The sequence below is a fragment of the Lissotriton helveticus genome, chromosome 7 (genome assembly GCF_964261635.1).
Source record: "Lissotriton helveticus chromosome 7, aLisHel1.1, whole genome shotgun sequence".
NCBI lineage: Eukaryota > Metazoa > Chordata > Amphibia > Caudata > Salamandridae > Lissotriton > Lissotriton helveticus.
Window position 1 is genome coordinate 1713970248 of NC_136068.1, and position 72089 is coordinate 1714042336.

Genomic DNA, 72089 nt, shown 5'->3' on the forward strand with positions numbered 1-72089 from the left:
ACTGGTAGCCCGATGTGCCTTTGCTAGGTCTCAATATATGTGCTCCAGTGGATTTTGAGAAATTAACGTTCAAAAAAAGATATATATCTGTAACAGCGCACCGGGCAGCGCTCCGCTTCGCGTACTTTTCGCGTTACGGAGCTTTGTGAAGCGAAGCTGATTGGTTCTCCGGCGTCTGTAAACATTCCAAACAGTCCGTAGCGGCCGCCATCTTGTCTCTCGGTAGGATCGAGAGACAAGAGGAGGCCAAAGCGAAGGGGCAAATGACCATAAGGGGGCATAGTAGATCCTCCCTGACCCCCTAGGTTTGATGTGGAGGTTTTAAAAGGGCCCCGCGGGGCAAAAAAAATAAAATAATAATAATCGAACGGCTGAATGGATTTGCACGAAACTTGGCAAAATTGTAGGGACTGGTAGCCCGATGTGCCTTTGCTAGGTCTCAATATATGTGCTCCAGTGGATTTTGAGAAATTAACGTTCAAAAAAAGATATATATCTGTAACAGCGTTCCGGGCAGCGCTCCGCTTCGCGTACTTTTCGCGTTACGGAGCTTTGTGAAGCGAAGCTGATTGGTTCTCCGGCGTCTGTAAACATTCCAAACAGTCCGTAGCGGCCGCCATCTTGTCTCTCGGGGGGATCGAGAGACAAGAGGAGGCCAAAGCGAAGGGGCAAATGACCATAAGGGGGCATAGTAGATCCTCCCTGACCCCATAGGTTTGATGTGGAGGCTTTAAAAGGGCTCCGCGGGGCAAAATAAATAAATAAATAAATCGTTTTTTTTTGGTGGGGTGCGCCCGGTTAGCGTAACGGGAAGCGGACTGGGGAGCGTACTACAAGGAAACAAGAATGATTGACTTTTAACTTATTGTATGTTTATAGACTTTTTTTTTCTTTTTTTTCTGCTGAGTGACGTCTCGGCCTATCTCCACGGGATGCAGTCCCTACCATCTCGGCGTTTAAGCCCAGGGGGACCGGTAGTGTGGGAGAGATAACGTCTGTTAACGTTCGATTCGAAGGAAATCAGGAAGTGTTGAAAAACATTGTCTGCGCCATCTTGCCTTTTTTCAAATGCCACACTTTTGTCGTGCACGGCAGCCATTTTAGATGCCTTGACCAGACCTACTCTCTGCACGCTGTCGATCCTTAGCATGGCTCCCCACCCTCGCACGCATCTCCCCCAGGCACTGGTCACCCCCGCTCTCTGTCTTATGCATGGGCAATAAACCTCCCCCCATCTGCGCTGCTCTTCCCTGAGAATCACACCCTGTGCCCGCCTGACACCTCCCTTTCGCCCTATTCACTACCGCACCCTCTGACACTCCTCTTCCTCTGTGTCCGATTGTCCAGGCCGGTCCCAGGCTATCAGCTAGCCCTGCAGATGTAGTTTATGGCCCCAGCTGTAAAGAATCACCCCTCTTCAAAGGAGTTATAGTAGATCAAGGCCCACACCCGATGAGATCCGTCACACCACACGCGTTCCTACTATCTGAAAACCATCCTGTATTGTGATTGGGGAGGGGACCGAGCCTGAAGCGGAAGATTCCAGGGATGACTCTTTGTACATCAAAGTTTTTACAATTATGTGTCACATTAAAAATATATAGCACTCCAACAAAGTAGTAGGATTATAAAACTTTAATAACTTATAAATATATACAACAAAACAAAAACAGTAAAAACATTTAAACATTTTTAGGGAAAAAGAAGGAACAATGGTCAGTAGCGGTCGGTTGTGCGAATAGTCCCAAGGCAGCACAACGTCCAGATTTCTGGACGGCACCCAGGTGATGTTGCCTGGGTGCCGCACTGATTTGGGTATCCGGCGTGGGGCGTCCCGGGGGGTCGGTCGTCAGTAGCGGTCTGTTGTGCGAATAGTTCCAAGGCAGCAGAACGCGCTGAAATGTGGATGGCACCAAGGTGATGTCCAGTAAGTTGCCGCCCTCCGAATAACGGCGTGGGGCGCCCCGGGGGGGGGGGGGGAGGACCGGCGTGAACGGGCCTCCCCAGGTGGAGTCTCGTCTGCTGTAGTGGGGCGCCCCTTTACCGTTTCAGTTGCCATTCCGTCCGCTTTTGGTCCACTGTGTCAAAATCCGCCATTCAGCTGAGTTGCGCCCACTGTTGCGGTGCAGCGATAGGCGGCTGCCACAGGACTCTCAAAATGGCGGCAGGCTCTTTCCTTTTTGGGCCTGGTCCACTGAAATGACCCTGGGACACCTTGGAAATCGGACGCTTGTCTGCTAGGTCTTGGACCCCATTCTCGAAAGCGTCCCCTCAGCCTTGAGGATTCTACAAAAGTCTTGGGGGCCCCCGACTCCTGCAGGCTTCCGGTGGGGAGCGGCTGCCATGATTGCTCGCGGAATGACCACGACGGAGCCACAAGATGGTGGTGCTTTCATGCTGACGCCAGCTTCAGTCTGAAACATCCAGAAACAAGGTGGGGCTTTCATCGTTTTGGAGAAAAAAAAAAGTTTTCATCCAATAAAAAGTGTTATTTTTAGGTCATATGATCAAGCCTTCCATCATTAGGAAACCAAAAGTAAAATGAACCAATGAAAAGTTTTATAAACAAGTCACATGACCTGTTATGCGGCATAGGGTATAAAAAGCGTAGAAAATCCGTTGGCACGTGAGGCGGCGTCAGTAGCGGACCGATGTGCGAATAGGCCGAAGGCAGCACAACGCGCCAAGATCCGGATGGCACCGAGGTGGTGTCTAGCAAGTTGCCGCACTGGTGTGGCCATCCTACAATGCTGAAAGTCGGCGTGGGGCGCCCCGTTGGCCTGTGAGGTGGCGTCAGTAGCGGACCGATGTGCGAATAGGGCCAAAGGCAGCGCAACAATATTTTCTGAATAGAAGACATCACAAGGCGCTGAGATGCCAAGATCCGGATGGCACCGAGGTGGTGTCTAGCAAGTTGCCGCACTGGTGTGGCCATCCTACAATGCTGAAAGTCGGCGTGGGGCGCCCCGTTGGCCTGTGAGGTGGCGTCAGTAGCGGACCGATGTGCGAATAGGGCCAAAGGCAGCGCAACAATATTTTCTGAATAGAAGACACCACAAGGCGCTGAGATTCGGTTGGCACCGAGGTGGTGTCTAGCAAGTTGCCGCACTGGTGTGGCCATCCTACAATCCTGCTCCGAATAACGGCGTGGGGTGCCCGAAGGGGGGGGGGAGGCGGCGTGAACGGGCCTTCCCAGGTGGAGGCTCGTCTGCTGTAGTGGGGCGCCCCTTTACCGTTTCAGTTGCCATTCAGCTGAGTTTCGGGCGCTCTTGATGCTACAGCGACAGGCGGCTGCAACAGGACTCTCAAAATGGCGGCCTGTTCTTTGGATTTGGGCCTGGTCCACTAAAATGGCCCTGGGACACCTTAGAACTCGGACGCTCGAATTTTTTTTCCTTTCCTCTACATGCAAAAAAAGGTAAATGCCCGGTACGTTACACGCTTCATCTGCCACGATGTACTCTCCAGAGGAACCGAAAAAAAATATAGTTATGGTAACTATACCATGCATCGTCATATGGAGAGGTGGCACCGATTAATTATAGTGCTGCATAAAAGAGAGATTTGGAGGAGAACCCCCGACCTGCCAGTACATTCATCAAAGAAGTGGCACTGACAGCATCAGAGGCAAAGGAAACGGTCCCAAATATTTAGAAGAACTTTGGAAAGATTAAAATGACATGTTTAGATTGTGGCAAAATAATTTCATGTGGACAGATGAGTGTTACTCTAATAAATACAGCATATGAACATCATCATAGTCGATGGTTGGTAGAGACATTTTGACTATATCCTGGACCTGCCCGTCCTCGCCCAAAATGGCGCCGGAATAAATGGGACTCGTAACTCCTTGTTGTGTACTGGTTGCACAACCTTGATATCACGAGATACGTATGCAGTTTTGAAGCACATGGCGGGCGGGGACGAGAATAGATTGAATATTTCGACATCCCTATTGATATTAAGTTCTGATGTGTTATTGATTACTGTACTATTGAAAGTTCGAATTAACGTCACCCATGGTACTTGCCCGCAAATGTATATCTAGATAATTTTATTGTAACTGGCCCTGTCGTATTTTAATTATAAAATGTACGTCCACCGATTTCGCAACTGTTAGACACCTTAGTTCTTGCAACCTAATGGCCCGCCCGTTACGTTCCTCTACAGTGTAAATGTCTACTCATCATATACGATTACAGTTTGCTCCGTGGCCGGCCCACGTGGTTATAGGCCCGTATTTGTATACTGACATTTTCACAATAAAGGTTTTTAAAAGAAAACATGGTAGTAGTATTTACATTGGTAAAGTTTTTAATAATAGTCACTGTTTTAGAATCAGTAAAAGGCAAGTGAAATAAAGCAGTCCAATTACATGAAGGGTAAAAGGTATAATACGCAGGAACGCAGTAAAGATAAATGGTCAAGGGCTGTTGTGTTTTCTACTCCTGCAACATAAAGTGATCGATAAGAATCTCATATTCAGGCGTATCGGCGACTAAGACAGCAGGCCGACCCTCTTTTGCTCAACGGCTCCGTCATGGGACGAAGAAACGCCCTTTTTCTCGAAAAAGGAATATATTTTACTTGCAGGACAGTTGTAAATTTTCCGGGAAAGTACATTAGCCTGGAACATTATAACATATATTTAAGAAAAAAGAATGTTCGAAAGTAATAAAAAGCGTAATTTTTAGGTCATATGACCAAGCCTTTCATCATTAGAATAAGAAAAGTAAAATGAACCAATGAAAAGTTTTATTAACAAGTCACATGACCTGTTATGCTTACGTTACGCGCTGCGCATCGCGCCCCGGATGACTTCCGGATGCGCTAACGCGGCGCGTCATATGACGCATTACGCGACAACGCAGGTCCAGAATATAGTCAAAATGTCTCCACCAACCAGCGGTCGGAACACAACCCCTTTCAGCAGGCTAAATAGTTCTGTTAAATGACAACAGAAGGGACAGGCAACAAGAACCATCAGTCAAAGAGGGGAGGGCAAGTTCTTCTCTACCGGGTCACGTTGGGGCGCTACCGGAACTGATCGAATTGGTAGTCTACAGTGTTTCTGGATGTTTCAGACTGAAGCTGGCGTTAGCATGAGAGCACCACCATTTCGTAGCTCCGTCGTGGCCATTCCACGAGCAATCATGCTAGCCGCTCCCCACCAGAAGCCTGCGGGAGTCGGGGGCCCCCAAGACTTTTGTAGAATCTTCAAGGCTGAGGGGACGCTTTCGAGAATGGAGCCCAAGCTCTAGCAGACAAGCGTCTGAGTTCCAAGGTGTCGCAGGGCCATTTTAGTGGACCACGCCCAAATCTGAAGAGCCGGCCGCCATTTTGAGAGTCATGTGGCAGCCGCCTATCGCTGCACCGCAAGAGCGGGAGCACCTCAACTACATGGTGAGCGAGACGCTGTAGTCGAAAGAGCGGGCGGTAAACAGCTGAATAGCGGAAGAGGCACAGTGTAGCAAAAGCGGGCGGAATGGCAACTGAAATGGTAAAGGGGCGCCCCACTACAGCGTGTCTTTAGGTGAAACGGATTGTGGGACAAGGTCAAGAATGGAAGAGTTACCAAAAGGCAAAAAGTTCCGCTTGATCCCGGGAGCCGGCCACCTATGTCGGGGGCAATCTCAGGCCACACCAGGAGAACACGACTTGGGGAGGGGGCCGGAGCCAAGCGCCCCCTCCGAGTCCGCGCCATCACACTGTCCCTCGGGGGCCTCCGTCAAGCGGTTCAGGGTGGCACCGCATCACATTGTTTACAAATGCAGTCACGTCCTCAAACAGCCCCCACTTACTTTGAGAATAGTGAAGCTGAAGCAAGTGCAAATAGGCTTCAGACAGTGTTACAAGCACTCCTCAAAACTTTGAACCATCAGAGTGCATGAGTTTTATGCTCGATCGATTGAGCTAGCCGGATCGGGCAACAAAAAGTATAAAATAGTTATGTAAATAGTTGTTTAATAAAATGTTTTACCCTGTTACTTTGCTGGTGTGTTGTATATATTTGTAATATTTGCATAGAGTTTATCGTTATTTTGGGCGGGGTGGGTGGCGGAGCCGAGCTGTCTTGCAGCCATCATGGTGTGGAGTTCAGTTCATCTCACTAGTTTCGTATTTCTCATGAGGGGTTGTTCCTAATGTTTCTATTTTAGCGAGGTCAAAAAGAGATTCCATTAGTGGCCTACTGATTTTGCTCGATTCCTTTTGTTTTTTTACACGATTTTTTGCTATCTGCAAAGACTAAACAGAGTATTGCGACTCTGTGCTTGTTTGTAAATAGAGAATGAACCAAAGAGAACCAATTCTAAAACAGTAAATGCTTGGATAACAATCAATCAAATGGAGAGAGAAGCAGGCACGACGGATTACAACGGGGGCAAAGGCCTGCGTTGACTACCCTTCACTATCTGCAAAGAGAGAGTACTCCTAATAGAAATGAGGGGGGGGGCAGCATTCAAAGCAGATCAGTGTGCATAAACACGAAAATGTTTTTTCTTACCACGTACTTGACATTCGACAGCTTATGATATTTGCTATTAAAAAACCATTGAAATTCACTGAAAAAACCATAGGTTATAGACCATATATAGTTAGGAATTAGCATTTACAAAACCTTGAAAATTCACTGAAAAAACCATAGGTTATAGACCATATATAGTTAGGAATTAGCATTTACAAAACCTTGAAAATTCACTGAAAAAACCATAGGTTATAGACCATATATAGTTAGGAATTAGCATTTAAAAAACCTTTTTTTACTCACACAAAACCATTAAAATTCCATATATAGTTAGTAGTACTAACTATATATCCCGCACCCGCAATCCACTGCTGATCATGTCACATATTACATCATTCATGACATGGTCAGTGACATCACTGATGACATCACTGATGACATCTCAAATGACATCACTGATGACATCACTGATGACATCTCAAATGACATCACTGATGACATCACTGATGACATCACTGATGACATCTCATTTGACATTACTGATCACATCACTGATGACATCATTCATGTGATAATACGATGAACCTCTTCAGACTCTAATATAACCTTAGATACACTCAGTGTAAACAGACACTCACAGACTGTCACTCATCCATGGAGTTACTTACACACCTAGTCAGTCATACAAAGAATCAATTACACCTCCATTTCCTCAACTATACAGTTATACACACCTTACTTATTCAAACATATACTAACACATATTTACTCTCTTTTACAATCCCTGATACAAGTTCACAATCATCCATACAGTCACTCACACATTCACTGGCTCGTATGCACAGTTATTTATATATGCCAACTCTCACATGTACTATGTTTTACATATGTACTTACTTTGACATGTAGCACTGAGATATCCATTCACTCACCAATGCACTGATGCACACAGTCAACCACCCATACAGCTGTTTCCACATGCACTTTTGAACCCATACATCTAGTGAATCAACTGCTCACACATCTATGCACAGAGTCATACACCTCCCAGCCACCCACACACACACTCAGTCTCCCATACAAATACTTGAGCAACCAATCAATAACCCATATACTTACTCATATAGCTACTGATCAACATATGCAGCAGTTTACAGAACAACAAACATAATGATGCACAAATTAACACAGTTCAGTCACTAACCCATGCACTCAGTGAGACACATTTAACCACTCACTCATACAGTCAGTCATGCACCTACTAAATCCTTCATCCAGACATTTCTACATCCACTCATTCTTCAATATGTAAGACATATTTTAACTTTACAGAAATACACAGTCACTGGTTGTTGTCATCAGTGATGTCATCAGTGATGTCATTTGAGATGTCATCAGTGATGTCATCAGTGATGTCATTTGAGATGTCATCAGTGATGTCATCAGTGATGTCACTGACCATGTCATGAATGATGTAATATGTGACATGATCAGCAGTGGATTGCGGGTGCGCGATATATAGTTAGTACTACTAACTATATATGGAATTTCAATGGTTTTGTGTGAGTAAAAAAAGGTTTTTTAAATGCTAATTCCTAACTATATATGGTCTATAACCTATGGTTTTTTCAGTGAATATATATATATATATATTACCTACTGGCGGTCGCCAGTAGGTATAGATAGTTAGGATTTTTTCTCTATGGGATTTTTGAAAATTCTATGTCTAATAACTTTGGCGTTTGTGGACGGAATTGGCTGGAATTTTCAGGAAAATGGAACATTTTGTTTCTGAGCAGCCCCTGAAAATTTGGGGGGGTTTCGTCAAGGGGGGGCCGAGAAAAAAGGGGGGTCCCAAAACGTGTTTTTAACATTGAGTTTCCCATAGGGCGGTTGGCCTCACTTTTAGCCCGAACGGCTGAATGGATTTGCACGAAACTTGGCAAAATTGTAGGGACTGGTAGCCCGATGTGCCTTTGCTAGGTCTCAATATATGTGCTTCAGTGGATTTTGAGAAATTAACGTTCAAAAAAAGATATATATCTGTAACAGCGGACCGGGCAGCGCTCCGGTTCGCGGACTTTTTGCGGTACGGAGCTTTGTGAAGCGAAGCTGATTGGTTCTCCGGCGTCTGTGAACATTCCAAACAGTCCGTAGCGGCCGCCATCTTGTCTCTCGGTAGGATCGAGAGACAAGAGGAGGCCAAAGCGAAGGGGCAAATGACCATAAGGGGGCATAGTAGATCCTCGCTGACCCCCTAGGTTTGATGTGGAGGTTTTAAAAGGGCCCCGCGGGGCAAAAAAAAATAATAATAATAATAATCGAACGGCTGAATGGATTTGCACGAAACTTGGCAAAATATTAGGGACTGGTAGCCCGATGTGCCTTTGCTAGGTCTCAATATATGTGCTCCAGTGGATTTTGAGAAATTAACGTTCAAAAAAAGATATATATCTGTAACAGCGCTCCGCTTCGCGTACTTTTCGCGTTACGGAGCTTTGCGAAGCTGATTGGTTCTCCGGCGTCTGTAAACATTCCAAACAGTCCGTAGCGGCCGCCATCTTGTCTCTCGGTAGGATCGAGAGACAAGAGGAGGCCAAAGCGAAGGGGCAAATGACCATAAGGGGGCATAGTAGATCCTTCCTGACCTCTTAGGTTTGATGTACCATTTTGCCAAGTTTGGTGTAATTCCGTTCAGCCATTCAGGCTGTAGACGTATGTAAATGTCCTATGGAAAATTGCATGGGGAAAACACATTTGAAAGTGTTGAAATTTAGAACCAATTAAAATGTTACTTTGGTTTTGTATTTGTGTGTGATGAAAGTTAATTGGTTATGTATATATCTCAAATGAGAGGAAACCACAGCCATTTTGTGATACTACTGTCTGAGGTACATTTGTGAGGAATTTTTGGTGGTGAATTTCTGGTGTTTGATTTACACAGTACTAACACTTCTCCTACTTTTAAAAAGGTGAGTTGTTAATTTGTAAGGGGAACTATGTTGTACACTTGAAGATAATTTGAAAAATGTTTTCTGTTATTTATTTGCAGTCCTTCTGTTATACTAAATACTTGATAAAGTTAGTTTTAAAGTGAACGTGATTATTTTTTTCTGCAATTTACAGCAAGCAATTTCAAAATAAAATGGCTCACAATGAAGAGACCGTGGCAATTTCTTTTGAATTGTCCACTACATTGATTGAAATTGACAGCACCAATAATGAAATATTGTCACAAGGAGGAGATGACTTGAATGATTCCACTACATTGATTGAAATTGACAGCACCAATAATGAAATATTGTCACAAGGAGGAGATGACTTGAATGATTTTTTTGATCAATCTGTTGATGGCGAATTTATCGAATGTTTGGAGACCATAGAGTTACAAGAATCATCATTGCAGACTTTTAATGAGGAGATTCCAGATGAGGACATGTTACTAGTTCTTTCAAATTTAGAAAATTCAGAAGAATAAATTTATATTTAGAAATCAAAAATTGTTTGAGACATTATTCATTTTTATTTTTAATTTATGAGGTTGTAACGAAGTGATTGTAGTATAAAATGAGTATAAAATGAGACTTATAGTATAGAGTGCAACATTTTTATGTTACAAGGTAAGTTTACTCATATTTACTTCCCTTCTCCCACTATATTATCTCCAATGTGTATTTGACATCTCTTCTTCATCTCCGGTCTCCTTTCTCTCACTGTGTGTCTCTGATGCATCTTATCGCTGCTATTTTGTGTAATTACAGAAGAGAGTAAAATAAAATAGTTCGGAACGTGAAAAGGGGGCAAAGTAGAGTACCCCTCACCCCCTAGGCCTTCTCAGGCGGTCCCAAAAGGATCAGTTTCTGCTTTCCTGAGAGATTATGGTATGAGTTCCATATACCACAATAATTTGCATTACAACATGCAAGATATATATCTCCTATTACCAACTTTTGGAGATATTCGCGCTAAGCGCGAATATCTCCAAAAACTAACACCTGCCCTGAGCAGTTCTTAGCCATGTTATCCAATGGGAGGTGGATAACATGGCTAAGAGCATTAGCTCAGTAATGCATGAATATCGCTGAGTTTTCAGCGATATTAATGCATTGCGGTCGTTTTTTATCGCATTTGCGATAAACCTTGATAATAGCGGAATCTCGGATGCTGAGCGGTCGAGTTTGTGGCGGGACATTGCTGCGCATAATCATTCCGTGGAGCTCCGGGAGGCCCACCTTAAGACTCTCATGGATTGGTATTTGCATCCCGTCCGCCTACATCGCATCTTCCCAGCTGCCTCTGACAGGTGCTGGAGGGGCTGCGGCCTTCTCGGGGATTTCCGCCACATTTGGTGGGACTGCCCGATTATCCGCCCATACTGGGAGGAGATCCTGTCCCATATCAAGGACATTCTAGGGTATCCTGTCGCTGACTCCATGGCCCATGTCCTATTGGGTCTTCGAGACCCTGCGCTCGAACACCAGACCCGAGCGGACAAACGGATTCTATGGTTGTGCATCGGTGCTGCCAAACTCACCTTGGCGGCAGCATGGAAGAAGTTAGAGGCCCCGGCGATCTCCCTGTGGCACGTGCGGTTATGGAAACTGCTGAGCATGGAACGGGTGGCGGACATCTTCCTAGGTAACTTCAAGAACTTTATGTTTCGCTGGGGACCCATAGTGCGCTTCCTCTCCAGGGGACTCCCGTCCGCTGTCTGTCCGGCCACGTTTCGAGCCCTCCACCTATTTCAAGTCTGAGTGTTGTTTTTTGGTTTGCCTGCTGAGATGAATGCTGTCACCACCACTGGGGGGAGGGGGGGGTGGAGGGGGTTTGTTCCTTGATCTCTGTTATCATGCGTCACATCCCGTAGCATTGGCAGCGGACATACGCGATATGCCATCGGCTATGAAAATTGCTACAGCCTGCCTTCCTATATGACTGTCCTGCACTGCCGTGCCCTTGCTTTACGCCTCTCTCTTCGGACATTGCAGGGACCGCCTGGAGATCTCCAGTTCTGGCATTTTGATCTGTACGATGTGCACTATGTTGACAGTAACACCTTGCGTCCGACCCGCTATGATTACCTCCTGTGTGAGGGGATGAGCGGGATTGTGGCTGATGCTCTTTTTTTCTTCCTTCCATCTCTCTCTCTTTCTGTTTTTTTTCCTCCTTAAAACGAAAAAATAAAAATTTTACAAAACTATTTTTTTTAAAAACTAGGATCACAAGTGAGGTTCCCCAGGACATGAGAATATAGGAGATGTTTTTGAAGGACTTCAACGGTGCGGTGGTATGGCCAAGCCTTGTCAAGACCAATAAGGAGATCGGTCGCTTTACAGATGCTGCAGGCAGCACAGGCTTTGGTGCCATTTTGGGGACAGCTTGGTGTGCACAGCGAAGGTCAGGATACCTGGTAGAATCTGGGCTGGTTGCGAACATTGGTTACCTAGAGCTCTTTCCCATTATGGTAGCCGTCACAATATGGACAGAGCAGTTACCCAATCAATCAGTGGTATTCTGGCTGGAAAACATGAGGGTGGTGGAGTGCATTAACCAACAAGCTGCCAAGTGTAAAATTATGTTGTGATTATTGAAAGAAATCATACTGCATCCTTTGGGACTGAGGCGGTGTAAATGGAAGGGGCACAGAGCCAGTCTTGCTCTCACTCGGGACGGTTATGGAGTTTTTTGTTGGTTGCACAGGAACAGACTAGTTATGGTTAGGTGATTTCCATGTACTAGAGTCTTTGTTAAGTCTAAGACTCACTTGTAAACAAGATGTAAACAATGTGGTTACTGTGCAAAATGTTATGATAACATGTTTTTTGTGTAAAAAGCTTTTAGTTCAAGTTCAGGAGAGATATCAGTCTAAATGATTCATATCTATCCGGGTCCTTGCCTGGTTTCAAAATGAGAGTAATAGTGGCCTTGTTCCAAGAATTTGGCCTTTGCTCCCCTTGATCCAATATCTTTCCTATCATTACTGTCATGAATGGAATTAGCACCTCTCCAAGGATTCTATACAATTCCACTGGTATGCCATCTGGCCCAGCAGCGTTACCCCCCTTACTTGACTGAATTGCCATACCAACTTCTTCCTGAGTGATCTCCTTATTTAGGATCTTTTGCTGATTAGTGTCTATGGGTTGTATAGAGTCTGCTAACCATCTCCCAATCTCTCCTTCGCAGTCATCTCCTCCTCCGTGTATACAACCCGGAAATACTCCTTAAATGCCTCTTCTGTCTCAGTCTCATTCCTCAGAATATCCCCAGATTGATCATCCTTAATTTGCTTAATCCGATTCCCATTCTGATCTGTTTTAGCCTTCCAAACTATAAACTTCCCTGCCCTCTCTCCGTACTCAAAGAGTGCTAGCATCCCATCTCTTTTTAATCCGAGTTTGGAGGATTTCCACCATTTTGGTTTTTTAAAAGGAGCGATTTTCTCTCCAACAAGATCCTAGCATCATCAGTTCCTGATCTATTTATCTCCATTTCTATTCTTTCCATTGTATTCTCTAACCGAGAAATGTAATTCCTGTAACATTTATTTCTGGAGCACACTGCATTAGTGATTTAATATCTAATAAATGCATTTAACGTGTCCCATACTATACCTGTTGGATCAGAGCCTCTGTGGATTTTAATAAATTCCATGACTTCGAACTTTAGACTTTCCATATCTAACAATATAGTCCGGTCTAATGTTCAGTTCGTTTCTCTACACTTACTGATGTCTTTGATTGTTAATATAACAGCCGAATGGTCTGATATGTTGGCCACCTTATATCCAATGACTATGATATCCTCTCTAAGGCTCCCATCTACCAAAAAGTTGTCTATCCTCGATCTGTGCCCGTATTTTTTATTATGAAATGAAGAACCTTGCACATTTCCAACTCTCCCTCTCCAGAGATCACACAGAGTATGCTGATTCATCATATTTTCAGGAGGGCTCGTGATTTAGGCGTTGGTGAGGCTTTACTTTTGTTTGATTTATCTAATTTTGGGTCCATTACTACATTGAAATCTCCTGCCATAATTACCAGGCCGGAGAACTATACCAAATTTGGAAACATATTTTTAAAAGGCTCACAATCATAGTGGTCGGACCATAGCATCCTACCAATGTTAATAGCCTATTTGCTATTTTTATACTTGCTATAATCCACCTACCCCCCCCTAATCAGCCCTCATATGTGATATCCATATTTTTGCTTGTTTTTTTCACCACAATTGCAACCCCTCTTTTATAGACACTCTGGTCGGTACATATTATTTGTTGTACCCATCTTTGTTTTCCAAATAGTTCGCCACATTCCTTTTTTACTAAATGTGTCTCCTGTAAGATCAGAATCTGTGCTGGGAAGTCTCTGAAGTATTGCAATATCTTATCCCTGCTCCCCTGAACACGTAGCCCATTAATATTCCATGTTAAAATCTGGATAGACATATCTCTGTTATTCTAAGTCCATTGTATATCTCTGAGGTTTTTGAGGAATTTTTATCGTTTTTTCCCATATGCTCCCCCACCCAGCGCACCCTACCCTGGAGAACCCTCCCATATTACTTCCTGGACATGATGTTAGTACATATTTCTTTAACCGCACTACGGGGACCCAGCAAAAATCACTTTGAATATATATGTATGCCCCCCTCCCGTCCTCTCTACCTCTCGTCCTTTCTACCTTGCCTCCTGAACTCAGGCTATAAGATCTTTACAAAAGGTTTGGCAGGAAGACTAGGTAAGATAGATGGGGAAGTGATACATAAAGATCAGAGGGGCTTCGTTAATGAAGGCATCTACATGAGTTAACGTATGGGCTATGAGGGGCTATTGATTTCGCAACAACTTATGCAACCCTGCTAGCAATAACAACATTAGATGTCTTCAAAGCCTTTGATAGGGTGTGGTGGTCCTATTTGTTTTAAAACGGTATAACTTGGGAGATAAATTTTGCAGAGTGATCCAACTAATATATCAAGAACCCACAGCAAGAGTTTTGGTGAATGGTACTGTATCATCAGCCTTTAAAATACTTAGGGGTACAAGACAGGGCTGTCCCCTCTCCCTCCTCCTTTTTTAATTTCTATATATAACCCTTTGCACACAAACTCAGTACCACAATTGACATTCTTCCTTTTCACCAGGGAGAATGGGTGAGGAAGGTCGCACTATACCCGGATGACCTCATGGTTTTCTCCTCGGATTTTGGTGCAGCATAGCTGACTATTTTACAGCTGGCATTGGAATTTGGTAGGGTGTCGGGTTATCTAGTGAATGAAGACGAAACAGAGGTCATGGTATGGGACCAGGGAAGTGATAATCAGTTTATTAAGAAGGAAACGCGATACCTGGGCTTAAAAATAGTACAAGATATAAACGAAATCTCAGAAATGAATCTGAGGAAAATATTCAAAGAGATTGTGCAATTAATGAAGGGATGGGCACACCTTCCACTAACCATTTTGGCGAGGGTGAATTTGGTCAAGATGACCATATTGCCAAAGACCACTTTATTATTTAATACCATACCACTACATTTTCAAAAATCCACCATAGATAAAATCCAGCGGGCAATAAATGCCTTTATTTAGGCATTTAAGGGGATCGGGATCTCCTGGAAAAGGTTGGGGAGAAAAAGAGAGAAAGGCGGATCGACTGTTCCAGATATTCAATACTATGACTCCGCCTTCCAACTGACAAATTCCAGAATGCTTGAGAAAACACCAGATGGATCTGTAATAGGATCTATGTTTTTGGCAATGTTAAAAGAAAGCAAGGCAGATATAGATGGCTTTCTCTTCAAATTTGGTGATCCAAAGTACTTTACGTTTTTTTTTAACTAAAAGTACTACAAGCAATGGCGGAAATATGGTATCACATTAGGCGATGTTCAAAACTGGATTACTATTCCCACTATTCCCTTATCTGGGAATCACCAGGGACCCCAGACTGTGTTAAAGATACATTTTCATTACCTATAACAAAACGTGGAGGTAAGGGTCTGGGGTGATCTGACACGAGATGGGAGGCTTATACCATGGCAAGATCTAAATGGGATGATGGAGGGTAATCTATCCAAGTTTAAATACATACAATTAAAAAGTTGGGAACAAAGTAAAAAATCGGCTTTGGGGGTGGGAAATGGTTAGGAGGAGCAAATGGACACAAAACCATCAAGAAACTAGGAAGTCGCATTCTGGTATTGGGAAATACCCGACACCATGGATCGAGATTTCACTTTGTCAGAAGGTCCGTGGGGAAGATACTTGCCAAGGAAGCAGATACAAAATATTTGGCAAGTATAGATGCGCACACTTTATCTCATTGTCAAACCTGCTTTTTTAAGGAGAAACCACATTTTCTCACTCCACAGGGCATATATAACACCTGAAAAGCTGTCAAGGATGGGGACGGAAAGTTGAACCAGCTGCACAAAATGTGGCCTTGAAAAAGCGACAGATGTATATGTTCCACCAATGCCCAAAAATGGTAGGAATTCCGGACAAATAGGTCTACAAATCAAGGTAGGCCTATCACTGGTTATTTTTGGTGTGATGGGCGGCTTTACGGGATTCCTTAGAGATCTTCTGTTCTACACCCCACGAGTACACGATGTCAAAACTTCCCAGCTCATCAGATCCATACCTATTTTTAAATCTCTCCAACGAGAGATACCTGCTTGTTTCAATGGTAGGCTGAGTAAATTGTCTAAACATGCTGGAGTGCCTGGGGAACCCCAAATTGGTGAGTAATCTGAGTAATATGAGGCTGGCTTATTTAAGAACATCTGAAAGTTCTTAAAATGAAATATATGTGCGTAAACCCATAGGTTCGGAAGGGCGAGACGGCCACTCTTTAACCTTCTCCTCAGCCTTTTCCAAGATATACACAGACCTTTTGACACCCAAACAAAACTTCCTATCTTGCCATGTAATTTTGCTACCTCATTCTTATCAAATGGGAGGGGTATATTATTAAAAAGAAAAGTAATCTTAGGGAGTATAATCATTTTGATCAGATTTAACCTTCCGTATAGATTGAGAGGAAGATTATCCCAACTAATCAATAATCTTCCAACCTCCTGGCTAATCTTTCTCCAGTTAACCCCGGGGAGATCTACTAACTTCTGTGTGATTATAATGCTGAGATATCGCATTTGAGTTTTCACTCCAGGGGTCTGAGAAGATTGGTTCCACTCCATTACCTCAGTCTTATTTCTGTTTACACTATATCCAGAGACCTTCCCAAATAAATCTGCTTTATCCCACAATTTCGGAATAGCCTCCTTAGGATTCGGAGTATAAAGAATGAGGTCATCCGCATATAAAGCTACTTTAACCTCAAAATGTGTATATCTGAAAGGGACGATGGAAAGGTCTTGTCTAATTAAGGCTGCAAAAGGTTCAATATATATGTTGAACAACAAGGGGGACAACAGGCATCCCTGCCTTGTTCCCTGCATGATACTGAACCAATCAGTTAATTCTCCATTGACTAGAACTCTGGCTTTAGGTGCACTATAAAGCAACTGTAACGCTTTTATTAAGTTTATAGGGAAACCATAGGTTCTTAAAGCTTCCCAAAGGTACGGCCAGTGAACCTGGTTGAACGCTGTAGCAGCATCTACTGCCACCATAGTCACTGGAAGATTAAAAGATTCTGCCAAATCTATTATACCCAACATGGTGAAGGTGAGTTCATTAAGCTGCCTTCCAGGGATAAACCTCCATGAACTATACTCTTCATAATCAGCAACTCTAGCTGCCAATATCCCCGTGAACACTTTATAATCGGTGTTTAACAGGCTTATAGGCCTGTAGGACTCTACTGCCAGCGTATTCTTGTTTGGTTTCAAAATTGAGACGATCATTGCCTCGGCCCAAGACCTCGGAAGGTCCTCCCCTTCTATCAAGATCTTATCAAACAGCTCTTTAAATACTGATATTAGATTGTCCTCAAGAAATCGATACATTTCTATTGGAAGGCCATCTGGCCCGGCCGCCTTTCCTGTCGACAATCTTCTCAACAGTCCTCGAATCTCTTCTTCACTAATCCCGAGGCAAGATAGACTCTTTGATGTTCATTCAGGGAAGGAAGCTCAACTCTATCCAAAAATTCTTTAATCTTTTCCAACCCTGGTACAATATCTTATTTGTATAATTTGGCCATATATCCACGGACTTCATCCCCTATTTATGTACCTTGTATCTAAAATCTGGCCCATAGAACTCTCTCTCAGGTTATTTATATGATTACGAGCTTTATCAGTTTGGGCTTTCCTAGCCAAGAGCCAGCCACTTTTCTCCCCATGTGAAAAATTTTGCAATGTACTGACCTTCTATCTATTTATTATAATCATATCCAAAACTCCCCGGTATTCTAATTGAAGGTTCTCCAACTCCTTAGTAAGACGAGGGACCTCACTAAAAGACTCTAGGGAAGCCCTAAGCAATTCTAGCTCCTTAATTTTAATATTTTTCAACAGGTCATTCTCACATTGCCTAGAGCTACACTTCTTCCCCGTCATTATTGATGCACCCAAGGCCCTAGGAAATGCCTTAAACGCATCCCAAATGACCTGACTTTTTCATGACCCATTATTATCTTTAAAGAAAGTCATGACCTCTTCTCGGATCTTGAATTGGACCTAAAGGAGTTGGAAGGAAATTATTACAAACATACACGCTTTAAGGTACTAGATTCTGCCTTTAAAGTATGGAGAAAGGTATTTAAAATCATTAAGTTTGAGAAAATAACATATTACACTCCATTTAGCGCTGATAAATTACTTCCTTCTGTCTTTTGGGACGGAGTGGCTAAGGAGTGGTCAAAGAAAGGTTTATGTAAAATTGGGGACTTATATGAAACTGATGGGACACTAGCTACATTTGGAATGTTAGCTGTAAATATAAGTTACCCCAATCTTCTTTTTTTAAATATCTCCAAATTCGAGATTTTTGTTTAAGAAAGCAAATTAAACCCGTTCCCAATAAATTAGTTGAGGCAATTTGCCTTAGGAAAAGGATTGGTATGCTATATCAGATTATGATGGAGTATAGAACTGACGATTTACAGAAATATAATACTTATTGGCAGAATCAACTAGGGGAATCAGAACTTGATATTTATGACACTATACTGATGGCCAAGGAGGTTTGTTTATCAGCTAATTTAAAGACTCAAGTTTATAAGACAGTGTTTAGACTTTATTACACTCCCAAAAAGATGTCAACCTGGGGCCCACTATATGATGGTAAATGCTTCCGCTGTGGCGGGGCGGACGCAGATATATTGCATATTTTTTTTAATTGCACTAAGCTAGCGCACTTTCTAACTAGCATAGAAACTTTTCTCTCCATGGTCCTTCACAATCCGGTTAAACTATCTCCCGCTCTCATGGTATTAGGAGGGGGACAAGCTGTTGGAAAGGGTACAGTACTATGCCAACATAAATATTTTTTATTTCTAGCCACGACTAGCGCGTTTATGTATCGCAACTGAATGGTTACAACCGGATGCACCAACATTTGAATTTTGGAGAGCAAAACTATATAATATATATGAAATAGAATGGAATTTGTATGCGTTAAAAGGGGCTAGGAAAAAACGATTAGGCTTGTTAATCTGGGCTTTCATCAAAGATTATTTGGAGGAGATATGAATGAGAAATATTATTGGTTGCTTAAATGCTAAGAATTGGCTGATTTGCCTCTTTTTGTGTTACACTGTATGTATAGTAACCGAATGAATTTAACTGGTTCTGTCACTTGATACAACTGTGGAAATAAAAATTTAAAAAAACAAAATGAATTGGACCTCCTCATTTAATAAGATTGTCCCGTCTAGAATCCACCTGGTTATACCCCTTTTTTCCTGAAATCTCAGAGGGAGGCATACTGCAGAATGATCAGAGAGAGTAGTAGGTAGATGTTTAACCCTTTCAACTCCCTCTAACAAGCATTGATCTATTAAAAAATAATCTATGCGGGAATGGTGGCCATATTTTTTACTGAAAAAAGTATATCCCTTCTTATCCTCCATTTTAATTCTCTGGAGTTCCAAGCTAGGCGAAATAATATCCGCCTTCTTTGAATTAATGGAAATGCAGAGGGGGCAGATATAAAAGGTTTCGTCTGCAAGTTGTTGGGGGAGCTATTCCAAGATAGCACAGATATAGACTGAGGAAAGAGCTCCAGAGAGTGCACAGAGACCCCTATAGGTTGCAGCCAGTGAGAAAAAATCCAAGGAAGATACTGGTCTGCTTTCTCACTTAATTAAGGAGCTACTTTTAGCACGAGCATTAAAAGAACGTCATTGATGTATGGGGATTCTACCTATTTAATATGATCTGATATGGGCAGAAGAACAGCAGAGAGGCAATGGCTGTTGGGGTCAAAAACGAACGAACTCCAGTCCAGGGGGGCGCTAGTCTACATGAAATTCCCTGCCATGTTGAAGATTATGAAGAAAAACAAGATGTACAGCATTCAAGAACCGGAGGAAGTAGATGCACTATTAAAACAGATGGGAGGACCAGAATAAAGTATAGATCACTCTCTGTTCAAGCCAAAATAATGTAATGGTAAATAATGTATAAATAGCACGGGGTGGGGGTCCCATTTAGATAATAGTTCTCACCTTATATGAGGTTTGAATGGATAAGTATTAGGACTATATGACATTAAAGTAGTATAGCTTATATGTGGATGCATAGGCGTTACTGTTAATTCGAGACAGGCACCTGGACTTGACTCGTCCTCATAGGGATATCGCAAAGGCGTTTTTGGCCTAAAGAGATAATCAGGGGGGGTTCTCCTTGGGTGTGGAGGGAGAGTGGGGTGGGGGGGTCACAGGGTGTTGGAAGCATTTGGGAGAAAAAAGAAAAAATTAGTGTCCTCGACCTACCGTTTACTATTGATTTGGCTTTATTCATTTTTTTGACCTTATTGGTTTTAAAAATTAAATACAGACTGAATGAATGTCTCGGCGTATCGATTGGGAGGGAGTCTTGTATTATATAAATGGATAAGAATTTGGTGCATTTTATCTCATAGAATGTGAACGGGGTGAGATCTAAGAGAAAATTGGCTCGTATTATGGAGTTCCTTAAGAAAGCTGAGGCGAATGTCATCCTCTTACAGGAAACTCATCTAGAAGAAAGCGAATGTTTGCCTGAGCTTAAAAAATGGTCTTGGGTCCAGGATGTAGTTTGCTTTAATCAGCAGAGGGGTAGTACAAGAGGAGTAGCAATAATTATTAGATCAAATAGTGGAATTAAATTGGAAAGCCATCTTTCCGATTCTTCGGGTAGATGGATATTAGCCAATATTAAAATTCAGAATAGGGCATTAGTGTGTGTTAGCTAGTATGGCCCAAATCAGAACAATCCACATCCGTTAATTAAATTAGAGGCTGAACTTCTGTTAACCCATAGTCCAGTGATTATTGGAGGTGATTTTAATCTAGTTCAAAGACCTGAGTTAGATAGAACGTCTAAAGTAAAATATATTATTCCTTTACACTCAATAGCTATACTTAGAACATTGATCCAAGAATGAAACTTGGCCGATGTTTGGAGAATTGAGATAAGCCTTCCTGCTCGTGCCAAGATACCACAGGGTTGAGCAGAGGTTCTTTTAGGAGTGTAGCTCCCTTACCTTTACTAGAAGCAAAGGTTCCTATTTGGACAAAGGTGCAAACCATTGCCAACTAGAGACCCCCAGTTCTAACAGTGATGATGCAAGAAAGCTCTCCTCTGCCTAGGGTTCCTCAGCCTGGGGTGTGACGATGAAAGAAAGGTCCCCTCTGCCTAGGACTCCTAACAGAGCTGGACTGAGCAAGGTCCTAGGAAAGCCCTTTCTGTTACAGTCTCAGGGGTGTGATGTTGAACTAAAGGTTACAGTCTCCTGAGATTCCTTGCAAAGCAAGAACATACTTGAAGGAGACCCCTTTGCTTGGAGCCCCATCAGGGTGAGATGGTAAAGGTCTTGCTTGCTTTGTTATTCTGTGTTATATATATACAGATGATTGTTCCATGAGTTACAACAATCACCACGAGAACCAGAACAACAGCCCTCTGCTTAGCAAATGTGCCATACACGTATATCCTAATGCTGAACGCAAGTACAGGAGTAGAATCAAGTACTACATGAAAACAACTCAAACTGTCAGTAAAAATCCGATCTGAAAAACCAACTTTCCATGAAAGGCTGCTCTGACAGGTGAAAAGCATCTCTTGTGTTTGCTGTGGTGGTGCATGTTACACCAGGCTTCAGTTTAAATTAAATGCATCCACCTCCCCCGGGAGGGAGGGATGAGAACCCTTTGAAGCATGAGGGGCCACAGTTTTGGGGGTGATGTCCTAAAGTCTAGGGCCGGAGAAGCCAGTCCTGGACTTTGAAAGGCGGCCTCAGCTATGTCCTGCACAACGGACTGTGTAGATCCAGAGAGGTAAAATCAATGTTCAGTTACCTCCCTCCCCAGAAAAAGAAGTCCCGAACAACCCGCCCCCTTACTCCAACCTTGCGGCCTAAGATTATACCTGGTCCGTGGAAGTCCACCTAGCAGCCGAAGACACAAGCCCAATCCTGTTTCTCAAACCAGGCCCCACTTTATTTCTTTACTGTACACAGCACCGTTGTACTTGTTACAAAACAGAGAATAGAAACAAAAACACACAAAATTGAGTGGAAAAAGCGCATAGAAGCAGGCCGTGCACAGAGAGAGCATTTTCCCGGGGTCCTGTAATGTGTGTGCACTGTCCCCAGATTACAGTGTTCTCAGAGGCAAGTGTTAATCTGTTTCCGGCCGCTGCTACCTAAAGGCCAGTGGAGCCTCGACAGGGTCAGTCACAAACTTCGCCAAGCCTTGCCAGCCACTCACAAGCAATAGTCTATAAGAAACGTCCATGTTTGTTTTGTGGGCAGTCCGCCTCGAGGGTGGTCTCTCAGCCTGGTATCCAAGGTCAAAGGTCAGCTTAGCATCAGCTGCAGGGGGCACAGTCTAGGCATGGCGCCGGGGCTCCTCCCGGGCTCACTTCCCGGCCACAGCGGGCTTGTCCTGGCACACAATGGGGATGGTCCGCTCTTCGGGCTTCTTGGCCTCCGCCGTGGGCGCCTCGATGGACAGGATGCCGTCAGGCGAAAGCGCGCTGGTGATGGCCGCGGGGTTCACCACCTTGGGGATGGTGTAGCGGCGGTGGAACTCTCGCGAGATGAAGCCGTGCTCGTCCTGCAGGGGAGGGAGGAAGAAGAGGGTGAGTACAGGTGAAGAGCAACCAGCATCGCTCTCATGGCACGTCCCCAACTTCCCACAGCCCGCCACAAGTGCAGTCTCTGTAAATCTGTATTTAGGCCCATCCCCACCTTCCCCAGGGGAGCTGGGAGGAAAGATGATAATCAGTCATTTTGGTCCCCAGTGCACAAGAGCTCCCTTCCCTCACCTAAGAGCGGTGGCAAAGCTAGACTTGGGCAGGAGAGGGCGGGCCCAGATTGGAAGCAATGCCCAGGGCCTGGAAGTCAGGATAAAATGTCCGTCAGGGCCTACGCTTGTCATCACTAGTAAAGACCAACCCCTCACTAACCGGAGAAAACTAAGGGGCATATTATCAAGGGCTGGCGATAACATTATCGCCGCTTAAGCGTCCGTTTTCGGGTGAAAAGCTGTGATAATTATATTGATTTAGTAACGAGAACATGCTAGCGCGTGTTTTCTTGCCTCACTGCCCGGTTTCTTTGATCGCTAATGAGATGCAAGGTAGGCGTGCCTGGTAAAACTTCAATATAAAATATCGCTAACGGGGCATCGCAAATTTTACAACGAGGCCCCATCCGGTGTAGCGTTGATCTTTTTTGCGCTAACTCAGCCTTAACGCAGGAATTTAACGTCTGTTAAATTCCTGACTAAGGCATACCTTACATGGGAGGTGGATTGTGGGGTTATGACCACAGGGCCCTATCATCAACAATGCCGCCGTTTTCCACGGAACATCGCTGAAAAACCAGCGTTGTTCCATGGAAAACGGCGATATCCCCACTATCGCTGGAATTGTTATCGCCTCAGTGATATGCGTTGTTAATAACGTGCTAAACGGGCGATAAATTCCAGCGATATACGGCAATAAATAAAAAAGCGCTACGGGCGCTTTACGATATTTATCGCCTTCCATTGATAATATGTCCCCAAGTCCAATAGCAGATGGTGGTTGGTGAGGGTGGGAAACAGAGCATCTAGGTCCATGCCACTCTTGGCTCAGAGTCCATCCCCTCTCAAGTGGAGGGATGCACCCCTTTGTATCAACTCCTTTGTATGGTATGGGCACCCCTCCGTGCTGGGGGGGGGGAGGCATGAAACATCAGCTGAAGGCTTCTCCTACAGGTTACTAGGGACCACTGAGAATGCATCGAGGGTACATATGCTGGTGTGCACAGGATGTATAGTGCCCCCGTGGTCCCACCACCTGACTGTGACCCATAAACTCTACAGTGCGCCTCACCTGTCTCTCCTCGTGCTTGGCGTGCACCTCCACGCAGTCTCCGATCACTTTCACGTTGATCTCCTCTGGCGAGAAGTGTTTCACGTCCAGGTGCATGGAGAACTTGTCCTTGTCCAGCTTCACCTGTGGGAGGAGAACAAAGACGTGTGACTTGAAAGCATCTGTAAGCAACGGAAGCACATGCGGGAGTGAGACGAGAATAACGGCTAGCACGTGTGAGCTAAGAGTACCCTATAGGGAAATAGCAACCCGCGTGAGCCGAGAGTACCCTGTGGCAAGTGTTATGAATTTATTTATTTAATGTAATTTTATACAGTGTGGACTTTACCCAAAGGTATCAGAGCGCTTCACAATAGAACCAAGTATGTTATATGAGGAAATGTACATACTTACATGTTACAGATACAAATGAGATAGATGAAACAGTAAAATAAAACAATAGGTGGCAGTCACGCAAAACTCAAAAACACATTAGGATTAGATCATAAACGCATAGATTACATATTTACAACATTGTAACAACTTCCTTGAGGGACATGAAAAGGGATGTATTAATTGTGGAAGTGTCTTTGGAAGAGGAGAGATTTGAGGTCAGTTTTGAATGTCAGGGTAGAGGTGGTGGTACGGAGTAGTGAAGGAAGCTAGTTCCAGATTCTAACCGCATTGCCTGAGAAGTGTTGAGCCATTGATCTTTCCCTTATGAAGGTGGGGGGGCTCAAGCAGTAACTTTTCCACATTGTGTGAAGGTCTAGAGCCTCCAGAGATTTCATGTTTATTTGCCAGGTATCGATGGCAGGTCGTCTGCAATGCTTTGTGGGTGATACAGGCAGTTTTGTAGATTGACCTTGATTCGATGGGAAGCCATCGCAGAGAAAACAGTATGGGTGATATGTGGTCACTTCTTTTGGCCCCAAATACAAAATGAGCCGCTGAGTGGAGTACAGATTTAAGAGGGGAAAGTTGGGATTTGGGGAGGCCTGCGAGCAGAGAATTGCAATAGTCCAATCTAGAGAGAAACAGAGATTGGACCAAGCTTTTAAGGTCTTGCTCCGGAAAGAAGCAGCGAATCCCCCAGAGAAAGGGCAGTTGGTAACGTGCATTCTTTGCAATGAAATTGATGTGGTAGTGTAGAATGAGCCTTTTATCAAGTATGACCCCAAGGGATTTAGCGCTGTCGACAATGATAGGTTTGTTGTAAAGTCAGCTTATCCATACAAGTTTGAACAGGAGGAGGAGAAAGTGACGTATAAAGGAGGAGGAATTCAGTTTTGGAGGGATTCAGAATGATTTGATGAACTAACATCCAGTTTTGAATAGAGTTGAGAGCAGTGTTGTGGGATGAGATGTCGTGTGCAGAAGACACCTTAAGGTAGATTTGGGTGTCATCAGCATAGAGGTGGTAACGTATCCCAGATTTACTTAGGAGATTTCCCAATGGTTCCAAATAAAATTGGACAAAGTGGGTGTGAGTATAGATCCTTGAGGGACGCCTTGCCCTACCGCCATTGAAGACGAAAGGCTGCTCACTATTTTAATCACTTGAGATCTTTCAGAGAGGAATGAAGCAAACTATTTAAGCACTGTGCCTTTCGAACCCCTTCTCTGTTTTAAAGTGTTTAGGAGAGTGTTGTGAGTAACAGTGTCAAAGGTTGCAGAAAGGTCTAGAAGAATCACAAGGCTCCCCCGAGTCAAGTACACGAAGGGAATCGTCGATCAGTTGCAGCAGGGCTGTTTCATTGCTGCAGTCTTGCATGAAACCAGATTGGAATTTGTCAAGAAGATTGTTATCCTTAATATGCAAAGAAAGTTGTTTCGCTAATCATCTTTCTGTGATTTTCGCAAGAAAAGGGAGGTTGGCGATGGGTCGGAATTTGTTGAGGTCATTTGCAATTGCGGAGGGTTTTTGAAGAAGTGGGGTAACCTGTCCTGTTTTAAGGGCACCAAGAAGGGAGCCTTGGCTGAGGAAGAGGTTAACCAGGCTGGTCCAATAGGAAAGAGTGTAGAAATCAATGGCAATGTCACTCGGGATGGGGTCAAAAGAATGGTTAGAGGGTTTTGTTTCGAAAATGCATTTGAGGAGGGCATCATAAGAGATGACGTCAAAGTTCTGCCAAGTGACTAAGGATTTGCGCTGCTCTAGGGGGCTAGGGTGAATGACCTGATCCACCAGTGATTTCAATGTTCATCAAAGAATATAGCGAATTCTGCTGCTTTCTTTGGAGGATCATCAGGCTTGAAGGTTGAGGGAGAGAAGTTTGTATTTTTGATTAGGTCAAATCGTTTTTGGATGCGTTTTTGGCTGAGTCGAGGAGGGTTCTGAAGTGTGATGCTTTTTCATGGTAGATGCGTTTGTAGTATTTCGATCTTGCTGAGCGCAGAATAGAGAGATTAGTGGTGGATGGAGATTCTCTGTTGTTTCTCCAGGACTCTCAGGTTCTTCCTTTCTTTATAAAGGGATTAATAGAACCATGGAGCACAAGGAATATGCCTTTTCATTTTGCTTTGAAGTGGAGCAACACTATCAAATACAACTGCAAGGCTGGAGAGGCATTGGGAATTGGGAGGTACGATCATTGACATCCGCATTAGGGTCTAACATTGGAAGTGATATCATAGCAGAATCTCAAAGAATGTCAAGCTCAATGTGTTTGGTATTACGGAACCAGGTAGTAGTGATGAAGCAAAGCTTCGCATATTTTGCGGCTTGCCGAAGTCAAGAACCTCATTTATGTATAACAAGGTAATCAATGTACGTCTTACTAACATTTATATTAAGTTTGAGTAAAGTTTATGACGCTTGCCTATGTGTATTCCTAACTATATTAAACCGTGTTTGTAAAATGGCCGCCGCTTGTATTTAGTTACTGCGCATGCGTCAGCCACACTCACGTGTCCTGACGCGTCTGCAGAAGTGGAGGGAAAGTTATGCGCATGCGTAATTCATAGCTGTGCTTATCATGTGGTACTGCTCGTGCCACTGCTCTTGTGTCTGTATCAATGTGGCTAACATTTAAATGCATAAGTTTATTTCTTGATGATGAGTTAAAAGTACAAACCCTGTGATGTGTTTTCATAATGACATTACTATGTATTAATTTGTTTTTCGCTTACTTTTCATGTACCGCGGGGAATGGGGTTTTGTCTGTACCGAGAACCATCTTGGAGGTCCTTTCTGCGCCTGCGCGACTTGCCGAGGCAGAGCAGACCTTGACTGATGGAAAACAGCCAGTTGGCAGTGATGAGCAAGATGCTCCTGAGAAACGACCTGAAAACTCGGCTGAACCAATCATATGTTCTCACAGCGCAACATTGTTAAAATTGCCATTGTATTTCTACACTATTTCTCATGGGAACCCCAATCTAGTTAGGCGGTACCCTCCTATGCAAATGTAGGCTTGAAGCGCTAGGTTGTGATTGGTGTGTTACCCAAATCCTACCTTAGGACCAATCCAAATTGAGGGATTCTGACACTTTGCAACATTGGGGGGTGGTACACTGTCCCCAAACTGTATATCTACCCTGGGTTCCCCTGGGGAGTCGTCCGACTTGTCTGGTTTAGCTGACCTGTCACTGACCCAACGCACTCAATAGGTGACTGAAGATACAGAGCGCTGCGAAGCACTCTGTCCGAATTTGACCATAGACTAAGGTTCTACTGAACCTTAAAGTGCTGGCGAAGCACTTAGCTGGGAGTTCGCTGACCCAATCGGGGTCTTGATCGATAGCTGCAGAGCGGGTGGAGCGCAGGCGTTGCTTCCGAACTGTGGGTTCCGGTCCTGTCCTGAAGAGGTCCTGTCCTGAGGGTTTGCTGTCCTGTCCTGAGGGTCCTGTCCTGACTCCTATTCCGAGGGTATCCTGTCCTATCCGGGGTGTCCATTCTGCACCTGCTGTCCTTTGAGGGTTTTCCTTCCTTGAGGGTTTCCTGTCCTTAACTGACCCGTGGCCAGGGTTTGGTTTCCACACCATTCTAGGTAAATATTGCTCTGAAACTCTTAAAATCTCGCACCTTCTGAATTTCTAACTTTTGCTTTAATAAAGTTCATCATTGCATATGTTATATTTTCCATGCCTTTCCGCAACTATTTGAAAGTCAACTACATATTTTCATAAGTTTTGTTCCTATGTCTTCTCATTGGTTAGAAATTATATTTTGCATTGCAGTTTGTAATTTTCTGATATGGTCTAGAACTTCATTGCCTAGACTGTTCAAAGGCCCCTTTACTTTAAGTGAAGCGTGTTATTCATTATAGGCCCTTCTATAGTTACCCATACTTAGTCTGCCCATGTTTAGATATTACTGAATTGCATAGTATTTTCTCTTGCATTTTATATCAGTATTTCAATGATTACCCTATCATTATTTTTATATAGCTACATAATTTACATTATCTTGGTCATTGATTGTCTCATTCTTGTATACTTAATGCATGAAGAAAACGAACTTTAGATAAACATTTTAAAACTTCCAGTTGTCCGTGGTCATTTAAACAGTATTTGAATGTTATTGGTTGGGTTTGTATTTTGCTGCCTTTCTTTACAGCTAGCTCCCTGATTCATTGTGGTCATTAGGTACCCGCAGCGGTGGATGGTAAGTCGGGTGCACTGAGAAATAATAGCAGGGAACACACACACACAAATTGGTAGAGCTCGTGAAGCCACCTGATCGATGTATATGGTGATTTTGAAAGTATATGGGCCCTGAAGCCGGAAACGGCGAAAACTATTGGTCGGGTGGCCTCGCGCGCTCTATCAGTTTTACTGGTAGCTAGAGGATGGTTAGGGACTAGTTGAGAGTAAGGCAGGGATTAGTGGACTAGTTGAGTCGGAAGCTGCTAGTATATTGATGCTGCTAGAAGAGCGGCTGTTCTAAGAGACCTGATCATTCTCTTGTGAATACGCTGCTGAAACTCATGAATTTTTGCATTGTTATTATTCTTGTTCTTATATTGTTATATGTACTAATCCATGCATTTGTAAACCGTATCGTTTCATGTTGTCCGAACTCCCCGGGGAATTGAAAGGGCAAGTGGTGAATAGAATCCATTGTCCTGAGGTCACAGGCTCGTGGAAAGTTAGGTGCAGGTTAGGATAACCGGGAAGCACTAACTAGGGTTTTCTGAATACATGTGTGAATAAATGACAGTAACGGGGTTCATTGGCAAAATTCCCATAGTGGCGTAACCTAGTAAGGGTCACATCGGAAGAGTAGCAGGTTCCTCGGAGCTAGCGTGAAAGCAGAGGGGTCCGCTGAGAAACCTTAAACTCGGAATATATCCCGGAAAGAAGTGGATGAGTTTAGGGGAATAACAGGTTCACCGATGCTAGAGTGAAGGGTAGGCGGAAGAGATCTGCCCGCAGCGAGTGAAAAGTAAATGGAAGTAGTTTACTTGCAGTAAAACAATTCTTTCTCTGGCTAGACACTTGAGCACTGTGGCGAATGTGTATTTGTTGTAAAATAACCAAGCACTGAGCACTTTAAAAGAAAGAAAGTTTCCGTTACCTTGTGAAGGGAGGGAGTCAGTCGCGAAGCGCCTCTGACGTCACTCCGTGCCGCGCTGGGATTGGTAGAAGCAGCGGGCGGGTAGCGGAGCTGAGATTGTAAAGGAGGGGTGAGCGCCAGAGCGTGGGAACTGTCTCACGAAGGGGCCGCGCACCCATTGGCGGAGATTATTCAGTGTCGCGCACCCATTGGTTGCACGGATTTCCGAAGCGCGTTCTGATTGGAGGTAGTTTATAAACAAAGTTTAGCGTAGAAGTCGTATGTGGCACTCGCAGACTACAGGAACTAGACCTGATCCAAGGCACCTAGGGTTTGAAAGGGATCAGTGGAAAACAAATAGATACGATATCATGTACGGAACTAAGAGAAAAATGTCCCTTGTAAGTAAGGTGAAAAATTATTTTAAAACGGACAAACCGATTAAATCTAGAGAAGGTGTTCTTGTCCCACCACCCAATACTCCCGCCTCATTTATGATGTTTGACCGAGGGTACAATACCTGTGTATGGTTGGAGAATTGGGTGAAGTACACAAAAGATGACGGAGTATTGGCTTTTCCGTTAGATGGTACTTTCAATGGTAGGATCTTATTTAATTTAAGAACCCGAATGAATGAACTGCATCCCAGGCCAAGACTAACGCAGTATGAGGCATTAGAGGAATGGGAGATTGAGGCTTTTGAAAGAGAAAGACCCCGAATGGACAAGGGTTTGACCAAGTGGTACCCCAGGCAGAAACAGGAGTCCAGGGATAAAAGGATGAAACAGTGGAGGCAGAGCATGATTGTTGAGGGTCTGTTTCCCATGATGCCGGCATGTCATAACGTTGGAGCAGGTGAGAAAAGCACCGAAAAGTGTAAACATTGGGGGGGTCCGGGGGAATCAGATGATGAATTGATAGATGACATCTGTACCAGGAGTCCGCCACCTTATAATGAGGGAACCCGACCTTCCAGTGTAGGAGATGCTCCCCGACGCCACTTCCTCAAGGAAGAAGACAGGTCCCTAGGACTGGGAGGGGGTGGTCAAGGGTTACCCTATTTGGAGAAACCCGAACCAACGGAAACAAGGGATATATATCCAAAAGTGCCCGCAAGTCAGGAAGAAAAGTATTCACGCACAAAAATGTTCCTTCCCAGATCCCTGTATGAAAAGGAAGAGAAACCATTGAATTCAGGACTGCCTTTTGTTCAACCTCCATATGAGGAAGAACGCAGGTCCTTTAACACTGGAACTTTATTCCCGAAACCAAATTATGGTGGAGGACCAAGTGAAACGCATCCCACTGCCCCGAGTTTTACTCCTCCACTGACCCCACAGATATTACATGACACAACTTTAAGAAGGATACTAGTGGAAAAGGAGCAAGAGGCTCTAGCTAGACAAAGGACAGAAATAATTCAGAAAATCTCCCAGTTAAATACCAGTCCTGAGGCATTGACTATTCCAGTAACTATTGGACCGGTGGTCCCGTTATACGGAAATGGTCAGGGAAATCCGATTACTCCAGTTATGACCCCAGTCATGGCACCCCCGAGACAGGAACCGATAATCATAGATGATCAGTCCAGTGAGTGCGAGTCTGAAGTTGCGTTCTTGGACTTGCCAAACAAACAGACCGGAAAGGGAATGCAGCAGAGGCATAACCCTTTTAATACAAAAGAAATTAAATTAGAGTCAGCAACAGGTACTAGGAATGTCTCTCTGGTAACTCCGGATGAAATTGAGAGTTGGAGTCGTGAATTAGAGAAACAAACTCCGCAAACGAAACCTTTAGACCTCTACAAGCTGAGGGTAGAAATAGAAGAATTAATGGCAGGGAATGTGGGGTTGGATCGATTGAACACTTACACTGAAGAAGAATTGTCGTTCATATGTAAAAGCTTTACAAGGAACACCAGAGTGCTCCACGAAAAACTGACCGAAACAGCAGTTAGTATGGGGGTAGATATCTCAAAATCCAAGCCCTTACAGAAACCGTACAGAGCAGACTTCTCAGACAAAGATATAGAGCATCTGAATGTGGCGGGAAAAAAGTTGCAGATTAAAGAATTAATGGGGGTACTGCAGAAATGGGGAGATGTGGAAAGATGGAGAAGCAGGTGGGCGAAAAAGAGGGAAGAGGTTCGCTCCCGACAAGTGACTCCTGAATTTGCTTTAAGGGAGGTAGAAAAACCTGAGCAGTTATGCCCCATGCGCGAAGTTCCAGGAGGGAAATATGTGCATGTTCCCTGGTCTAGACAGGATATTGTGTCCTTTACGAACGATTTTCCAAAATTACGAGAAAAACCAGTGGACTGGTACAGGCAGGTGGAGAGGTTCGTGAAGGTACAGAAATGTCTGTGGAAAGACCTGGATGGGTTTTTCGACATTGTGGTTCCGGTAGATTTATGGACCCAGTGTAAAATAGCCATAGACTGGCCTACTGAAGAGTACCCAAGAAATAAGGAAACAGGGGAGCCATCAAAGGATGTCATGCGAAAATATGACCAGGTGATTCAGCATTTGAAAGAAAAGGTGCCCGCAAAGGAAACTGATTGGACAAAAATAGATAGAACAACACAGGAAAGGGACGAGACAGTGCACTCCTTCTATGAGAGGTTATTGCAGGTATTTAAAACATACAGTGGTATTGATAACATCGATTTGAAGGACATGACACACTTTATTTACAGGTTTGTAAATGGTTTAAGACCTGAAATTTGTCAGTGGATAAAGGATAATAAAATCTGTTGGCATACAAAGAAGATGGATGAGGTCCTGCGGTACGCTAAGTACTGCGAGGACGAGATGGCAGAAAAGAAAAAGGCCCTTAAGGAAAAGGCGATGTGGGCTCAGGTGAAGCTCGCAGAACAGCAGGAAAAACAATTGAGTAACATGGTTAAAAATGCTGAGAACAAAAGTCCTGGGGGAGGGGGTGGAGGAAAGCCCCGGCCCAAATTTAGCAGGGAAGAGGCTATGAAGAAATTTCCCTGCCATCAGTGCGGCGAAATTGGACACTGGCGAAACGAGTGTCCCCAATTATTAGATGATAATGCAAAAACTCCTGATTTAACTCCACAGACGCAGAAAGAAAGACCAAGAAAGACTCAACCACAGGTAAAAACAGTACAGGTGCCTCGTGCACCAAAGCAGGTATACAGGGGAAAGCAGGCAGAGGGTGATGAGATAGAAGTTTGGGAAAGCGGTGAGAACAGAAATACAGCAACTTCGCAGTATCTGCTAAATGATACCTTCCTTTGTAATGATCAGGACTGACGGGGCCTGAGAGGGGAGGACGAGGAGTGCGTGCTTGGCGCTTCCTTGCCGGTAGACCAGTCTGGACCATACATTGAAGGAAAGGTTGACGGAAATGATGTCACCTTTCTGTTGGACACTGGCGCTACCCGTTCTACTGTAAGAACAGTGGACGTTCCAAACCTACCCCTCTCGGGAGAAAATATCCAAGTAGTGGGTGTATCTAATCAATTGATTAGTACTCCTGTTACCGAACCAATGGAGATTTCAATTGGAAATTTTAAACAGATGCATAGATTTGTCGTCTGTGACACCAGTCCAGTGAATCTACTGGGTCGTGATTTGCTGTGCAAAATGTACTGTACCATCTTTTGCACACCAAAGGGTGTTGAAATACAGACCCCGGATGAAGATGGCATTTATAAACTATTGTTACTTAGACCTGACTCAGAAATTAAAAGATTGACCCTGCAGGACTTGCCCCAAGAACTACAGGAAGCAGTAAAGCCAGAGGTGTGGGATTTCACTGGAAAAGATGTAGGGTTGATGAAAGATGTGGACCCCATACAGATAGCCATCAAGGACAATGCAGTATATCCTAACACTAAGCCCTACCGAATGAATGCTGAAGTGAAAGCAGGTGTCACTCTGGAAATTCAAAAATTATTAGAAGGAGACATCATACAGGAAGTAATGAGTAGCCCATGCAACTCACCGATTATGGGCATCAAGAAGCCTAGTGGCAAGTATAGGGTAGTGCAAGACCTAAGAAAGGTAAACAAAATTGTAGTTCCTTGCTGCCCTATTGTCCCGAACCCAGCAGTGATATTGTACCAGATTCCTTGGGATGCTGAGTGGTTCACTGTGATTGATTTATGCCATGCATTCTTTTCGATACCCTTGCACCCCGACAGCAAATTTCTTTTCTCGTTTGCCTTTGAAGGTCACGTGTATTGCTGGAACCGGGTCCCTCAAGGGTATACAGAGAGCCCTTCTATCTTTAATCAGATCTTGAAAAAATGTCTAGAGACTTTGATCTTACCTGGGAACTCTGTCTTAGTGCAGTACATAGACGACCTTCTACTGGCGTCTAAAAGTCATAGGGACTGTGTAGTTGACACCATTGCCCTCCTAAATCATCTGTGTGAGAAAGGGCATAAAGTGGCCCCTGACAAACTACAGTTCTGCGCGAAATCAGTGAAATATCTAGGACACCAGATAGAAAAGGGTGTCAGAAAAGTCACATCAGAAAGAGTGAGAATAATTCAAAAGATGCAGTTGCCCCGTACTCAAAAAGACGTCAGAATGTTCTTGGGTGTACTAGGGTACTGCAGGCAGTGGATTCTGGGATTTGCAGCCTTAGCCAGGCCTTTAATAAAAATGACCACGAGAGGAATGCCAGATATTGTAGAGTGGGACGATGAAAGCCTAATGGCTTTCACAAGACTGAAAAACTGTCTGTGTACAGCCCCTGCGCTGGGAATGCCTGATTATTCCAAAGAATTTGCCTTATTCTGTGACACTCGCGATAATTGCGCATTGTCAGTCCTGACTCAAGAACATGGCACGACCAGAAGGCCTGTGGCCTATTTCTCTGCCACTTTGGACCCAGTAGCTGCTGGGTTACCAGGATGTCTGAAAGCAGTAGCTGCTACCTGTGCAAGTTTAGAACAAAGTGAGTCCATTGTCATGGGACATCCTGTGACTGTGTATGTTTCACACGGAGTAGTAATTCTATTGACCAGAACTAAAACGCAGTATCTCACCCCTAGTCGGCTGACTAAATACGAGAGGATTCTTGTGGGTGCAGCAAATGTAAGCATTGTTAGGTGCGGTATTCTGAACCCTGCCACCTTACTGCCCGACCCCTTGGAAATGGAAGGTGGGGATGATGATGAACATGATTGCATGGACCTGACAGAGTTCAGTACTAAACCACGCCCAGACATAAAAGAAGCGCCATTGCCTGAACATGATAAAGAACTATTTGTGGATGGTTCCTGTCTAAGACATGAACTAGGAGGCCTGAGTGCTGCTTATGCAGTAGTCTCTTTAACAAAAATTGAAGAAGCAGGTTACCTATATAACATCAAGTCTGCACAAGTAGCCGAATTGATTGCTATGATAAAAGCTTGCAAAATTGGGAAGAACTTACGCATAACAGTGTATACTGACAGTCAGTACTGTTATGGAGTTGTGCATGACTTTGGCCAATTGTGGCTACAGAGGGAATTCATGACTTCCTCAGGTACTCCCATTCGGAATGCAAAGGTTGTTCATGACCTTTTAGAGGCCATCCAGTTACCCAAGGAACTGGCAGTGGTAAAATGTGCTGCTCATAAGAAAAGCATGGACAAAGTATCACTGGGAAACGATTATGCTGATCGAGTGGCCCAATGGTGCGCCAAAGATCGGTATATTGTAAATCCAAAACGAGGGGGGCCAGGAACCAGCTGCCAACTTCAGGTGTTTGAAGAAGTGCCTACATGGGATGAAGTGAGAGAGTGGCAGGAATCGGCTCCTTGGCAAGAAAGAGAGAAATGGAAGGAGGATGGGTGTAGACCGAGACGTGTGGATGGTGTGATTCTGGGCCCAACTGGTATGCCTGTGTTACCCCGACACTTGCTTGGCACAATGGCAAGATTGATACACGAAGGATCACACATTGGTAGGGATGCCATGATTCTGGTTTTTCAACAGACTTGGTACAGTAAAAAGTTCAGGAAGGTAGCAGAGTCCCTCTGCCAGAGGTGCCTGTCATGTCAACAGATGAACCCAGGCAAGAGGACAATGGTTGAACTGAGTAAAATTGGGAGATCAGGGGGTCCCTTTATAAGAATACAGATTGATTTCATCACCATGCCCCGTTGTGAAGGAAAGCGATATGTCCTTGTCATTGTGTGCGTATTTTCAAAATGGGTAGAAGCTTACCCTACTCCCCAAAGTGACGCACTGACAGTAGCGAAGTGTTTACTAAAAGAACTGATACCTAGATTCGGGATACCATACATTATTGAATCAGATAAGGGTGGACATTTCCAGAATGAAATACTGGCTGAACTCTGTAAGGCCTTTGGAATAAGGCAAAAACTACATTGTGCATACCACCCAGAGGCTTCTGGAATAGTGGAACAAGTAAATGGAACTATCAAAAACAGACTAGCAAAGCTGACAGATGCTACTGGCATGACCTGGGTGAAGGCCCTGCCTCTGGTCCTGATGGGACTGAGAAGTGTTCCTGACCGCAAGACAGGCCTAAGTCCCCATGAAATCATTATGGGAAGAGTGATGAGACAAGCATGGGTGCCAGGAAGCAAACTGTTGAGTATTACTGATGATTTGGTGCTTGAATACTGCAGAAGATTGGGTGACCAAGTGCGTTCTATCTCTCGCCAGATTGGAGACGACGGCATCCTCAATCCAACGACTCCTCTCCACAGCTTGGTTCCAGGAGACTGGGTCAAAATAAAGAAGCACACTCGATCAAATTGTCTGGCACCAAGGTGGGGAAAGAAACGCCAAGTAATCCTGGTAACAACCACTGCAGTGAAGGTCGCAGGTGTTCCCCAGTGGATCCACGCTGGACACACCCAGAAGGTATTACCAGACAAAGAATTTGCAGAAGAAGGGCAACCAGCAGAGGACTCTGCAGGAGCCAGACCAGAAGCAGCTGACAACGAGCAGCCCAGCACCAGTCAGGTTGCAGGAACAGCAGACGTTGGCCCAGGAGTAGTTGACTACGAACTGCCAAGAATCCAGCCTGCTGAAGAGGTCCAGGAAACTGAGCCAGGAGTAGCTGAAGACGAGCTGCCAAGCATATGGCCAGAAGAATGGATACCGATGATTGATCTGACCGAAGATCCCATCAGAACAAGAGAACGACTTTGTGAAGGTAGGGAGTGGATTAGTCAGGAAAAGCAAGGCACAGGCGAAGAACCTCAGCCGCTTGAGATTCACATCAAAACTGAGGAAGGAGAAGGTCAGACAGGGACAGAACAGGTGTTCGATACACCACCGCTAACACCTGATGCGGATAAGGGAGAGATTAGAAATAGAGTGATAATTCGAGCAGAAGAAAATCAAGAGATCGAAGTGCTTGAACAGGATCAGATAGGGTTAGAAGAACGGGTTCAGGAAACAGAAACAGAATCAGAGACAATCGAAAGCCAAAAACAAAATATTCCTGAACAAGGCCAGATTAGCAACCAGGCAGAAGAATTTGATGCTAGCCCTGGAACTAGCCAGATAGGGGAAGTAGAAGAAGAAAGTGAAGAAGAATTGCCACAAGCGAAAGAGAACAAGAGAATAAGAGAAGAAAGTGAAGTCCAAGTACCGACTAAGAGACTAAAGAAAAGAAACAACCTTGAGCCTAGGTTTGTAAAAAGATTGAGGCTAAGGATAAAGACTGTGGAAGAAAAACGTGCAGAAGCAAGAAGAAGTGCTCGGATAGCAGAGCAAGAAGAAAACTCTTCCAAAAGAAGGAGTGAACGAATAAAAAGACAAAACAAAAAGTACAAGTCTCCTGAATGGACACTGGTTTTGGAAGAACTTGAAGATCTTGATATAACTGACGTGAGCGACGGAGAGCCCGTCCCTGAGTACTCAGCTGAAGAAGAAGACGAACCACCGTGAATTTGCACAAAGTAAGCTAGTTGTGTAAAGCCAAAAAGAGGGGTCGAGAAACTCCTTCTGAGCAAAAATGTCTGATTCAACAGTGAATGGTAGACCTAGTTGCAGCCGTTTCAAGACGTGTTGCAAGGTGTGTATATGTAGTGTAGTAGTACTGATAGTCATCTGGATAGGACTAACAATTTTCATTCCCTTTGCTGTAAGTAAAGATACTAATATTGTCCCTACTGAAGTTGTAAATACTGACAGTGAGGAGCTGACAACACAGAGTGTAGCAAGACATGAGAGAGCACTGAGACAAACAAAACGAGACTTAGAAGCATCAGACGAGGGAGGACTACATTATCATGGAATTAAGAACAGGACACACTTAAATGTTTTTGCAAATTTGTTAATACACTATGTAGAGACTATGGAAATTGAAGATTGCTATGTCTGCATGAAGCTACCTACTTCTGTGGCTGAAGGCGTGACATACCATCACTTGCCGTTGACATATGGAATCTCCTGTAGCATTTTAGCTAGTTTATTTTACAAAAGAGGACCGTTACAATATTATTATTCTAATAATGACGTGATTTTTTCTGAGCTTCCTATACGTGGGAACTTGAATCCTGTACATACCAAAAGTGACACCATAAGATATATGGGAGACTACTTTCTGACTATAGGTAACATTGACATAGCAGACGCACACAGAGATAACTTGACTTGTTCTTTGCGTGAGCAGGAAAAGATGTTCCTGAACATGGCAGAGAAAAGAAGAATTAAAATTCAAAAGAAGGCTAATGACGAAAGTCAGAAAAAGCCAAGATGGGCAGAGAACATGGAAGGCACCTCATCTGGTGGAGCGGGTCCTGCTCTGTTGCTGGATTTTGAAAAGAAAGGCAAGCTATGTCTTCACCGCGAGAAGACTAGCTATTATAATAATGTTTTCATTGGTTCCAGTGAATGCAAACATAATTACAAGGTAATTGGAGGTTGGGGTTTCAAAAATGGGTCAGAGCCGGTGTTTCCTGGAATTTATTATATTTGCGGGGACAAGGCTTATTTCAAATTGCCGGATCACTGGTATGGAAGCTGCTATTTTGGCATTGTCTTCCCGAAAATATACCATGTGAATGGAAAAGCTGGAAGCAATGAAGATACTAATGGCTTAGTGCGTAGTAAAAGAGAAAGTATAGGTGAAATTATGGGTAGCATTTTCAGTGCACTGATACCTGGAGTGGGAGTGGTTCTGAACACTCACAGAATTTGCAAATTGTCTACTATAGTGGATGTGCTGTCTACTGAACCAGCTCATGGATTTCTGCTGGTCAATACTGAAATGGTTGCGATCAGATCAATGGTTTTGCAGAATCGACTTGCTCTTGACACCTTATTAGCGAAAGAGGGCGGAGTCTGCCGGATGTTGAAGGCGCAACATTGTTGCACGTATATTCCGGATAAAAGTGTACAGATCAAAAGATATGTGAAAAATATTACTAATTTGACAAAGGAACTCAAACCACTCGAGGTTGATAGTGCCTGGAAGAGACTGGTAGATGGTCTCTCAAATGTAGGTCATTGGCTTGCTAGCGTAGGTAAAAGCTTATTGTTCAAGATACTGATGCCAATTGGTATTATAGGTCTTATTATATTTTTCATTTTTATATGCTGTAAATACCGCAAGCGCACCAAAAAGCACGAGGTGAATGCAAGAGGAGTGAAACGAAGTGTGGATGAGATCGAATTAGAGGAAGTGAATGACCATATATACAAAAAGGTGAAGACTTCTCACCCTACTAGAACTGAAAGAGAAAAGTTAGAACGATTGCTGGAAGAGATAGAACTTTATAAAGTGTGAAAGAAAGTTGGCATCTGGTTCCATTATATTTTGTGATGATAGTAAATATCATCAAAGAGGGGATTGATGAAGCAAAGCTTCGCATATTTTGCGGCTTGCCGAAGTCAAGAACCTCATTTATGTATAACAAGGTAATCAATGTACGTCTTACTAACATTTATATTAAGTTTGAGTAAAGTTTATGACGCTTGCCTATGTGTATTCCTAACTATATTAAACCGTGTTTGTAAAATGGCCGCCGCTTGTATTTAGTTACTGCGCATGCGTCAGCCACACTCACGTGTCCTGACGCGTCTGCAGAAGTGGAGGGAAAGTTATGCGCATGCGTAATTCATAGCTGTGCTTATCATGTGGTACTGCTCGTGCCACTGCTCTTGTGTCTGTATCAATGTGGCTAACATTTAAATGCATAAGTTTATTTCTTGATGATGAGTTAAAAGTACAAACCCTGTGATGTGTTTTCATAATGACATTACTATGTATTAATTTGTTTTTCGCTTACTTTTCATGTACCGCGGGGAATGGGGTTTTGTCTGTACCGAGAACCATCTTGGAGGTCCTTTCTGCGCCTGCGCGACTTGCCGAGGCAGAGCAGACCTTGACTGATGGAAAACAGCCAGTTGGCAGTGATGAGCAAGATGCTCCTGAGAAACGACCTGAAAACTCGGCTGAACCAATCATATGTTCTCACAGCGCAACATTGTTAAAATTGCCATTGTATTTCTACACTATTTCTCATGGGAACCCCAATCTAGTTAGGCGGTACCCTCCTATGCAAATGTAGGCTTGAAGCGCTAGGTTGTGATTGGTGTGTTACCCAAATCCTACCTTAGGACCAATCCAAATTGAGGGATTCTGACACTTTGCAACATTGGGGGGTGGTACACTGTCCCCAAACTGTATATCTACCCTGGGTTCCCCTGGGGAGTCGTCCGACTTGTCTGGTTTAGCTGACCTGTCACTGACCCAACGCACTCAATAGGTGACTGAAGATACAGAGCGCTGCGAAGCACTCTGTCCGAATTTGACCATAGACTAAGGTTCTACTGAACCTTAAAGTGCTGGCGAAGCACTTAGCTGGGAGTTCGCTGACCCAATCGGGGTCTTGATCGATAGCTGCAGAGCGGGTGGAGCGCAGGCGTTGCTTCCGAACTGTGGGTTCCGGTCCTGTCCTGAAGAGGTCCTGTCCTGAGGGTTTGCTGTCCTGTCCTGAGGGTCCTGTCCTGACTCCTATTCCGAGGGTATCCTGTCCTATCCGGGGTGTCCATTCTGCACCTGCTGTCCTTTGAGGGTTATCCTTCCTTGAGGGTTTCCTGTCCTTAACTGACCCGTGGCCAGGGTTTGGTTTCCACACCATTCTAGGTAAATATTGCTCTGAAACTCTTAAAATCTCGCACCTTCTGAATTTCTAACTTTTGCTTTAATAAAGTTCATCATTGCATATGTTATATTTTCCATGCCTTTCCGCAACTATTTGAAAGTCAACTACATATTTTCATAAGTTTTGTTCCTATGTCTTCTCATTGGTTAGAAATTATATTTTGCATTGCAGTTTGTAATTTTCTGATATGGTCTAGAACTTCATTGCCTAGACTGTTCAAAGGCCCCTTTACTTTAAGTGAAGCGTGTTATTCATTATAGGCCCTTCTATAGTTACCCATACTTAGTCTGCCCATGTTTAGATATTACTGAATTGCATAGTATTTTCTCTTCCATTTTATATCAGTATTTCAATGATTACCCTATCATTATTTTTATATAGCTACATAATTTACATTATCTTGGTCATTGATTGTCTCATTCTTGTATACTTGATGCATGAAGAAAACGAACTTTAGATAAACATTTTAAAACTTCCAGTTGTCCGTGGTCATTTAAACAGTATTTGAATGTTATTGGTTGGGTTTGTATTTTGCTGCCTTTCTTTACAGCTAGCTCCCTGATTCATTGTGGTCATTAGGTACCCGCAGCGGTGGATGGTAAGTCGGGTGCACTGAGAAATAATAGCAGGGAACACACACACACAAATTGGTAGAGCTCGTGAAGCCACCTGATCGATGTATATGGTGATTTTGAAAGTATATGGGCCCTGAAGCCGGAAACGGCGAAAACTATTGGTCGGGTGGCCTCGCGCGCTCTATCAGTAGTCCTTTTAGGTTGGCCAAGAGTTACAGAGTGAGATAGGTAAAGAGAGAAGGGGATGAGGAAGTGATCGGACCAGACTACTGGAATAGGGACAGCAACATTTAGCATATCTGCTTTGGATATAACAAGGTCCAGAACTGAACCCTTAGAGTGTGTTGGTTCTGTGCAGTGTTGGATAAGCTCTTTAATTGAGAGAAAAGTGGCAAGCTTATTGGCAGCGGAGTCTTCCAAAGAGCCCCAGTGAAGATTAAAGTCTCCCAGAAAAATCTGTCTGTCACTTTGAGAGTATTGGTCGGTGGCGAAGTCGGTGAGTTCCTCCAAGAAAGAGGAGCAGTCGCCGGGCGGGTGATATATGGCATGAAATCTGAACAGGTTCCCAGACAGAAATCAAACCTTGAATCTTCGACATCTCAAAAGGTGAATATTGCCATATATGCACAAGCATATCTCCAGGCGGATGCAACATCGTCGCTCAGGTCACGCCCACAAACAGACGCAGATTCTTAGAGAGGCGCACACAGACCCATCGCTGCCAGAGCAGTGTGACGCGCTCACCCATGTGCAAAAGTGGGCACACAAGGACACAACCAAAGCAAGAACAGTCATGCACAACACAATTCCGCCTGCTCTACTGGGGTCATTCGTGGACACACAGGCTCAGAAGCACAGGGTGAGCCGCGCCACGGATCCGTGCTCCCAGACGGATGACCCAACTCCAACGGTATTATTGTTTTTATGTGTCCTTCCCTCTTTGAAGAATCCCCCACTTCTCACTTTTTGTTTCTCTCCCTCTTTCCGCCTGCCCCCGCAACTCTCATTTTGTCTCACCAGCTCGCCACTTCTAGAAGGTTCTCTGCAGTATTTGTATTTCCTGCCCCCCAGTAGCTCCGCCCCTGGCACTCTCAGATCTCCGCCCCTTCCAGAAAGCTTGGTGCTGCTGCATGTCAACAATAAACACTCGGCCCAGGGCTGCCAGCCGACGAACGCTTCGTCCCTGGAGTCCCTGGACGCCTGAACATCTATATTGGTGCAACAACACCACTGCAGGAGCACCGACCCTCGGCGCTGGGAGCAGATTCTGCATGTGCACCCCCAATGCAGCACTTTTATCAACCTCTGAAGGATGAAAGGCTGCACTGGCCACAAGCTCGACTAGTGGGCACCCTACTGCACTAACACACCAGGCTGACGTGAGCGCAGCAAGTTGACGCTGGTCTTTATACTTTACTGAGTGAGTCACGGTGTATTCTGGGATACGCAGTTCAGAGATTACTTCCTATTCACACCACTCAAATTACTTTCATATTTCACTATACTAATTCAACACTAATCCTTTAATGGGTTCCAGAGCAGCGTGCAACTCGCCAAAAAAAACGCTTCAACAGCCCACCAAGGGTAACAAGCGCTCCTCTATCCCTCCAAAAATCCTTCTCAATCCAAATAACTGATTAATATCCACCACTCAAATACTTTCATATTTCACTATACTAATTCACCACTAAACCTTGTGGGTTCCAGAGTAGCGTGCTACTGGTCAAGAAAGTGCTTTAACACCCCATTAGGATTAACAAGTGCTATATAAAGGCAAACCTTTTTTTCCCTACTTCTATCCTTTTCAATCCAAATAACTGATTAATATCGTCCACTCAAATTACTTTCATATTTCACTATACTAATTCTGGACTAATCCTTTATGGTTTCTGGAGTAGCGTGCTACCCGCCGAAAAAGCACTTCGACGCCTGTCCGGGGTAGTAAGCGCTATATAAATGCAAATACAATACAATAAGAAGGAGTGCAACCATTATTTAACTAAGGGCCACATGCATCAACGTATTTAGGAAGTGCAAACGGTGCGAATCGGTAAATTCGGCCGTTTGCACTTCCTAAATATGTGTTTGGGATGCATCAAGCTTTTTTGAGTAATTCGTTATTTTTACCGAATTCCAAAAATGCGATTGCTTTTAAGGAATTGCAAATTTGCAATTCCTTAAAAGCAATGCATCATTTAATAAAAAATTGCGAAAATTCAAATTGGAAGTGCAAATTACCACGAGGTTCAACCTCGTGGTAATTTGCGAAATTGTTTAAAAATGCTTGAAAATGAATTTTTTAAACTGTCCAGTTACAGACACACATGTCCTTAGGACATGTGTGTATGTAACTTGTACTGAAATGTACATTTCAGGGGTGCAGGGGGGGGTCCTTTGGACCCCCCCCTGCACCCATGAAATGTTCAAAGTGCCACTCGCAATTTGAGACTGCCTTCCAATTGACTACATTGATTCCTATGGGCCTCTAGACCCATAGGAATCAATGTAATGCCATTCCTTAATTGCACTTCGCAATTAAGGAATCGCAATTTCCGAAAATTAAGAAATCCTAAAAACTTTTAGGATTTCTTGATGCATAGCATTTTGCATTTCCTAAATAGCGATTCCTTATTTTTCGCTATTTAAGAAATGCAAAATCCTAGATTGATGCATGTGGGCCTAAGCTCCTAAAATGCCTGCGAACTGTAATAAAGTACAACACGCCGTCACCGCTGAAAATGATAGGCAGAGTCAGTGTAATGGGCAGTTCCCAGCTTCCAACGTTAGTGAGGTAGCTCAGCGGGTTAACGCGGCTCCTTCTCGTAACTGCATAAGAAAGGGCGCATGTTCACACCCCGTTGATTGGTCTTCCCACCGCAGTACACGGTGAACTATACTAGTTAGCCACCCACCTCCCTTTAGAAAAATGTTGCGGTAAACCTGTCTTACTAATATGTAGCGTTGCTCAAAGACTGCAACTTTAAAGAGCCTAGAAACGATGCTATTTAAAGTGTTTGACCACATAGCATCCCATACACACAGATAGCACAGCGAGTTACACACATTTGATAAGATCAGTGAGTTTCTGAAGAGTATAAACTCTCATAGGCTATATCGGTGGGTTCATGCCCCTGCCGCGGCTGCACTCCACAAGTGACTTACCTCGGAGAGGCCGGTCTCCAGCGGGAGGTGCAGGCTGGGGGTCCGGGCATAGGGGAAGACGCTGCCCGAGAAGCCGGGGAGGAGGTCGGTGTCCAGGAGCCCCTCGCCGAAGCGCTGGTCGAAGAGGCGGCTGGGGAAGAAGGGGCCCGGGAACCAGGGGCGCCGCATCCAGGGGTGGCTGATGGTGACGTCCATGGCGGCGGGTGCGAGGGTCGCGGGTATTCCGGTGTCAGAGCGGGAGTTTCTCTAGCGCCTCCTGCAGTCCTTGTCTGCCAGGCGCCTCCGCTCCTCCTTTTATACCCCGCGCCGCGGCCCCTGGAAGGAGCCAGAAGATTACAGAAGAGGAGGGGTGCCAGCGGGGGTGGGGCAGATCATTCCAGGCGAGGAGCCCCGGGCGAACCTGTCACCAGGGAGAGGAGGAGGGCGGGGACAGGAGGGCCACCAGGAGAGGAGGGACGAGAGAAGCAGCGAGAGAGGGAAGAGAAGCTGCGAGAGAGGGGGCGAGAGCGAAGCAGCGAGAGAGGGAAAGAGAGAGAAGCAGCGAGAGAAGGGAAAGAAGGAGAAGCAGCGAGAGAAGGGAAAGAAGCAGCGAGAGAAGGGAAAGAAGGAGAAGCAGCGAGAGAAGGGAAAGAAGCAGCGAGAGAAGGGAAAGAGAGAGAAGCAGCAAGAGAGGGAAAGAGAGAGAAGCAGCGAGAGAAGCAGCGAGAGAAGCAGCGAGAGAAGGGAAAGAAGGAGAGGCAGCGAGAGAAGGGAAAGAGAAAGAAGCAGCGAGAGAGGGAAAGAGAGCGAAGCAGCGAGAGAGGGAAAGAGAGAGAAGCAGCGAGAGAAGGGAAAGAGAAGCAACGAGAGAAGGGAAAGAAGCAGCGAGAGAAGGGAAAGAAGCAGCGAGAGAAGGGAAAGAGAGAGAAGCAGCAAGAGAGGGAAAGAGAGAGAAGCAGCGAGAGAAGCAGCGAGAGAAGCAGCGAGAGAAGGGAAAGAAGGAGAGGCAGCGAGAGAAGGGAAAGAGAAAGAAGCAGCGAGAGAGGGAAAGAGAGAGAAGCAGCGAGAGAAGGGAAAGAGAGAAGCAGCGAGAGAGGGAAAGAGAGAGACGCAGCGAGAGAGGGAAAGAGAGAAGCAGGGAGAGAGGGAAAGAAAGAGAATCAGCGAGAGAAGGCAAGAGGGAGAAAGCAGCGAGAGAGGGAAAGAGGGAGAAGCAGCGAGAGAGAGAAGCAGCGAGAGAGGGAAAGAGAGAGAAGCAGCGAGAGAGGGAAAGAAGAAGAAGCAGTGAGAGAAGGGAAAGAAGGAGAAGCAGCGAGAGAAGGAAAGAGAGAGAAGCAGCGAGAGAAGGAAAGAAGAAACCTAGAAACTCCCAGACCGTTACGAATAACCCGAGATTAAACACGAACCAGAATAGGTGCAGGACACACCCCTTTGTCAGATTAGACACAATTGTCTCGATCTTGTGGGCGCTATATTATATTGGACCGTTTGCAGAGCGCTTCATACTCTGACAAGGCTGCGAAGCACTCTGATTTTCTCGGTTTATAGGCGCTCTGTCGGAGGGGTATGGTTAAAGGGCTACATAGAAGTATTGTATTGTAATTGCATTTATATAGCGCTTACTACCCCTGACGAGGCGCCAAAGCGCTTTTTCGGTGACTAGCACGCTACTCCGGGACCCATAGAGGATTAGTGTTGAATTAGTATAGTGAAACATGCAAGTATATTTTATGTGGTGGATAGGTTAGTCAGTTATTTGGATTTGGAATGATAGCAGAAGGATAGAGGAGGACAAAGGTTTGTATTTATATAGCGCTTGTTGACGCACGCTATTCAGGAAGCCTTCAAAGGATTAGTGGTGAATTAACATGGTGAAATATGAAGTGATTTCAGTGGTGGATATTAGTCAGTTACTTGGAATGAGAAGATTAGCGGAGGGATAAAAGGGGAAGAAAGATTTGCATTCATATAGTACTTGTTACCCCTGATGGGTGTTGAAGCGCTTTTCTGGCGAGTAGCAGGCCACTCCGGAACTCATAAAGGATTACTGTTGAAAATTAATATAGTAAAAAAATATGAAATAATTTGAGTAGTGGATATGTTATTCAGTTATTTTGGTAGTATATTAGTATAGTTTAATATGGAATTTGAGAAGTGAACATGTTAGTCTGTTAATTTCGATTGAAGCCAACAGTACACATTTGTCAGAACTGCCAAGAAATAAGACAAACTGTTTCGTTTTTGTGTATGCAAAATTTATTTTCAATAAAATATTTTGAAATAAAAAAAGAAAAGGATAGTGGAGGGATAAAAGAGTGAAGGATTTTTTTAGGTCTTAGCAGTAGGAGGAGGCTTTTGTGTGAGTAGAAAGGAGTTTTGTAGGGGAGGGCTCAGAAGGAAGAGTTTAGAAAGGTTTGTTTTAGGGGATCGGTATAGTAAAAGAGGTGTCAGATGACGCAAGGAGGGGTAGAGTAGGAGGGAGTCTAGAAAGGGTTATTTTGGCATTCATAGTAGTGGTATGGGGTTTTGGATAATTGACAGAGTGGATGTAGAGGGTATATTGATAGGTTTATAGGATGAGAGATAGGGTAGTGTATTGGAAGGAGTAGTAGAAGAAGTTTGAGATGAGTCAGAAGGTTGGGCTAGAAGATATATTGAGCGAAGTATAGGCTGAGAAATAGGGTAGTGCATTGGAAATGCTAAATTAGAAGAAAGTGATAAATATATAGATCCATAATTACATTGAAAGTATATAGATACATAAAGGAGGTAAGTATATGTAGATTAAAGATATTGATAGAGGCACAGGATGAGAAATAGGGTAGTGCATTGGATATGCTTTTTCAGGAGAAAAGTAACAGACACACAGATCCAAGTACATAGAAGCACAATGGAAGTATGTACATGTAGACCAAAGATGATTTTTATTTATTAATTATTATTATTTGTTTCTCTCAACAACATAATTATTTTACATGTTTATACAAAGTAATACACAAAGACTGAAAGTACTGCACTACTGCCAGACATGCAGGTACTCACTGTTCGAGAGTACTTGTTTGCCACAGAGAGTGCTGGTACACTCCCATTGAAAGTAATGCACCATTGCCAGACGTCAAGGTGCTCTCTGCCCGAGAGTACCTGTTTGCCACAGAGAAGTGCTGGTACACTCCTATGAAGGTACTGCACCACTGCCAGGCGTGAGGGTACTCACTGCCCGAGAGTACCTGTTTGCCACAGAGAAGAGCTGCTACACTCCTATGAAAGTACTTCAACACTTCCAGATGTCCAGGTACTCACTGTCCGAGAGTACCTGTTTGTCACAGAGAGGGGCTGGTACTCTCCCAATGAAAGTACTGCACCACTGCCAGACGTGCAGGTACTCACTGTCCGAGAGTACCTGTTTGCTACAGAGAAGTGCCGGTACTCTCCCATTGAAATTACTGCACCATCGCCAGACGTCCAGGTACTCACTATCTGAGAGTACCTGTTTGCTACAGAGAAGTTCTGGTAAAGACCTATGAAAGTACTGCACCACTGCCAGCCGTTCAGGTATTTACTATCCGAGAGTGCCTGTTTGCCACAGAGTAGTGCCTTTCCTTTCCCATTGAAAGGACTGCACCATTGCCAGACGTCCAGGTACTCACTATCCGAGAGTACCTGTTTTCTACAGAGAAGTTCTGGTAAAGACTTATGAAAGTACTGTACCACTGCCAGCCGTTCAGGTATTTACTATCTAAGAGTGCCTGTTTGCCACAGAGCAGTGCCGGTACACTCCTATGAAATTACTGCGCCGCTCCCAGACGTGCAGGTACTCACCGTCCAAGAGTACCTGTTTGCTACAGAGAAGTGCTAGAATACTCCCAATGAAAGTACTGCACCTGCCAGACGTGCAGGTACTCACTATCCAAGAGTACCTGTTTGCCACATAGAAGTGCTGGTGCACTCCCAATAAAAGTACTGCACCACTGCCAGATGTGCAGGTACTCTCAATCCGAGAGTAGCTGTTTGCCACAGAGAGGTGTTGGTACTCTCCCATTGAAAGTACTGCACCACTGCCAGACGTGCAAGTACTCACTATCCAACAGTACCTGTTTGCTACAGAGAGGTGCTGGTACTCTCCCATTGAAAGTACTGCACCATTGTGAGACGTCCAGGTACTCACTATCAAAGAGTACCTGTTTGCCACATAGAAGTGCCGGTACACTCCCAGTGAAACTACTGCACCACTGCCAGGCGTTCAGGCACTCACTATCCACAAGAACCTGTTTGCCGCATAGAAGTGCTGGTACTCTCCCATTGAAAGTACTGCACCACTGCCAGACGTCCAAGTACTCACAATCCAAGAGTACCTGGTAACCACAGAGAAGTGCCAGTACATTCTCTTTAAAAGTACTGCACCACTGCAAGACGTCCAGGTACTCAATGTACAGGAGTACCTGTTTGCCACAGAGAAGTGCTGATACTCTCCCATTGAAAGTACTGCACCACTGACAGACTTGCAGCTACTCACTGTCCGAGAGTACCTGTTTGCAGCATAGAAGTGCTGGTACTCTCCCACTGAAAGTACTGCACCACTGCCAGACGTGCAGGTACTCACTGTCCGAGAGTACCAGTTTGCTACAGAGACGTACTGGTACTCTCCCAATGAAAGTACTGCACCACTGCAAGACGTCCAGGTACTCACTGTACAGGAGTACCTGTTTGCCACAGAGAAGTGCTGGTACTCTCCCATTGAAAGTACTGCACCACTGACAGACTTACAGCTACTCACTGTCCGAGAGTACCTGTTTGCCGCATAGAAGTGCTGGCAGTCCCCCATTGAAAGTACTGTACCACTGCCAGACGTGCAGGTACTCACTGTCCTAGAGTACCTGTTTGCTACAGAGAAGTGCCGGTACTCTCCCATTGAAAGTACTGCACTATTGCCAGACGTCCAGGTACTCACTATCAGAGAGTACCTGTTTGCTACAGAGAAGTTCTGGTAAAGACCTATGAAAGTACTGCACCATTGCCAGACGTCCAGGTACTCACAATCCGAGAGTACCTATTTGCCACAGAGAAGTGCTGGTACTCTCCCATTGAAAGTACTGAACCGCTGCCAGGCATCCAGGTACTCACTGTCCTAGAGTACCTGTTTCCCACAAAAAAGTTCTGGTACACTTCCAATGAAAGTACTGTACCACTGCCAGACGTGCATGTACTCACTGTCGGAGAGTACCTGTTTGCCACAGAGAAGTGCCAGTACTCTCCCATTGAAAGTACTGCACCATTGCCAAACGTACAGGTACTCACTATTCAAGAGTACCTGTTTGCTACAGATAAGTTCTGGTAAAGACCTATGAAAGTACTGCACCACTGCCAGACGTTCAGGTATTTACTATCCGAGAGTGCCTGTTTGCCACAGAGCAGTGCCCGTACACTCCTATGAAAGTACTGCGCCACTCTCAGACGTGCAGGTACTCACTGTCCGAGAGTACCTGTTTGCTACAGAGAAGTGCTAGAACACTCCCAATGAAAGTACTGCACCTGCCAGACCTGCAGGTACTCACTATCCAAGAGTACCTGTTTGCCACATAGACGTGCCGGTACAATCCCAGTGAAACTACTGCACCACTGCCAGGCGTTCAGGCACTCACTATCCACAAGTACCTGTTTGCCACATAGTAGTGCTCATACTCTCCCACTGAAAGTACTGCACCACTGCCAGATGTGCAGGTACTCAAGTTTCTTTAGATCTTAAAAAGCTGTGACGGTTTATCTATTTATCTTGTCCCTGGGGATCCAATTTGGAATAGGGTACATATAGAACAACGGGCTTTCTATTCACGCCAGTGTGTATAGCAGGGCTAGAGATGAGTATAACAGGGGTATGATGCAACTTGTTATTAACTAATGACACAATGTTTATCTACAATGTTTTTCTTTACTCTTTTCCATTTAGGTACAGATACCATAGATCGGACCGTAACCAACTAAAGTGGTGAGTAATAAATAACCCCCTTACTTCACATTAAGAGCTACAATTAGGCTCTTAACCTACTGGTCCTGATGAAAGCCTCTAGAGGTCCCAAGAGGCTGAAACGTGTTGACCATGATTATCACAATCACCAGTGCGATAGACCAGTAACTAAGTCTATACACCCACGCCATTGTTTTTAGTTTCCTACATGCCTCAAGAATAAAACACATGAGACTTGAGTTTAGGAATTTTAATTCACTTTTTTAAGCACAAGCATGCCCATTTGATTTTCGGCCACTACTGTCAACCCAGTTGGTCTTCCTCCATGTGGAGGTCAGCATAACAAACAAAGGAAAAGACCCAATGATCATGCTGTTACGGTACACAAAGGCGGAGAATCAACATATATACCGCCCAACGCCTGTGTCCGTATATGAGGGTTTTTTACAACAATGGTCTGTCACGTTATTTGAGACCCTGGTGACATAGGACAAGTGGTCCACTCTCCCCCTACTTGATCGTTATACTTTAGCTTCTTGGCAGCCAAGATATGGAACCTCCTCCCCGTGGACCTTAGAATGCAACCCTCTGAATTTTGTTTTGCAAAAAACTAAATACCTGGCTCTTCGAGCAATCTAAGGCAAACTCGTTTCTCTGGTTGGCTCTCATGATGCTTTAAGGAGAATCCTAGCGCAAGGACACTCCGAATAGAGTAACCATGTTCTCTACAAGCTTCTAACATAACCACAGAGAGTGGAGTGACATAGAGTGTTGTGTATTGGAGTGGCATAGAGTTGAGTCGTGTAGAGTGGCATTAAGTGGACTAGAGTCGACTGGTATAGAGTGAATTGACAAAGAGTGTTGCAGAGTACAGTAGCGTAGAGCATAGTGGTGTAGATGGCACCGACATAGAATTCAGTGGCGTAGAATATAGCATTGTAGAATACAGTGGCGTAGATTAGAGTGGGGCATAGTAGAGTACATTGTAATAAAGTGCAGTGGTGCAGAGTGTAGTGGTACATAGTAGAATGGTGTAGAGTACAGTGGTGTAGAGTGCAGTGGCGTAGAGTGGTGCAGAGTAGTGTGGCTTGGAGTGGTACAAAGTAGAATATAGTTCTGTACAGTGCAGAGGCAAAGAGTGCAATGACGTAGAGTGGAGTGGCATAGAATGCAGTAGTGCAGAGTAGAGTAGCATAGAGTTCAGTTTGCGTAGAGTGCAGTGCTGCAGAGTTGTGGGTGTTGAGTGGGCAGAGAGCTGTGGTGTTGAGTACAGTGGTACAGAGTTGAATGCAGTAGCATCGACTGTAGTGGTGTAGAGTTGAGTTCTGCAGGGATGAGTAGGGTACAGTTGCATGGCGTAGAGTGTACTGCTGTAGAGTGCATTGGCATAGTGTGTTGCATAGTATAGTGAACAGAGTGCAGTGGCGTATAGTGCAGAGGCATAGAATTCAGCAGCATACAATGCAGCGTGGTGAAATGCTGTGGCATAGATTGGCATAGATTAGAGTGGTGCATAGTAGAGCGTAGTGATGCAGAGCAGAGTGGTGTAGAGTGGCAAAGAGTGCAGTGGCGTAGAGTACAGTGGTATAGAATAAAGTGACAGAGAGTGAAGTGGCGTGGAGTGGTGTTGTCAGGTGCGCCCCTCTCGCCAACTGCAGTCGGCGGACGGGGCAGTGCCGGGAGCATATAAAAAGGGCGGTCTGTAAATGGAGCGCGCTTCGCGTTCCGTCACAGATGCCGCAGAGCCTTCCCTGCTCTCCTGGTATTAATCCTTACCTGTCTTGCAGCTCCAGTGCTTCAGCTGTCGGGTCTGTTGAGATGTCTCTGATGCGTTCCGGATACGACAGGAGGAGTCTTCTCTTCCTGGTTCATTGTGTCGTCATTTGGCATTACTTCGCCGGCTGCTTCCTGGTCTCAAATATGCAAGTCCTGCGCACCTGGAGTACTTTTTCCATTCAACCTGCAACAAGAGAATGGGAAAGAAATTATTTAAAGAATCCTAGCTTTTTGAATATACATTAGGATAGTCACATGATGTATGTTGTAACCCTGATACTTATCTGATTTCCTGGATTCCATGAAGTGCGGATATAGCTTCTTCTTTGTTTTTTTCTTCATTTTCTTGAGCTGGCAAAATAGAGAATATAGTTATAGGTTAGTTCCTGAATCCTTAGGATACACCTATTCTAATCTGACCCAGAACCTTATTGTGTATCATTTTTTTTCTTGTTTTATTCTGTCTAGGAAAATATGTTTTTTGTTTTTTTCCTATCAGTATCAAGATATATATATATATTACGCTCCATGGGGTTGTCCAAGTAGCGGGTAGCACCCGAGCCTGCGTGCGCCTTCCCCAAAGCGTTAGTTGGTATGTGCAGTTGCGTGTTTGAAATAGGCCCGACGCGTTTCGGAAATTTATTTTCCTCATCAGGGGCCAGCAGTAAAGGGCACGACATCTACCATCTCCCTGTATGAAAACACATATTGTGCTTGTGGGAGATGTAGTCCATATATCCTGGATGGATGCACTTTCCAATTACTGCTCGTTCCAAAGGCTCTACCATGAGCCCCAAACATCACTCCTGTCCTCATCCATCACGCAGCTCCACATACGAGACTCCTTGGATAGCGAGTCTCGTGGTCCCCGTTTCTTCGGGGTGGTGCGACCCAGCGGCAGGACCGCCGCTAATGTATTACGCTCCATGGGGTTGTCCAAGTAGCGGGTAGCACCCGAGCCTGCGTGCGCCTTCCCCAAAGCGTTAGTTGGTATGGGCAGTTGCCGTGGATCGGCAATGGCAACCAATACAGGTTGCCTAAACATCCTCCAAATTGTTAGTACAGTTGCCAATTAGATCATTATCAATGTGCCTGCATACATTAAAGAAAAATTCTTTTATAAACTAAACCCAGAACTAATCAAATGAATTTTTCAAATAGATTTTTCATTGTAGTCATGAGATTCCCATTAAATATACTCAATGTTTCAAAAATCCTTGTTCACGATGGCACGCATATGTTCCAGGATTCTCAGCTTGTCAGGGTTAATTGTACTCCCTATGTATTTTAAACCACAGGGACATTTTAGGCAGTAAACTGCAAACGATGTATGACAGGACATAAACTTGTTAATCCTCTTTCCCTCCTTGCAGCCCTTTACATCATACGATAATGTTCTTTTGCTAAAGGGACACGCTTCGCATCTTCCACAAGGGAAGAATCCCTTAGCTTCCTGTAATAGCCCTGGTTTCTTAGCGATGGAATCTAGATGACTATGTACCAGATTATCTCGCAGTGACCGTGCTTTCCTGAAAGTGATCAGGGGAGCCACTGGCACGTCAGAACCAATAATGTTATCGGTCTTTAGCACGTGCCAGTGTCTTCTCATGATTCCCCTAAACCAATTAGAGTCTTGAGAGAAGGAGGTTATCATCCGAAACCTCCCATCATCTTTACTCTGTTTTTTCTTTTTTTGCTTTTCGAAGAGGCCCTCCCTAGGTAGCTGTTTAACTCTATGGAGTGTGTTTTTTAGAAGTTCAGCATTGTAGCCTCTCGCCAAGAATCTATCAGAGCTGTCCTTAGCAGCATTGTCAAAGTCACACTTCATCGAACAATTACGCCTTAACCTGAGAAATTCTCCGCAGGGGATCCTGTTAATCAGGTTTTGAGGGTGACTACTTACCGCATGTAGCGTGCTGTTCCCTGCTGTGGGTTTCCAGTAAAGGGCTGTTTTGATCTTTCCTTCATGTACTTCTACTTTCAGATCCAGGTAGCTAGCTGCCACCAAGCTGACCTAGCCTGTAAACCTTAAATTGATGTTACTCATGTTTAGTAGTCTTATATGTTCCTCTGCATCATTTACAGGACCATTCCACACCACAAATAAGTCATTGATATAACGATACCACAACACGATTTTACTAGACCACTCCTCATTCTCAGGGGCCCAGGCTACCTGCTCCTCCCACCAGCCCATGAATAAATTCGCGTACCTGGGGGCAAAGCAGGAGCCCATCCCCGTGCGAGAGACCTGTCGGAAGAGATCTCCCTGAAACAAATTTTTTTTATTGAAAAGGCAGTATTCAATAAGTTCTAATAACATTCTATTAAGCATAGCATATTTCAATTGTCGTTTCTTCAGGAAGTATTCAATGGCTCTCAGGCCCTGGATGTGGTCAATGCTGGTGTAGAGACTAGTAATATCAAGGGTAAATAGACAGTAAGTAGGTTGCCAATCCAGTTTCTCAATATGTTCGATGAAATCTGTAGTGTCTCGAATGTATGATTTTAATCCCAAGACTGCTTCAAACTAAAAATAATCCAAGAACCTCGAGAGGTTCTCAGTTAGGCAGCCCATCAACGAGATGATAGGTCGTCCCGGTGGTTGATTCATGTTCTTGTGTACCTTAGGTAGGTAATAGAAGGTAGGTAGAATGGGATTAATTGTCTTTAAGAACAGATATTCGTCCAAATCAAGCATTTGTTTGTCGTGCCATTTTTTCAATAGTGCATGTAACTCGTTGATGCCATCATGATACCTCGCTTTTGTAGTTGATTCGTAGCAAGTTTGATCACCCAATTGTCGCATAGCCTCTTCCACGTACTGTTTCCGAGAAAGTAAGACGACATTTCCTCCCATATCCGAAGGTTTGCAGATAATGGAGGTGTCTTCAGATAAACTTTTCACGGCTGATCGCTGCGCCTTAGTGAGATTGTCCCGTCGCCTTGCTGGTTGTCTCGTTTCCCTGAAAATCATCAGATCCCTAATGACCAAGTCCGAGAAAGTATCAATCATGTCAGACGGCATCTGTGGTAGAAACGTAGATATCGGTTTGAAGCCGCTATTCGGTGCTTCCTGTTCTATTTCTACTCTTGTTATTCTTTGAGTGAATGTAATGGCCGGTGCACTTGTATCCATATAGCTCTCCTGGCGTAAGTCTTCTAGTAGCTCCAATGCTGTTAAATCATTCACATTCAAGAGATCAGTATCCTTTTGATGAAGTCTTAAGAGTTTTGCTTTATTGGGTGTTGGTTTGATTTTGTAAAATTTGTGTAGCTTCAACTTGCAAATGAATTTGAACAAGTCTATTCTTGTCTGAGTATATTCCATGTGATTATTGGGACAAACGGTGAGTCCTAATTTTAGCACAGATTCTTCAGCAGTTGTCAACACCACGTGGGAAAGATTTATGATCATCAGATGATCTTCATCTTCTACCACCTGGTCCCTCTTTTGCTTCTTGTCATTCTGGTGGTCTGATTTGGCTCTATGGATACAAGTGCACCGGCCATTACATTCACTCAAAGAATAACAAGAGTAGAAATAGAACAGGAAGCACCGAATAGCGGCTTCAAACCGACATCTAAGTTTCTACCACAGATGCCGTCTGACACGATTGATACTTTCTCGGACTTGGTCATTAAGGATCAGATGATTTTCAGGGAAAAGAGACAACCAGCAAGGCGACGGGGTAATCTCACTAAGGTGAAGTGATCAGCCGTGAAAAGTTTATCTGAAGACACCTCCATTATCTGCAAACCTTCGGATAAGGGGGGAAATGTCGTCTTACTTTCTCGGGAACAGTACGTGGAAGAGGCTATGTGACAATTGGGTGATCAAACTTGCTACGAATCAACTACAAAAGCGAGTTATCATGATAGCATCAACAAGTTACATGTACTATTGAAAAAATGGCACGACAAACAAATGCTTGATTTGGACGAATATCTGTTCTTAAAGACAATTAATCCCATTCTACCTACCTTCTATTACCTACCTAAGGTACACAAGAACATGAATCAACCACCGGGACGACCTATCATCTCCTCAATGGGCAGCCTAACTGAGAACCTCTCGAGGTTCTTGGATTCTTTTTTCTTTGAAGCAGTGTTGGGATTAAAATCATACATTCGAGAGACTACAGATTTCATCGAACATATTGAGAAACTGGATTGGCAACCTACTTACTGTCTATTTACCCTTGATATTACTAGTCTCTACACCAGCATTGACCACATCCAGGGCCTGAGAGCCATTGAATACCTCCTGAAGAAACGACAATTGAAATATACTATGCATAATAGAATGTTATTGGAACTTATTGAATACTGCCTTTTCAATAAAAAATTTTTGCTTCAGGGAGATCTCTTCCGATAGGTCTCTGGCACGGCGATGGGCTCCTGCTTCGCCCCCAGCTACGCAAATTTATTTGTGGGCTGGTGGGAGGAGCAGGTAGCCTGGGCCCCTGAGAATGAGGAGTGGTCCAGTAAAATCGTGTCATGGTATCGTTATATCAACGATTTATTTGTGGTGTGGAATTGTCCTGTAAATGATGCAGAGGAATATATAAGACTGCTAAACATGAATAACATCAATTTAAGGTTTACAGGCCAGGTCAGCTTGGTGGCAGCTAGCTACCTGGATCTGAAAGTAGAAGTACATGAAGGAAAGATCAAAACAGCCCTTTACAGGAAACCCACAGCAGGGAACAGCACGCTACATGAGTTAAGTAGTCACCCTCAAAACCTGATTAACGGCATCCCCTATGGGGAATTTCTCAGGTTAAGGCGTAATTGTTCGATGAAATGTGACTTCGACAATGCTGCTAAGGTCAACTCTGATAGATTCTTGGCGAGAGGCTACAATGCTGAACTTCTAAAAAACACACTCCATAGAGTTAAACAGCTACCTAGCCTCCCTAGGTAGCTGTTTAACTCTATGGAGTGCCCCTTCGAAAAGCTAAAAAAGAAAAAACAGAGTAAAGATGATGGGAGGTTTCGGATGATAAGCTCCTTCTCTCAAGACTCTAATTGGTTTAGGGGAATCATGAGAAGACACTGGCACATGCTAAAGACCGATAACATTATTGGTTCTGACGTGCCAGCGGCTCCCCTGATCACTTTCAGGAAAGCACGCACGGTCTCTCCGAGATAATCTAGTACATAGTCATCTAGATTCCATCGCTAAGAAACCAGGGCTATTACAGGAAGCTAAGGGATTCTTTCCTTGTGGCAGATGCAAAGCGTGTGCCTTTAGCAAAAGAACATTATCGTATGATGTAAAGGGCTGCAAGGAGGGAAAGAGGATTAACAAGTTTATGTCCTGTCATACATCGTTTGCAGTTTACTGCCTAAAATGTCCCTGTGGTTTAAAATACATAGGGAGTACAATTAACCCTTTCAAGCTGAGAATCCTGGAACATATGCGTGCCATCGTGAACAAGGATTTTTCCTATCCGGTGGCCCGTTATTTTTCCATCAAACATAAAAGTGATAGAAATCTACTACAATATTTTTGCCTGGATTCTGTACCAGAGAATCCGAGAGGAGGGGACAGAATGCAGAGATTACGGAGACTGGAATACCGGTACATTGTAGATTTACGGACTAAAGTCACAGGAGGATTGAACAGTGGAGAGGAATTGGCAGTGCACCTAGGTAGTTGAAAGAGATGAATTATTTGTTACTACAAGGTAAGGATTTATGGGCTTGTTGAAACAATGCTGAGCTGTTTTTCTATAATGAATTCTCAGATTTGACTGTAAGACAAAAATCTCTAGGGAATTCGATTATTAATCAAACTCTCGCGTTTATTCTTCATGAATTTCTTGATTTTTCTTGTATGAAATATTTTGCTTTGACGCATTATTGAAACATTGAGTATATTTGTAATATGCACGCCCTCTCCTTGGATTCCGAATGATGCACAAAGGGGTCCACCTCCTGATGTCCCCAACTCTGGAACTCAACACATAGTAGTAAGGTAATCAGGCGAGGGAACAGTGGTGGTGCGTCCATTAGGGGCGTTGGGGCTTTGCCCCCCCGTCCGCACCCGCAGCTCCCTCGGCGTACTGCTCTGAACTTAAGTAAACTCTCAGTTTACTTAAGTTCAAAACGCCGAGGGACAATGCCTGTCAGTCAGCATGAATCCGGACCGCCCACCCCCTTCAGAGTCTGAAGGGGGTGGGCGGTCCTGTGTCATGTTGACTGACAGGCATAAGGCATTGTCTGGGGCAGGCAGCAGCACACAGGTGTGCATGACTGGGGACGGAGGCACATTTTTCAGCCTTGCCCACGCATGCGCACTTGTGCCTGCTCGGCTGGCGCATGCCCATTAGAAGAGCGAAACCTCGCTCTCCTAATGGGCAGGCGGGCAGAAAGCAACCATGCCCTGTGTCAATCCTGGCGCTGCTCCAGCACCAGGATTGGCTGAGGACAGAGGGCGGGGTAACGGTTTCTGCTCCATTGAAGACGCCAAGGTCGAAGGTCCCAGGATGCGGCGCTGACGGACGGCGGTCAGGTAGGTAAAATTACCCTACTGCTTAGAGTTTATTTCAGCAGCGCCTGTCGTGTAGGTTCGTGTAGCTCAGCTCTATATTATGCATAACACAGTTTGTCATTTGTTATTTTTAAATACGGTTACAGTGATAGGCGACATGCTTCAGGAAGCCAGATAGGAACTCTCCTTTGCATCCGATGTGTTTCGTCATTCTCTGTCTGGATTAAAGTAGATCGAAGAATCTCTCGTATAAAACTAGGGATTGATGAAACTAAGAATAAAAACAATTAATGTGTTGTTGGTATACCCCAAATCTGAGGTGTATATTTAATGTTTCAACATTTCAAGCACACATGTAGCAAACTACGACTCTAGACTAGCTCATCGACTTAAATAATAAATACAGTGTGACTTACTTTCCGGACCGAAAGCCAGTTTTATGGTGAAGAAAATAAAGGAATGGATTAAGTACATACTGAACACTGTTACCTTCTGCCCAGTCACACTCGAGTCGAGTCTCCAGTCACAAGGAACACCACTACTGACATAATAGATCAAGTGATAACAATCTCTCTTAATCTGTTCACCCTGATTGTGTCCTATGAAAAGCGCTAAAAAAAGTAATAATCTTTCCAAATGCCTATGCATAAAGAACATGGCTTTATATACGGAGTAGAGTTCACGGAGGAGTACAAGTCAATGCAGAATCGCAGGATAATGTGGTTCAGTAAGGATTGCTTACGCACAGAAGTCTCACTCAGACCCCAGGAGTAACACTTGGGACTTGGTTCCGAGTGTCAACAGGAGGCCTGGTTTAGAAGGGACGTGACATCTGTTGGCAGGCAGTGTGTAAACCAAGAGATAACATTGTTGATGAAGGTGGGAGCCAACCTTCTGGCTGAGCGGGGGTCACAGTGGGACGTCTGGTAGAGTCAGCTCAGGTTTTGGCACCCTGGCAGATCACAGGTCTGCTGTCTGTGCTTAAGCTACCCAGGTCTGACACATTCACAAACTTATATGTAACATGATGTATTCTCTTGTGTTGTGCCTCACACATGCAGGGCAGTTCAGGCTTTGGCAGTGAATTCTATATGTTCTATGCTCCGTAGGGGTCGTGGCGCACTGGCGTGCGAACTCGCAACGGCAAAGTGCGGCATCAACCATGAGGCATGATTGATGGGAAAGGTGGTTGCTTTACAATCTCAGGATGGTGATTCATTTGTTGTGACGTGAGACCTGGCCATTTAATGTACTTGTGTGCCTATCACCAGGCTGTTTAGTGGAATATGGTTAGCTTCCCAAGGATACATGTTATTCCATGGTCAGGGGGGAGATGCTACTCAGCGCTAGCCTTGTGTTTTGATGCAGACTGTCACATTCGTCCATTCTCACAGGTTGCGTTTCCGATTCACATTGTGGACAGTGAGTATACTTAAACTGCCATTTGGGGTGTGATCAGGTGATATGTTTCGAAGTGGAACAGAGGGCAGAAAGGCACAAAACACGAGTGGAACAGAGGGCAGAAGGGCACAAAAAACGAGTGGAACAGAGGGCAGAAGGGCACAAAAAAACAAGTGGAACAAAGGGCAGAAGGGCGCAAAAACGAGGAGAAAATGAGTGGAACAGAGGGCAGAAGGGCACAAAACGAGTGGAACAGAGGGCAGAAGGGCACAAAAAACGAGGGGAAAACGAGTGTAACAGAAGGCAAAAGGGGCACAAAAACGAGGGAAAAACAAGTGGCACAGAGGGCAGACGGGCATAAAAAACGAAAGCGATTTTTATAGATAGAGGAGCAGGCGACATATGCACACCACAGAAATACATAGTAGGCCTCGTTGTAGTGGTCCCTTTTGTGGTGTGGCCTATACTGATTTGCAGAGGGGGCTTGCTGTGTGTATTGGAACAGTAAGCAATAGACTAGAATTCGTCTCCCTGGGTAGTTACATTTGGCTGAGATTAATTCAATAATTGCACACTGCAAACTACACTTCAGATATTTTCAATGCGGAACTGTAAATAGGCTGACATAGGGGTTCTGACTAAACTGGGCCTAGTACAGGTCTCTAGCTGCACCACACTGATAAAGCCGAACAAGGCTGAATTAAGTTTGGGGTCTCTTTTGTTCACACACATAGCATGTGTACAAAAATGATTTGCATGTGGTGTCCCTATCTTTGTGGCACAGTGAGTAAAAAGAAAAAAACTCTGGAAAGTGCCAGAGAATAACTCTCAGTGAGTCATCCTAAGTGGGTCAGGTGTGCCAACATGATGAAGCCAAATAAAGCTAGAACATCTGTGAGGTTGTTTGGTCTTCAGTTCCCAATCAGAAGGGACAGAGTCCAGTAGTTTGGGCTGTCCCTTTTTGGATGAGACTTGGACCGATTTTCATATAGTGTGACCTTGTCTCTAGTGACACAGAGACTAAGAAAAATAATGGACTGGAATTCAACTAAGAGTAATTACCAAGGGCTGAGATGAATTCATGCATTCCAGCTACAACTTTCTGTTTTCCCATTCCTCCCTAAAGAGTATTTTCCTTGGAAAAAGTCAGTAGTCATGTGCAAGATGTGGAAATCGATGCCCCAAAACACCTTAGCAAGAACACGTAGAAAATTATAGCTGGGCACAAGAGGTGAGAAAAGCTCTTTTTATGCTTATCGGGTGACAGTTTGGTTCGGGCTCGCGCGGTGTGCTACACCAATCATTTTCCGCCACCACTTTCAAATGTCACCAGCCGCCACTGCGAGGGAAGGTATTAGGAAGGAAACAGCGGGGAGAGGGATACCTGCAACAAAAAGGCATCTGTTAGTACAGCATACAATTCTGGCTATTCTCATGTATTTCTCGCTAGGTCTAATCAATACCTGGCTTAAGTCGAGTCAATATCTGTATTCCGATAAAGGCGTCAACAGTCCTACTGGAGATACTTCTCTCCTTGACCTTAGGGTAATTCTACAACGGGAAGGCACAACATTAGTCATCCATTCATTTCAACTAGCATTCAATCAATCAATCAATCAAGGTATTTGTATAGCGCGCTACTCACCCGGAGGGTCTCAAGGCGCTTGGGGAGGGGGGTCCGCTACTGCTCGAACAGCCAGGTCTTGAGTTGCTTCCTGAAGGCAAGGTGGTCTTGGGTCAGGCGGAGGTGGGTGGGGAGGGAGTTCCACGTCTTGGCGGCCAGGTAGGAGATGGATCTTCCTCCCGTTGTGGCTCTTCGGATGCGGGGGACGGCGGCAAGGGCGTGGTAGGTCGATCGAAGCTGGCGGGTGGGAGTGTAGAAGTTGAGGCGGTTGTTGAGGTATCTTGGGCCTTGGTTGCGGAGAGCTTTGTGTGCGTGGGTGAGGAGTCGGAACGTGATTCTCTTGTTGACGGGGAGCCAGTGCAGGTTTCTTAGGTGTGCGGAGATGTGGCTGTGTCGGGGGATGTTCAGGATGAGGCGTGCTGAGGCGTTCTGGATCCGCTGGAGTCTTTTCTGGAGTTTTGCAGTGGTTCCGGCGTAGAGGGAGTTGCCGTAGTCCAGTCGGCTGGTGACGAGGGCCTGGGTGACCGTCTTCCTGGTTTCGGTGGGGATCCACTGGAAGATCTTCCGTGGCATGCGTAGGATGTTGAAGCATGACGAGGAGACGGCGTTGACTTGTTTGCCCATGGAGAGGGAGGAGTCCAGGATGAAGCCCAGGTTGCGTGCGTGGTCCGTTGGTTTGGGTGCGCTGCCCAGGGCAGGGGGCCACCAGGAGTCGTCCCAGGCGGAGGGCGACGATCCCAGGATGAGGACTTCCGTCTTATCCGAGTTCAGTTTCAGGCGGCTGTTCATCATCCACTCGGCTACGTCTTTCATCCCTTCGTGTAGGTTGGCTCTGGCGGGGTCGTTGGTGAGGGAGAGGATCAGCTGGGTGTCGTCGGCGTAGGAGATGATGTTGAGGTTGTGCTGGCGTGCGATGGCCACGAGGGGGCTCATGTAGACGTTGAAGAGGGTGGGACTGAGCGAGGAGCCTTGAGGAACGCCGCAGATGACATCGGTGGCTTCTGATCTGAACGGGGGGAGGCGGACTCTCTGTGTCCTTCCGGCGAGGAAGGAGATGTGCGGTGGCAGACGGTGTCGAACGCCGCGGAGAGGTCCAGGAGGATGAGGGCCGCTGTTTCCCCGTTGTCGAGCAGGGCTCGGATGTCGTCAGTGGCTGCGATGAGGGCGGTCTCGGTACTGTGGTTGGCCCGGAAGCCGGACTGCGAGAGGTCGAGGGATCCATTCGTATCGAGGAAGGCGGCCAGCTGTCTGTTGACGGTCTTCTCGATGACTTTGGCAGGAAACGGGAGAAGCGAGATGGGCCGGTAGTTTTTGAGGTCAGCTGATGGTTTCTTCAGGAGGGCGCGGAGTTCGGCATGCTTCCAGCTCTCCGGGAAGGTTGCGGTGTCGAAGGAGGCTTTGATGATGTCCCGTAGATGGGGAGCGATGACGGAGTCGGCCTTGTTGAAGACGTGGTGAGGGCAGGGGTCGGTTGGAGATCCTGAGTGGATGGAGTTCATCGTGCGTATGGTTTCTTCGGTGTTGATCGAGGTCCAGGCGCGGAGGGTGGTGGTGGGGGGTGCTGGTGCGGTCGTAGGGTGCGTTGGCTGTGTGCTGAAGCTGTTGTGTATGTCTGCGATCTTGTTGTGGAAGTACGAGGCGAGGGAGTTGCAGAGGTCTTGCGATGGGGTGATGTCGTTGTTTCCGGCGCTGGGGTTGGAGAGCTCTTTGACGATGTTGAAGAGTTCCTTGCTGTTGTGGGAGTTGTTGTCCAGTCGTTCCTTGAAAGCTGTTTTCTTGGTGGTGTGGATCAGTTGGTGGTGTTTTCGAGTGGCGAGCTTGAGGGTGGTCATGTTGTCTGGTGTCGGGTCTCTGCGCCAGGCTCTCTCGAGGGCTCGGCAGTTCTTCTTGGAGCTCTTGAGTTCGTCGGTGAACCAGGGTGATTTCTTACTGCCGGGTCTGCTGGGCGGGGTCCTCAGTGAGGCGAGGTCGTCTGCGCATTTGCTGATCCACCTCGTGAGGTTGTTGGCGGCATGGCTGGGGTTCGCTGAGCTGGCGGGAGCGTCCTGGCTCAGGGATGCAGCGAGCTGGTCGGCTGTGATCTTCTTCCAGCTTCTGCGTGCAATCTGTTGCTGGTGGTGGTGGATCGTGTTCTTTCTGAAGCTGAAGTGGACGCAGCTGTGGTCCGTCCAGTGGAGTCCGGTGGCGTGGCTGAAGGAGATGACCTTGCTGGAGGAGAAGACTGGGTCAAGCGTGTGGCCGGCGTAGTGGGTGGGGGTGGTCACCAGCTGCTTGAGTCCGAGGTTGTCGAGGTTCTCCAGCAGGGTGGTGGTGTTGCGGTCGTTGTTGTTCTCCAGGTGGAAGTTGAGGTCCCCGAGGAGGATGTAGTCAGCGGAGGGGAGGGCGTGCGGGCTGATGAAGTCGGCGATGTCTTCGCTGAATTGTGCGCGTGGTCCTGGGGGTCTGTAGATGAGGGTGCCTCTGAGGGTGGTCTTGGGGTCGGTGTGGATCTGGAAGTGCAGGTGTTCGGTGGCTGTGAGGGTGTCGTCGGTGTTGGTCGTGATGCGGATGGTGTTCTTGTGAACGATGGCGATGCCTCCTCCAGTCTGATTGACGCGGTCCCTCCGGGTGATCTTGTATCCGTCCGGGATGGCGATGGCGATGTCGGGCTCTGAGGAGGCGTTCATCCAGGTTTCCGTGAGGAAGGCGACGGCTGGTGATGTTGTGTCGAGCAGGTTCCAGAGCTCCACGGCGTGTCTGTGGACGGAGCGAGTGTTGAGCAGGATGCACTTCAGGTGGTTGCTGCTGGTGCTCGGCTTGGCGGGTGCGGGTGCAGTGCAGGTCCGGATGCAGGAGAAGTTGCAGGAACGGCAGCTGAAGGGTCCGTGGGTGAGTCTCGGGGTGGCTCGGTAGCATCCGGGGATCTGACCGGTGTTGAGTGCGTTGAGGTCGTTGGCGTCGTAAGTCTGGCGGGTGGGCTGGTGTCTTCGGGGACAAGGGGTCCGGGCGCTGGGCGCGGGACAGGCGCGGACGGGCGCAGACGGGCTTGCCTTTGGCGCGCCTTCGGCGTGCTTAGGGCGCGCCCGCTGCGCGTCAACGCTGCGCGTTTGCCCCTCTGCCATAAGTGGAGAGTGGGGGGGCGGAGCGGGGGAGGAGCAGCTGGGAGGCGGGAACGGGGCGGCGAATGGGAAGGGAGTCAGAGGGAAAGGGGCGGGGCCGCAGGGGGGCAGCGGCCGGGAGCGGGGAGGTGGCGGGAAACGCGACCGGGGCTGGGCATAACAAGAGGGTACGACAGAACAAATGTGGAAAAGAGGGTCCTAGGGGAGTTGAAGTTTTTTAGACCTACTTGTATCTTGTCCCCCAACTAAACTACTTGAAAAAACACGGAAGATACCAAGGGTCTTGAGAGAGAAAGAAAGTGGTCGCTACCTATTTTTGGTATGTAGACTCATAAATACCTATTGGTTATTTTAGTGACATAGAAGAGAAAAAAGATGCTCTTAGTTAAAGAGAAGAAACCCATCAGCCCACCAGTTGGCGGAACCTCATCATCTGGGTTTTTAAAGAAATGATGTCCACTAGACGTCTCCTCAGTATATCTGGTGAGGATGGCTAGGATTGGATCATCATATAGAAAAAACCTTCCAAAGAAAAGATGAGTATGATACAGGCTGATAGGGTAGGTTGCAGTGCTCAAAAATTGTGAAACAGAAATGGTGACAAGTTTTTAAAAATGCCTGTTTTGATGCCTAAAGAACAAGTTTAATAGGAGTGACCATCAGAACGGCATATCTAAAAGCAAAGTGAATATAGAACCATGCTTACCTCGGCGCAGTTCTTAGTTGTTTCGAGACCAGAAATGTAAGCCACAAGAAAAGAAGATTTCAACAAGCGCTTCTCCCAGCGCGGAATTATCTGGCACAGGGTAATGCTTCTTCTTTTCACCAAATCCCTTACGCAGTAAAACAAGGTTGCTCTCAGCCTGCACTTCCCTCAGTGCGGCGAGGAAACAGATAGGTATTTTAACTCGCGCTTCCACAGCGCTGAAAGGCGAAATACCGGCAGCTCCAAGAGTACCTCAGCGGCAGCGCTTCCTTTAGTGCGGCGGAGGTAAGGATTTCCCTTTACCGGCACTTCCCTCAGCGCGGTAGAGAAAATAAAGAAAACGAGTCGCGCTCAGCCAGCGCTTGACTCATACTTCCAGAAACGACATCCATGGAAATATCTTCGCCGGCGCTTCCCTCAGCGCGGCGGAGATCGGAGGGAACAGGCAGCTCCGAACCAGCGAGCTTCTTCAGGACACGATCCCTCCCAAACCTCGAAGCAGTTAACCAGCGCTTCAGAACAACGGGAACAGTACAGCAATAGAATGGAAAGGTTCCCAGGACTGACACAGGATACCAAGACGGGCTGCCTTTAGCTACCACAACAGAATTGCGCGCGCTCCATCTTTGAGCTTGCTGGGTAATATAATCTTGGCTCCTCCCATGCCCAGCAGGAATTCTGGGCGATGTAGTTTTAGTCTCCTGTGAAGTCTGGTAGGCGCATAGGGGCGCATGCATCATTGAGACATTTTGCACTTCTTAATTTGCGAAAAATACCGAATTGCAAATTAAGAAATGCAAAATGCTATGCATCATTTATTTCGGTATTTATTTGTGATTCGGTAAAAATCGCAATTTTTACCGAATCCCAAATAAATACTGAATTCTTAAGTGCATTTTCGCTATTCCCATTGGTTCCTATGGGCCAAAAGGCCCATAGGATGCAATGGGAAGGTATTAGCAAATTGCGAGTGTCACTTTGAAAATTTCATGGGTGTAGGGGGGGGTCCAAAGGACCCCCCAATGCACCCCTGAAATTTATTTATCGCATCATGTTTCACACACACATGTCCTGAGGACATGTGTGTCCGTAACATGAATGTTGAAAAAAATGCATTTTCAGCGTTTTAAACACTTTTTGCAAATTTACTGAGTGGTTCAATTACTCGGTAAATTTGACCCCCTAATTGCGATTTAGCAACTTTAAAAAGTAATCATGCATTGCTTTTAAGAAATCGCATATTTGCGACTTCTTAAAAGCAAACGCAATTTTAGAAATCCCAAAAATGTTATGATTTCTAAAATATCCTGATGCATCCCAAAAAGCTCTTTTGGAATCGCAAACGGCCGATTTTAAGGAATCGCACCGTTTGCGACTCCAAAAATGCTTGATGCATGTGGGCCTTAGAGTCAGCGCCTGACAATATTTAATGGGAATTTGAAGACTAAAATGAAAAATCTATGTGAAAAATTAATTTGATTAGGTCTGGGTTTAGTTTATAAAAGAATTTTTCTTTAATGTATGCAGGCACATTGATAATGATCTAATTGGCAACTGTACTAACAATTTGGAGGATGTTTAGGCAACCTGTATTGATTGCCATTGCCGATCCACAGCAAGATTGAGCAAAACATGACGGTTTTAATAATAATATTCTTATCGATATTTGTCGTATTACATATGCCATGTTAGGCATAATAAGAAAGTGTTAGCGATTTTCTGCTTTGTTTACACTTGTAATATGGCGCTCCCTAAACAAACAGACGCCAGCAGTCCATCCTTTGTGTTTAGGATACTGTGCCTGCTATTAAGATGGCGCCGCACAGCGCGTTACTTTGAGACACCGAAGAAGGAAGCTTTTCCGAAACGCGTCTGTCTGTGAAAATAAAGTATCCGCTTTGCTAAATATTTCCGAGAGTGCTGCTTTCTTTTCCGCAGACTGGGGAGGATCTTGAGCATCATCCAGTGTCTGTGTGTTTCTGTAAAGTTTAAATATGTTTTACATATTGAAGAATGAGTGTATGTATAAGTGTCAGAATGAAGGATTTAGTAGGTGCGTAACAGACTGTATGAGTGAGTGATTAAATGTGTCTTACTGAATGCATGGGTTAGTGACTAAACTGTCTGAATGTGTGCATCATTATGTCTGTTGTTGTGTAAGCTGCTGCATGTGTTGATCAGTACCTATATGAGTGGCTATATGGGTTATTGATTGGTTGCCCAAGTATTTGTATGTGAGGCTGAGTGTGTGTGTGTGGGTGGCTGGGAGGTGTGTGACTGTGTATAGATGTGTGAGCAGTTGATTCACTTGGTGTATGGGTTCAAGAGTGCATGTGGAAACAGCTGTATGGGCGGTTGACTGTGTGCATGGGTGTGTTGGTGAGTGAATGGATATCTCAGTGCTACATGTCCAAGTAAGTACATATATAAAACACAGTGCATGTGAGAGTTGGCATATATCAATGACTATACATGAGAGCCTGTGATTGCGTAAGTGACTGTATGGATCAATGTGTACTTGTATCAGTGATTGTAAAAGAGAGTAAGTATGTGTTAGTATATGTTTGAATAAGTAAGGTTTTGTGTGTATAACTGTATATATGAGGAAATGGGAGTGTGATTGATTCTTTGCATGACTGACTAGATGTGTGAGTAACTCCATGGATGAGTTGCAGTGTGTGAGTGTCTGTATGGGTGTATGAGTGCATATGATAGTGTTGTATTGATGAGTGACTGTATGGGTGAATGAGTGGATGTGTGTGTAGACTTAGGAATCAGTGAGTGCGTATGTAGTAACTGGTATTGGTGTGTCAATGGTTTCAGGAATGGTAGTCTGTATTTAACACCGGATGTATCAAAGGTTAGATTAGAGTGTGAGGAGGTGCATCGTATTATCACATGAATGATGTCATCAGTGATGTCATTTGAGATGTCATCAGTGATGTCATCAGTGATGTCATTTGAGATGTCATCAGTGATGTCATCAGTGATGTCACTGACCATGTCATGAATGATGTAATATGTGACATCATCAGCAGTGGATTGCGGGCGCGCGAGTTATAGTGAGTCCAACTAACTATAACGTGGGAATTTCAATGGTTTTGTATGAGTATAATGTTCAGCTAACTGTAACTGGTGTGAAATCTATGGTTTTTTCAGTGAATTTCAAAGGTTTTTTAAATGCTCATTTCTAACTATATGAGTGTTAAACCTATGGTGTTTTCAGTGAATTTCAAAGGTTTTTTAAAAGCTAATTCCTAACTATAACGGGTTTGTAACCTACGGTTTTTAAAGTGAATTATAATTTTTTTTTAATAGCTATTTTTTATAGCTATTAATTAATATAATTTTTATAAAATTATTTAAATAATGTATATTTTTCTAACATAAAATTTATAATGTATTTTTCCTGTGTTTTTTTAAAAAATCTTTTTACCCCGGAGCGCTCAGGGTACGCGCACCCGGAAACGCACCCGTATACGTAGCGTGAGCGCTATTCCCGCGAGCGAAAAAATATATAAATATGTATTTAAAGTAAATAATAATGCAAGGCATTCAGTAGCATACTCTTAAAAGTAGTATTTTGACTCTAAACACATTTCCGAAAATCAAGTAAAACGTCATTGTGACGCGCCGCGTAAGCGCCCCCGGAAGCGCCTCCGTAAGCGTCTACGTACGTGCCGCGTTAGCGCACCCGGAAGCGCTCCGGAGCACGTAGCGTAAGCGCGTCAAGCCATGTGACCTTAAAACAACACTTTTCATTGGTTCATAACAGTTTTTTTCCAAATATTGAAAGCCCCCACCCATTTCCCTCACTACCACTTTGAACTTGGAGAGAGCAAGAGCTGTTCCCTGGTTCTTCTGCAGCATATTGTCATTTTCAGAAGAAGGGCTGGAAGACAGACAACCTCCAGTGACTCTGATGAAGAGTTTGTGCCAGAGGACCCTCCTCGGCGCAAAGTAAAAGAACACTTTATTTGGAAAAAATTTACCTTCCCAGAAGGTGAAAAGAAGGTGAATGCGGCGAAGGTCTGCTGCAAAATCTGCGGCACTACCTTGTCACGTGGTGACCCAACAAAGAAGTACAGTTTTGGCAACGCCACTTTAATCAGGCATGTGGAGAGGAGGCACCCCAATAACTTTGCGAGGGAGAGTGTCAGGGACCTGGCACGCAATCCCCGAAGAGATGGCGGCAGCACCTCCACCGGAGGAGCAACACCTTCCGGAAGACCTGAAAGACTAGTTTCAAACGTGCAGCCGGTCTTTGCAGGTCTGAAATTTCTCTGCAAGGAGAAACTGATTTGCTACGGGGAGCAAAGCGTCGAACTTGTTCGCAGAAAAGAGAAACTGATTTGCTACGGGGAGCAAAGCGTCGAACTTGTTCGCAGAAAAGAAGAACACCGCTGCTCCACCCGGCACTAATTTTTCCCCTTTTTTTTGCTCCTGTGGAGCAGTTTGGCATTCCGTAGTTTTGTTTTTGTTCTGAAAAAAAATACAAAAAAGTTTTTAAAAAAGAAGAAAAAACCCAGTTATTTTTAGAACTACCTCCAATTCTCCAAAAAGAGCTATATTCCTTACATATTCTCAAGGAGTGAGTGAAGTGGAGTACGGTGAGAGAGGAAAGGAAAATGAGTGAGGGAGCGAAGGAAGGGAAGGGAAGTGAAGCAGGGGGACTGAAAGAAGGTGAATGTGGGGAAGGGGAGTGAACATGGGGAATGAGGATAAGTGCGGAAAGGGAACGGGGGTGAGGAAGGGTAAGAGAAGAGCAGTGAGGTTGAGGAAAGAGTGGTGATAGAGGGTGGATAAAGGCAAGTGAGCGTGAGACAAGGGGAGTGAGGGAGTAAGGAGACAGAGAGTGAAGGAAAGATTGAGAGAAGGGGACTGAGTGAGGGTGCATAGAAAGGTAAGTGAGGGAGTGTGGGTGAGTTAAAGGGAGTGAGCATGAGGGAAGGTGACTGAGAGAGTGAGGGGACAGAGGTAGTGAGGCTAAGAGAGAGGGAGTGAGGGAAGGAGAATGAGGATGTGACAGGACAGAGGGAGTGAGAGAAGGAGTGAGTGAAGTGGAGTAAGGTGAGTGAGAGAAGGGGAATGAGTGAGTGAGCAAAGGAAGGAAATAGAGGGGAAGAGGACTGAAGCATAGGTCCTGAGAGAAGGTGAGTGGGGGATGAAAGTAAAGGGAAGGGGAGGGAAGGAAGGGGAATGAGGGGTATTGAGGGAAATGGAGTAAGGGAACGGGGTGAGGGAGGGTGAAAGAAGGGCAGAGAGCGTGAGTAAAGAAGGGTGAAAGAGGGTAAGACAAGGGGAGTGAGGGAGTGAGGGGATAGAGGGAGTGAAGGAAGGAGTGACAGAAAGGTACTGAGTGAGGGAGCAAAGAAAGGTAAGTGAGAGAGTGTGGGTGAGTTATAGGGAGTGAGCGTGACGGAAGAGGAGTGAGAGGACGGGGAGAGTGAGGCTAAGAGAGAGAGAGTAAGGGAAGGGGAGTGAGGATGTGAGAGGACAGTGGGAGTGAGAGAAGGAGTGAGTGAAGTGGAGTAAGGTGAGTGAGGGAAGGGGAATGAGTGAGGGAGGGAAGGAAGGGAAGGAAGAGAGGTGAAGGGAAGTAAAGCAGGGGGTCTAAAAGAAGGTGAGTGTGGGAGGGGAGTGAGGTAAAGGGGAGTAAACATGGGGAATGAGAATAAGTGAGGGAAGCAGAGTAAGGGAACGGGGGTGAGGGTGGTTGAGAGAAGAGTAGTGAGGTTAAGGAAAAGAGTGATGAGCAAGTACATTTTGTTTGTCAAACTTACCTTATAAGTAGTGTAAACTTAATGACACATTTTTAATAAATGTAATACCTGTGGAAGCGGGAAAAAAAATTACTTATATGTTTATAATATAAGAAATAAAGTAGGAGTGAAGGACACATAAAGGGAAACAAAGGAATGGTGAAGGACAGAGAGAGTGAAAAAGAAATAGAGGGAGAGCAAATTACTAAGAGGATAATGAGGCGGATACATTCAGTGTCAGAGAGGAAGAGAGGGAGAGAGAAATGAACCGAAGGTGAGTAAGATACTAAAGGAATGTGAGTTATCAAAACTAAATGTGGAAAAGGGAGTAAGGAAAGGGGAGTGAGTGACAGGGAAGGGGGAGTGAGTGAGGGTGCATTCACGACAATGAGGGATGGAAGGTGAGTGAGGGTGAGTGAAGGGGCGTGAGAGAGTTAGGGGACAGAGGGAGTGAGGGTAACAGAGAGGGAGTGAGGGAAGAGGAGTGAGGAAGTGAGAGGAGAGAGGAAGTCAGAGAAGGAGTGAGTAAAGTGGAGTAAGGTGACTACGGGACGGGGAATGACTGAGGGAGCGAAGGAAGGAAAGAAGGGGAGAGGGGTTGGCCTAACGGCTAAGGCGCTCGACCTCGAACCTGGAGGAACTGGGTTCGAGTCTCGGTAACGACGCCAAAAAACCTCCTGTGATTCTGGGCAAATCACTTAATCTCCCCGTGCCTAAAAATGAAAGTGTGTCCTCATGTAACGTAACTGGTGCTATGTGAAGCGCTCTGATAACTGATTCGGTTCGGTTCTAGTTCGCGCTATATAAAACTCTAAAAAAAAATTTAAAAAAAGGGGAAGGGGAGTGAAGCAGAGGGACTGGGAAAAGGTGACTGTGAGAGGAGAGTGAGGGTAAGGGGAGTTAAGGATGGGGAATGAGGATAAGTGAGGGAAGTGGAGTAAGGGAACGGGGATGAGGGAAGGTGAGAGAAGGGCAGTGAGGGTGAGTAA

General features: G+C 45.1%; 1 protein-coding gene across 1 annotated transcript; it reads right to left on the reverse strand.

Annotated features, from left to right (window-relative positions):
• Positions 1 to 22055: 22055 nt before the first annotated feature.
• On the reverse strand, positions 22056 to 44576 carry LOC144767633 (alpha-crystallin B chain-like). The gene is made up of 3 exons (XM_078651033.1): positions 44294 to 44576; positions 23965 to 24087; positions 22056 to 22700 (listed from the first exon to the last, which is right to left on the reverse strand). The coding sequence occupies exons 1-3, from the start codon at positions 44486 to 44488 to the stop codon at positions 22503 to 22505; spliced, it is 516 nt and encodes a 171-aa protein (XP_078507159.1). The 5' UTR covers positions 44489 to 44576; the 3' UTR covers positions 22056 to 22502.
• Positions 44577 to 72089: the final 27513 nt, after the last annotated feature.

What these genes read in the sequence shown, in the direction of transcription:
- LOC144767633 (XM_078651033.1), bottom strand. Translation starts at nt 44,488, where the DNA reads ATGGACGTCACCATCAGCCACCCCTGGATGCGGCGCCCCTGGTTCCCG. An exon ending in TGGAGACCGGCCTCTCCGAG is followed by an intron (nt 24,088 to 44,293) that starts GTAAGTCACTTG and finishes CTCCTCCCACAG; the next exon opens with GTGAAGCTGGACAAGGACAA. An exon ending in CCAAGCACGAGGAGAGACAG is followed by an intron (nt 22,701 to 23,964) that starts GTGAGGCGCACT and finishes CCTCCCCTGCAG; the next exon opens with GACGAGCACGGCTTCATCTC.